The sequence below is a fragment of the Canis lupus genome, chromosome 12 (genome assembly GCF_003254725.2).
Source record: "Canis lupus dingo isolate Sandy chromosome 12, ASM325472v2, whole genome shotgun sequence".
NCBI classification, from domain to species: domain Eukaryota; kingdom Metazoa; phylum Chordata; class Mammalia; order Carnivora; family Canidae; genus Canis; species Canis lupus.
Window position 1 is genome coordinate 9,585,856 of NC_064254.1, and position 72,089 is coordinate 9,657,944.

Sequence of the window (72,089 nt, forward strand, 5' to 3'; positions counted from 1 at the left end):
TATTTCCCCACTTGGAGTTGGGGAAACTGAGGTTCAGAGAAGGTGTGACTTACCCAGGTCACATAGATAGCAAGCGACTTGGGTAGTCAGATCACAAAGCCCATGTTCATTCCACTATGACAAACTATTCCCAATGCTAAATGCAAAGCAGTGAGTAGCCAACCTGTAGAATCTGAGGCTGAAGAAACAGGAGAGTGAGAGCCTGCAGCTCTGGATCTGCCTCAAATGGGGGGAAGACAAAAGGGGAGCAAGTGGGATCCTGAGCCCTGGTCCCGCCCCTGCTCTGGCATGGACGCTGCAGCTTGTCGGGCTTTTTGGGTCCCTGCCCTCTTGGCTGGGAGATACTATCCTTCCTCTTCCAACAAACCTGAAGATGGAGGAGCATAGAGCAGCAGGGTCTCCTAGCTCCTTGCCGACAGGAGACCCCAAAAACACAGAGCCACGGTTTTCTTGGGTTTATTTGAATGTGTTTTAGGCAAATAGCTTCAGTAGAAACATTCATCTCTGACTGTAACTGAATAAAGTCCTGAGCTGTTCCCAGTGCCAGAGACAGAAATCACGTGTTAATAATTCATCGGAGGTGTGTGTGTGTATGTGTGTGTAAGGCTACCTGAGAACAAGTCTCATATTTCTCATTTATAGCTTCTGATACCATCTGACAGAAATCCGTTCTTAAGTGAAATATTGATAGGTTTACTCTGCAATCTTAAGCGTGCCTCCTAAATTGCTGTAATTAAGGCTAGCAAAGAGGGGTGACGGCAGAGAGGGGACACTAGAGATGCTGGGCCTGAGAACACACACACACACACACACACACACACACACACAGAATTGCCCAGAAGAGAGGGGATGGTTACATTCCCAGAAAGAGTTTTAAAAAGGCAGCTGATAGTGGCCAAATGGCCATCTCTGTGACCACATCTGCTTGTCACTTGTGTGGTTCAGCAAACCCAACACATGGAGGACAAGGAGATGGCCACCTCAGGAGGAGAGTTGCAGCCCCTCCTTCAGGAAGGACCCCCACCTGGGTCGCCTAGATGATCCCGGCTGCCCAGCAGATGGGGAGGTGGTGATGTGGGCAGGCCAGGAAGGACAAGAATTAGAAACACAGAATGACTGGAGTGAAAGTTTGTCTTGTCATCAGAATGGAGTTTATAGCTCCATGGATCAGATCAGAATGAGAAATAGGTCTGGGCAAGTGTGCAAGGATCACCAGGGCTGGGCTTTGCTGGCATGGGGCAGGGTAGGGGGGTGTCCAGACTGGTTTCTTACTTGTTTTCCTTCTATTGGTCATTCTCTTATTGTGTGCCCCCCTTCCCTTCCCCTTGCTTTCTTCCTCCTCCTCTTCCTCCTTCCTTCCCCACTTCCTTCTTCTCCTTGCTCTCATCCTCCTTCCTTCCTCCTTTCTGTCTGTCTCACAGGCAGTATCAGAAGTAATGGTAAACATTTATCAGAGAGACTTTAATTAAAATGTTAAACACTCAGCTGCAGCCCAGCTACTTCCCGACACTATGTGTCCTCCCTAGCACTTCATTATTTAAGGAAAAGAGTGGCCTTCCTTCCGTAAAGGAGAGATTAACATATTAATGGGAGGTAATTATGCTCTAGCCAGGCTCTGTGTAGTGGAGTCCCAGGTAGTAGCTTCAATGGGCCATCCCCCAGAGGGCTGGTTGTACACCTGCTCAGGTGTGCCTTTGCCCTCCAGACCCCTGAGTGGAAGCGGGAGGCCGAGTTCCCTTCTAGAGACTCTTTCTCTCAGTCTGAAAACACTCCATCCTGATGGGTAAATGCAAGAGTTAGAGGGAGGTGGGAGGGGAAGCAGCAAAGTGTGGCAATGAGGAAAAGTGGGGAGCAGTGGGCAGGGCCGGTGGCATGGGAATGGGGACACCGTAACTGTCAGTGAAAGATTTTCAGCCGCAGACACAAAAGGATATGACAGAAAGGAGGCTGTCACCTTTCAGATTAGGGGGTTGCAGTGGGGGGTGGGGGTAGGGTGGGAGGAGAAATAAGATCTGAAGTGGGGTGTTCTGGAGGGGCTGGAAGTCTTGCTCCTGTAGGTTTATTTATTCATTCATCCATTCATCAGTTGCTATTGTACATGAGCAACATGCCAGCCGCTGTATCACGCACTGCGCGCCAGAGCTGCAAATTCAATCCTTGGCCTCAAGGAACAGTCTGATACCTGGTCATTTGTCTGTCTCCCTGAGACAGAGACTCACGTTTTCAGCATTTCCAAGGTGCAAGGGTCATTAGAAGGAGGAAAGGCTGTGAGAGGCATAGAGGTGGGCAGGAAGAGAGGCCCCCTCCCTACCACACCCACCACTCACCCTAAGACAGACAAGAGCACAGATCCCAGCATGTGACACCTGGAGGCCTTCGGTGCCACTGGATTAGTCGAAATGTCTCCTTGTTTAGCTGAGGGACTGAGCCCAGAGGAGGTGTGATGCTACCCGAAAGCTACACAGCTAGTCTTAATGGAAGGGGTAGCAAAGCCAGGACAAACCCCACAGATACTTCTTAAGTGGTGACATCAGACAGGGGATATTGTCCACAAGAACGCACCTGTGTCAGACCAGGTTCCTGTGTTTGGCCAGCACCTGGCACGATGCTGGCCGTCTCACAAGTGCTTACTCAGAGTTACAGGCAAACAGAGAGCATCCCAGCCAGGCCACCTCCCCACCAGCCTGGCTACATGCCTGGAAGCCAGACCTAAGGCTAGAAACTGTGGCTCAGAAAGTTTTCAGGAAAATGTATGTACCTAGTTCTCCATCCTTGTCCTAACTAAGGAAATTGAGTCGTGTGTGTGTGTGTGTGTGTGTGTGTGTGTGTGTGTGTATAAAAGAAAGTAATCACATTTGGGGGGCTAAGAGGGGGACAGGCTAACTTTCCTAGTGGTGTTTGGAAGCATGGTGTGGGAGAAAAGAGTTCAACAGATCTGGACCCAAATCCCATCTCAAAAGCTTTGTTGCCATACAGTCCTCTCCAAGTTAGTAAAGTTTCTGGATTCTTGTTTGCATCATTTGTAAAACAGGCACAATAAAGCCTATCATCCCCAGAAGGTATAAGGATTAGCATATACGTAGAGCTGCTGGTATAGTGAGCCCCAGAAGGAGATGAATAATGATAGGACAAGAGCCAAGCATCTTCTGAACAGGCACCACTCAAACTCAGGAGTTCCTGAGAACAAGACACACAATCTTGGGATTTGTTTTTTTTTTTTTTTTAAGATTTTATTCATTCATTCATGAGAGACAGAGAGAGAGAGAGAGAGAGAAAGAGAAAGAAAGAGGCAGAGACATAGGCAGAGGGAGAAGCAGGCCCCATGCAGGGAGCCCGATGTGGGACTCGATCCCGGGTCTCCAGGTTCACGCCCTGGGCTAGAGGCGGCGCTAAACCGCTGCGCCACCGGGCTGCCCAATCTTGGTTTTTTGTTTTTGGTTTTTTGTTTTTTTTTTCAATCTTGGGGTTTTTAAAAAACATTCCACAGAAGATCTACTAAAATAAACACTCAATGCAGGTAATTGGGAATTAACTCACATTTCACACCATGAGGCATTATGGGCAAAAAAAGCAAAAGGAAGACTTGATGTCCTTCCTATTACCATACACAAGACTTAACTCAGTTACATCATGTCTGCACTCCAGCCTTCTCTATCTGGCAAGAACCGGGAAGCCAGCACAGGGTCTGTGAACCCCTGATGGATATGCTGTGTATCTGCTCATTTTTCAGACAAAAGATTTGTGGTTTTCCTCAGGACCCCTTCCCTCAGGAAATCCTCCAGTCTATGGGGGAGATTCATATGGTGCCCTCAATCTGAGGTGGAAACAGCTCTGTCCTCAGGGAGCTCACATCTGATGAAGGAGACACAGCTGTTGTTCCTAGGCATACCTCAGTCTGAGGGAAACAGAAAATATCAAAAACAATTTAAGAGCTCTCACACATGCCAAGCAATATTTTACCAGAAGATTCTGGGCAGGGTTATAGCCACGCCCCTTCACCCCTCCTCTGCAGCCCCTCCAAACCTTAAGGCTCAGGCTAGATTCAGGCAGCACGTGGTTACAGACCCTTCGCGAGCAATTAGTATTCTAAACAGGAAATTAATTTGTCCTACACATATGAGAACTTAGTAATTTGTTTCACTTTTATTTTATTGTCAGATAGGATTCATTTTCTACATGATTTTATGGTTGGATAGGATTCATTAGATATTTTCCCCCAACTACTTCTCTCTTAAAAAAAAAAAAAAAAAAAAAAGTCCCTCTCAATCTGCAGAGCCAGTGGTTGAGCTGGCCTTAGCTCTTTCTTCGATGACTCCTCGCAAGTACCCATTCCCACACCGTAGCCCCGGGTTCTGCTCCTCAGTCTCACTGTAATTTGCAACTCGGAAGAACCAAGTACTGAAATAGAGATAAATCTCCCTGGAAGCTCCTGCAATGGGACCTTTGATAATAGAGTGGTAGGGACAGTTCATGGCTCTGAGGCTCCTTCATGTTATTTACTGGCATTGCCATCCTCACTCTCTCAGAGTAACTACTCCAATTTATTTAACACCCACCCTGGTCTCTTCACTTTGTTACCTGCTTTTGCTTCCACCTCTGCCCCAACCCTCCTTATCCTGTGGCCACTGAGAACAAACCCCCCATGGGTGTCTGGACAGGCCCCTAAAAGCCAACTGTAGCCTATCGAATGAGACTGCTTCGGCCCTGACCACAGGCTCCCCTTTACCTTGTGTCCTGCTCACCAAATCTCATTCATACCCTCAGAGTTGGGTCCCTGCCTTTCTCCCCTTTTGTCATGTAAGCAGTCACTTGGGCTTTATCTCCCTCCTCAGACTGGGGCCTCCTGAGGGTAAGGCAATATCTCCCCCTTCAGACTGGGGCTCCCTAAAGGCAAGGCTGTGTCTTCTCCTCAGACCACGGCCCCTAAGAGTAGGGTGGTGACTGCCTTGCTGGGACTAGAGTGACCAGGGATTCCCTGTCGTGAGGCACCAGCAGGCTATCAATGCTAGAACTGACATAGATGCACGAGTTGATCTACTTTGGGCCACAGCTCACCTCACAGGGCCTTGGTGGAGAAACCAGTATTGCCTGAGGCAATGGCTAAGGGCTTCTTCCTCCAGAGATGACGGGCTTCTAAGTCTGGTTTTCCTGGGAAGCCTGGGTGGCTCAGTGGTTGAACGTCTACCTTCAGCTCAGGGCACAACTGTGGGGTCCTGGGATCAAATCCCGCATCGGGGTCCCCACAGGAAGCCTGCTTCTCCCTCTGCCTGTGTCTCTGCCTTTCTCTCTGTCTCTCATGAATAAAAACAAAACAAAACAAAAACAAAACAAAACAAGCCTGGTTTTCATCTTTTTATGTCTCTTTTGGGATACTTTTTCAACCAGGCCTGCAGTGGCACAGCCCTAAGCAAATTACTGTGCTGGGGAAACAACAGAGGTCATCACTGGTAGGTACAGACCAGGTGCCAGAAACTCAGCAGCTCCAGCCTCTGCCCGCCCATCCTCCCTCCACAGCAGGTCTCAGCGTCTTCTCTCTGGTCACTGTGAGGCTTACATGAGAGAAGGCGCCTTAACCAGCCCAGAGCCTGGCTCTCCACAGACCCCCCTGCAAGTGGCCTTCCTCCCTGCTTCTCTCACTCCTCTGATCTTATACTCCTCAGCAGACTTGCTGCCTCTGATGTCACCGTAATTTGCTGGTTACATAATGTGCGTCCTCACTGGGTGGCGAGTCTCATTCACTGGAGAGCTTCCAAATTAATAATCTATTATTTATGCCATCCACGGTGTCTCTTCACAGACGTCAATAAAAAGAAAAGCTATATGCAAAGGAAAAGAGAAGGAAGGGAGGGGATCCTTGGGAGCAAGCAGGGCCTGAGGACTGATGTCTTTGAAAGGCTCAGGGCAGGACAGAGAGCCTCAGTGGGGGCCGCTGACCTGACAGAGTCCTTCACGGTGTCTCCGAAGAGCTTATTTTCTGTTTCCTGAAGGGCCAAGGTCAACAGCAGAAGAAAGGACAGGGAAGAAGCAGCTCCCAGGCTTTGCCAGGCAGTCTCCAGCCCTCAAATGTAGACTCCCTCCTTAGACATTGAGGTGGGATAAAGGGGAAAAGATGGAGAGATTGGAGACACAGCCCTGCCCTCAGGGAGCCCCAGTGTGAGGGAGACACAGCCCCGTCCTCAGGGAGCCCCAGTGTGAGGGGAGACACAGCCCTGCCCTCAGGGAGCCCCAGTCTGGAGGATACATGACCTTGCCTTAGGGAGCTCAGTGAAAACATAAACACTTTGCCCTTAGGGAGCACCTGAGTAAAGAAATAAACAAACAAACAAACAAACAAACATGGATACTGCTCCCCCAGACTCTGAAAACATACATTTTCCTCTGGGCAACTGAGAGGAGCTATCTATTAATCTTAGACAGAAACTAGAAGACAAGGGTAAACAGGTGTTTACAAATATCTCGACAGTTCCTCATTAAGTTTGGAGGAAATCGTAAGGACTCATTTGTAAATTTTACACTTTCACACAGTGGACAATCTGCCATCGTTTTTGGCTGAACATGGCAGATAGAATATAGTTATTTAGCTCTGATCCCTCCCCAAAGTCTAAAATGTGTGTAAAGGAATAAACAAAATAGAGACAATTATTAGATCTAAGAAAATAAAAAATACTTTAATAAAGTATTAAACCTCACGCAGCTCTTTTCTAAACAGTATTTATACAATCATAAATGTTAATGTAAACATCCAATACTTATTTTTAACCAAAAATTGGGATAAAACCCATTGGGAGAACGGTTGGGAATGTGATTAAGCGGCCGGGGGTAGGGGGTTAAGAGGAAGAATAGCAGAATGCTAAATGCTCAGACTCCAGGGTAGAAAGTCAACAGCTAATGTCTCAGAGGGAAAAATCAAGGGAGAGCCAATAACAGGGAAATAAATACCAAAGGGAAGAGCTAAAGAGTTGAAAGATTGCCCCTGAGGAGAGGGATTCTGGATGGACAGATTGTACCTTGGCACTGTCCCTTCACATTATAAACCTATTTGACTTAAATATATAAAACTCTGATAAAAATAAAAATTAACATTTTTCTAATGATGGAGGATGCTGTCCAATCTTTGCTATCTAGAGGACAATAGGTGCCAGGTTGTTAATTCAATCAGTGGATACAATGTCAGAAGCACATCAGAGGCAGGGAAGCCTGGAGTTGGTGGCACAGGCCACGTCAGAAGTACCGAGCATCGTAACACCCATCCTGCCCAAGTGCACGTGGGGCAGGGACACAAGGCAGTGGCCAGAGAAGCCAGCTCTAGACTAAAAGTATCAGCAATAGATGTTCTCAAAGTGAACACTGGATCAAGTTTGAAGTTCTTGGGGCACCTGGTTGGCATAGTGGTTGAGCCTCTGCCTTTGGCTCAGGTCGTGATCCAGGGGTCCTGGAATCGAGTCCCACATCGGGATCCCTGCAGGGAGCCTGCTTCTCCCTCTGCTGGTGTCTCTGCCTCTCTCTGTCTCTCTCTGTGTGTCTCTCATGAATAAATAAAATCTTAAAAAAAAAGTTTGAATTTCTTTTATAGCCAAAAACACAGGGCAGGGAGAATAAAGTGCATTACTTAAGATTACATCATAATAAGAGGTGAAGATGGGCAGTATCCATGGTTCTCCACCCTAGTGGCACTTTGAGCCACCTGGACAGCTTTAAAAAATAACCCATGCTCAGACTCCACCCAGTTGAATTAGAATTTTTGTGGTGGTTTAAGGTATCCCCAGGTGATTCTGATGCCGTACACCAGGTCACCTCTGGTCCCCCTTAACTAATCGAACCCCATGTCCTGCGACTTAATATATACCTTTCTGTGGACACCTGGGAAGGCGAGGTCATCACAAGACCAAATACCACCAAAATTTCAGTGGCTCAAAATGACAATAGTTAATTTATCACTCATACAAAATCCACTGTGGATCCAGGCAACTCTCTGGGGCTGCTGTCCTCGCTACGATGGCTCAGTGCCCTTAGTTCTTCACTCTGGTAGCTTTTCCATCTCAGCACAGGCTCCTGTGGTTGCCATGGCAGGAGCAAAAAGCACGACAGACTTGCAGTACCTATTCCATGCTTGAGAGTATAAGTGACACACATCACTTCCATTTGCAACCCACTGGCCAAATTGAGTTGGATAACCTTTCACATAACAGCAAGTATCACAGTGGGGGTGAGATCCTCTCATGTGTCCTACAGAGAAGAAAACCTAATTTGGGTAAGTACTAGTAACATCTGCAACACATTTCATGGCACCCCGGTGGTGCTGACTGTCTCTTGCATGGCCGTCTCCTATCTCCTCTATCCTCCCCTCTCTTACCACTCTTTAAGGCCTGGCTGGACTCTCATCTCTTCCTCAAAGCTCTCTTTGGCCATTGCTTTCTACACACATCCCCTTGGTCTGGCCAACAATATAGTTCTTTTTATTTGTGGATGCATTTGGCACTTATAGTTTATGAGGCCTTTTCAGGGTCTTTACATTTCCCCTGTTGAGAATGATTTAATCTTCTGGACTTTGAGCAAAGTATCAGGAAGGATTGCTGTTCTGGTTAATAGAGAAAAGTTTATCAGAAAAAGAGGAAGGATGAGAGCCTGGGGAGTATGCCCCATGACTTCGGAGCCTTTGTGCATTGCAGGCAGGGGAGCCAGGGATACAAGTGAACCCTGGGACTTGGAAAGATTGTTTTCAAAATCCCTAATCCTGAGAATCTTAGTCTGAAAAGTGAACACCAGTCAAGAGTTGGGCATCTTGGCAGGAGTAGACTGACCTTAGAACCATTAATTATCTTAATGAGGGGAAAGAAGTATAGAAAAAAACACAGGCTGCATGAGAAGCCCACCAATGAACTCAAGCTTAAAATGACATGTACAAAAGACGGCAGGTGAAGGACATTGCCCACTCTAAGTTTCCACTGCACCCTGAGTAAATGGACTTCAATTTCTACACATTTTTACCACTTTCTGCTGACCTGGTTATTTATTAATTTGTTTTTTTGCTTGTTTTTAAAGATTTATTTATTTATTTGAGAGAGAGAGAGAGAGAGAGAGTATGGAGGGGAAGGGGCAGAGGGAGAGGAAGAGAGAGTCTTAAGCACCGCCCCGAGCACAGAGACCTATGCGGGACTCAATCTCATGACCCTGAGACCATGACTTGAACTGAAACCAAGAGTGGATGCCTAACCAACTGTGCCACCCAGGCACCCCTATTTACCCATTTATTTTTATTTAACAAACATAACACTCGTGGCAGGAACTATTACATGTGCTTTATCCTTTCTAGCTCATTTAATCTTATTTCAACCCCATGTGGGTTGTTGTTCTCCTTACCCCCTCAACAGATGAGAATACTAAAGTTAATTTGCTCAAGGTCATTACTAGTGCGAGGTAGAATCACTGGCTCCTTCAGGACACAGGAATATCTTTATATGCCCAACAACCAACAATAGCAAGCCCAGAGGAGGCATCTGAGTGCCTTCTGGTTGAATGAATGTCGTCTTGTTTCCCTCTGAAGCCAGACTGTCTGGGCTCACATCCCAGTTCCATCACTTACTAGCTGTGTGGCCCTGGACAAGTTAGTCACCTCTTTGCACCTCTGCTTTCTCATATGTAAGGTGGAGCTAATTAATAGGCCTCACAGGATGGTTGTGAGGATTAAGAAAATTGAAGAAATTAATGCATGGGAAGGGTAGCACAATACCTGACATGGAAGAAATCTCAGTTTAAATGTTGGATACTATTATTCCATGTGGTATATCTCAGATCATCAAACTCTAAGTTCCTGTAAATCCACATTAACCATTGCTTTTCATTCTTAACACTACTGAGAACATGGTAGGCATGTAATCCTAAATATTATGCTAGAATAGGGATTGTCGTTATCTATTACTGCAATTAAAAAAAAAACATAGACTATCCACATTTATTTCCCTACGGTTTGTGGATCAGGAGTCCAGGCATAGTTTAACCAGGTCTTCTGTTTCATAATCTCTTACTAATTTATAATCTTGATGTCAGTCAAGATGTGGCCTCATCTGAAGGCTCAACTGGGGAAGGACTTGCTTCCAAGTTCATTCTGTGGTTGTTGAACTGGGGGGGCCTCAGCTCCTGCTGGCCATTGGCAGGTGGTAGCCCTCTCCTTCTTTCTGTGTGAGCCTCCCCACCTTGCTTTATCAGAGCAAATTCATGAGAAGAAAAGCCTGGAAGAAAGAAAGAGAGGGTGAGAGCTAGTAAGATGGAAGTCATAGTCCTCTGTAACTTTACTACAGAAGTGACATTGGTCACTTTTGCCATATTCTATTGGTTAGAAGCAGTCACTAGGTCCAGCCCACACTGAAGGAGAGGGGATTACACAAAGGCATAATCAACAGGAGGCATGAATCGGGGGATCCATTCAGAAGCTGCCAACCCCAAGGCTCAAATGTATTTGTTGACTGAACTCAAGAGCCAGTTTTGCTTCAGACAAAAGTGGGCAAGGTAGAGTGGCTGATGTTTAGGATTCTGACTGGTTCTGCTTCCAGAGCAAGCCTCTTTAAATCCTCTTGGGCTTTGGTGTCCACTCCTATAAAATGAGCAGCATAGACTGGGAGATGCCTCAGGTGCCTTCCATCTAGCACTCTGGAGTTCTAGGTTCTTTGAATTTAGCAGATCTTGATTCAACCGAGCTAACAAAGTTAGATTTCTCTGCACTCTTGGAAAGCAGCCAAGTACATGATCATGTGAGTCCCTCCCAGGCTCCTGGACTGACCAGGTGATGATGGATCACTGCCTCCCTCCCACCAACCATGCTGCCTCATCCCACCAGCTTCAGCGGAAAGAAAGGAAGCAAGCAGGCAGGCAGAGTCCTCAGGACCCTGAGGAAAGGTCCCAGGCATTTCCACTTGCCTCCTCCACCTCCTTGCCCTGAATTGCTCTGGAGGCTAAATTGTAGACCAGCACAAGTGGCCAGGCCGTCCAGCATCAAACCCTTGGTGAGATGAAAGGCACTTCTGAGGTGCATAATTCAGAGCAGCAAGCTCTGCACAGAGTGTGTGATTAGAATAAATGTGTGTCCCTGAGGCTGAACAGGCTCTGCAGCATGGCGAGCTCCTGTGTGCCCCACTCAGAATCCTTCTTATCTCCTGTCCCATCATGCAGTTCCTTCCTCTGACAGCTCAGCAGCCCACCCAGCAGGTCCTCCCTTTCAAACAACACCCTCCCTCCCTATAGAGAAAGTGATGAGTATGGAGAGCCAGAGAGACACAGTGGGAGATTGGAAATTGTAGAACCTCAGTGTGAGTTCTGGTGGTATCCCTCACCTGTGGCAGTCCTGAGGGAGTCCTTTTCACCACCAAACCTTAGCTTTCTCATTCATTCCTTGAAAAGGTTGGGTTAAGTGACTTTCAAATTCTCTTCCAGCTCTGAAATGCCAGGATTCTTACATTTCCCTAAACTGAGCAGGGAAATTAGGGATCACTAGATGAGCTAGGATGTATTTGACAACAAGTAACAGGACTCCCAATAAAACGTGGCTTCTGCACATTTGTCCACTTAATCAGAAGTGGAGATATTGGAGGCATCAGGGTTGGGGCAGTGGTGCAACAATCTCACTTTTTCATTTCCTTTGCTGCCAGCCTTAGTGAGAGATAATCTCCCTTGAGGACCCAAGATGGCCACAGATCTCAGCATGTTTCCCAGGATGGGATCCAGCACAGGAGGGAGGCAGGATGGTGGCTCTCTTTGATGCTGCTGGCCTTACCTGGAAGGAAAACCTTCCCAATGACTCCTTCGGTCTTATTAAGGTGAAATTCTGTACCTCCAAAGATATGCTGAAGTACTCTGAACATGGCCTTATTTGGAAATAGGGTTACCCAGATATAATGAGTTAAGATAAGGTCATACTGAAATAGGGTGGCCTCTAATCTGTATGATGAGTGTCCTTATAAGAACAGAAGGAAGACAGTGTAGAGATGGCCATGTGAAGACAAGAAAACAAGAAGAGTTACAAGGCACAAGGACCTGTACAAAGCCCCATGATGGATTCTAGCTGGGGGCAGTGGCTATGGTCCCTACAGAGAGCTTCCTCCTAGAATCATGGGGTGTGGAGGTAGAGAACTTTGTAAAGGAGGCCCTCCAGCTCTTTCCCCTTCCCAGTGGGCTGAGCCCCTGGATGCTGCCCTACAGCCCAGCTTTGCCAGAGTGAGGTGGGGGCGGGGGAGGGCACACAGAGAGAGGAAGATGTGTAGCTTTGCTCCCAGATGTGTTTGCGTGGAAGGGTCATGCCTGGTGGCAGCTCAGCCTGGGAGGGGGGCAGAGTGTCAGGAGGGGGGAGGGCAGCATAGACACTGACCCAGGATGGCTGTGGTTGAGCTGCTGTGTTCCCTCCCTCCTTCCCAAGCCCACGCAGCACATTTCAATCAGCTCTGAGGATCTGTTCAGCAGTGAGAGAGCCAGGCTGCAGAGATGCAGAACATCCGGCCACGCCTTCCCCGGCCCCATACACTGATTGGAGATAAACACGAGGCCAATACACAGCAGCAGTCTCTTTCTCACAGTATGCAGTGGAAATCCTTTCTAGAGCCAGGCCCACGGCCAGGGGGCAAGAGGGTGAGCATTAAGAAATGTAGGGAAAGGCTCAGGGTCAGGAGTCTCGAGGTCAATTTGTTCATCCTTTTGCCTCCAAGAAGAATTTCAAAGATTCCCAACTGAGACAGGGGCTCTTCACTCCAGCCAGGTAATGAGACAGCCCAAAGAATAAAGTTCAGGCCACCACGTGTCTCAGGCAGAGGCCAGCATTAAACACAAGAGAAATCTGGACCCGTGCGGGGGAGGGCAGAAACCTCTCCCATGCCAGCCAGAAATCTAACTGGAATACTGGATCACCACGTGGAGTGCAAAGAAGGCTCGGGCATAGAGAGCTGTGAACAGTGGGGGTGGGGGAGGGGCTGAGTGAGGGGATTACTGTGAAGGCCACTGCTGCCAGGGATATGACAACAATGAATATCCACCATTTGTTGAGCACGTGCTAGTGCCAGGTGCAGCGCTAGACATTTTTATTCATTATGCATTTTGTCCTGAAAATAACCCTCTGAGGTAGCTACTATTGTCCTCATTTTACAGAAGAAGGAAACCAAGGCTCAGAGAGGTAAAGAGATTTGCTAGGGCCACACAGCTAGGTGTGAGTGGCCCAGCCAGACCAGACAACCAGATCTGCTGGCCTTCAAAATCCATCATCCTCGCAGGGCCAGAGCCATCGCCAGACAGCTGTACCCGGGCCAGGCATAGGCCACAGTGGCAGATGGCCTGCATGGGACTGGCTCTAAAGCTGGGGACACTGAATATAGGGATCCCAACGGCTCCAGTCCACCTACCTGGAGGCCTCATCATCTCACCTTATGCTTCTAAAGTCTTTCCTAGTTGCTAAAAGGGATGAGGGGTCTAGTTCCCCTCTAATCCTACAGTCTCATATAACCAAAGTGCTTGGCACAGTCCCCTAAGCATTTCCCTTCCATCCCCTGCACTGCTTTAGCTCAAACCTTTGCCTTCTCTCTCTTGGTCCAGCTGGGCAGCCCCCTGCCTCTGACCTACCTTCTACACAGCTGCCATCACAATCCTCAGGGCAACTCTGGTCATGTCACCTCTCTCAAAACAAACTCCTCCAGGACCACTCTTGCCTGTGGTATAAAGCCCAAATTCCTTAATGTGACATTCCAGCCTTTCCCAAGCTGTCCCTAACCTACCCTCCAGGAGCCTCCTTCTCTACATCCTCCACATTTCACGGAGCCTGGAAGTCTGGCCATTTTCCCAAGCTGCCTTGCATTTGCACATTTCTCCTGCTCCCTCTGCCTTTGCTACATCTCCCTTCCCTGGGCCTGATTTTTTCCCTTAGCAAAATGTCACTTTTCCTGCCCGACCAAAATGTCATATGCTCTATGAAGCTTTTCCCAGCAGTTTTTTCTCTATGCAAACTCCTCCCTGCAGACTCCTTCTGAGTTGTGATGAAGATGATGATAATCAAAGGAATGACAGGTCACACTAAGGAGGTCTTGCTCTGTACCAGGTACTACTCAAAGCTCTTTTTATGCAATAATTTGTTGAATCCTCACAACAACCCTAGGAGATGGGTGTGCTATTATCCTTATTTTGTAGATGGAAAATGAAGGCCCAGAGAAGTTAAACAACTTGTCCAAGGTCACACAGTATTAAGGGAAGAGGAGCCAGGATCCAATCACAGCTATATAGCTCCAGAGCCTATGCTCTTAAGCATTCCTTGGGGCCCCTCCACCAAGAACACCCCTGAAATGACTAGCTGAAGGTACCTCTACAGGAGCAGTGCTCAACCCTGATGGTCTGTGAGCTCCTTGAAGGCAGGGCCTGTCTTATGAGTCTGTATGTTATATGTCTAGCATTGTACTGGAGACAAGGAAAACAAGGCATTCACTGGCAAGAACAAATGAATGACATGCAGTGATAATTATTTAGAGTGCTATTCTATCTCAGTCACCACAGGAGAGAGGTAAAGCCCCCAAAATGATGACCCAGTTGTGAGATCGTCCACTTCTCCACCGTCTCCCAGGCAGGTGAGAAATAAAGCCAGGAAAATTCTTCTCTGTAAGGACCCTTAATAAGGCTCTGTTCACATGGTGGGGTGTGTGTGGGGACCCTTCACTGTCCCTTGGGCTAGGGCTCAGGGCAGGGGCCAGCCACACTTTTTTCTTTTTTCCCCAGATACCCAGGTCCTTGGTAATACTGCTTGGGGTCTACTCTTTGTGGGCTCACCAAGTTCCAGAGGCATATCTTTCTGCCTCTTCTCTGACCACATGGTCAGCTGTGGAGGGGAAAGCAGAGCTGAGACTTACAGAAGATATGGGGAGTAGGTAGTAGGTTCTATAAGTCTCTCAGATTCATCGTGTCCCACACTGAGCCCACCATCCACACCTTCCCACCTGATCTCCTACAGATCTTCTCCTGTCCTAGACCTACCAACCACCTAGTTATCCAGATAAGAAACCTCACCCCCCGACTAACACCTTCCTCCTCCTCATCCCCTGCTGGTCCCCATATCCTGTGATCCTATTTCCTAAATATCTCCAAACCTATCTTCCAGGACCCCAGCTCGGGGCATATCATGGCTGGTCTAAAATGGGAAAGCCTCTGGGTGGTCTTGTTGCCCTCATAGCACCCCCATGCTCCTTCCTTCTAATCCCTTCTCTGCTGCCTCAAAGCACCTCACCACTTAAGAATGAGATCATGCCCATCCCTGTTTAAAAACCCTTCATGGCTCCCCACTGCCCAAAGGATGACATTCAAGCCTGTAACCACCTTCTCCCCCTCTCTTCCCCTGCACATTGTGCTGCTACCACACCACAGGGGCTTTGCCATACAATCCTTCAGCCCAGAGCCCCACCCACCCCCAGTCTGCACCCTTCCCCCTCTCCATCTGTCTCAAGGCCCACCCTGTGGAAGACGGAGCTCAGCTACCAGCTCCTCCAGGAAGCCTTCCAAGGGCCGCTCCCTCACCACTTCCCCTCCCGTGAAATCTGGCCTCATGCCCAGTGAGCTCCCACATACCCCTTTTGTATAAATCTCTCATGGGACTCACCAAGTTTTACCGAAATCACCCCCTACCTTATGTTGCCCCATTGAGCTGTTTAAGGGCAGTATCCTTGTCTTATTAATGTTCTGTTTCCTATCCCTAGTTCAGTACCTGGGATGGAACCTAGGGGATATTCTGTGAACGTGCCCTGGTTTAAAGTGAAAATAGCTTTGAATCATCCACCTGTATGTATGCGAGTTCCTAAGCCTATGTCTCTGGGCTGCCATGAGAACAAAGGGAGAAAACACTGGTGAAGTTCTCAGTGTGTGCTCATGGCTGTTTGCTGATCTCATGATCACTATTACCATAATCCAGGTGGTGTACTTGAACAAGCGCCAGACTAGGCATTAGGAGACGTAGATTCTAGTCCCAGACCCAACATTAACGATGACGGTGACCTTGGGCAAGTCAATTATCCTTTCTGAATGAGTCCTTAAGAAACATTATTTTCCTTCCTTACTTCACTTCCATTATTGAATGATTCCCACTATTATCCCCACCTCTCCCTTTCTTCAGCACAGATAATTAAGAATTTACAGATAATTAGTAGCATACCTTGACCTCTGAACACTATATTTATGAATATCCCAAACACACAAGCAATCACTTTGAGACCCATCACAGGGAAGACCTCTTCCCTGCATCGCCACTCACTGAGCCCCCACCCCTGCCCCCTGCGTATCCCCAACACATTTTTACATCAAAAAGTAGGGGAAAAAAGGATAATCCTTTAAATGCCTTTAATATTATGGTATTTTTTATTTTCTCATTCCTTTGTGGACTGTTAAACTTCACTGTGAACAAGTAAGTACCAGACCAGACCAACATGCGGAGACTAAGCCCTGTGGTGCATCACTACAGAGCTGTTTCTAAGGGAAAGCACAAGCAGTCTCCCCGATTACCACATCCCCCTCGCCCACCCAGCCCCAGCCCCACCTGGTGGGAAGCTGCAACTTCCACCAGCAGAGAGGAGACAGTATCTTATCAGAAACAACATTTGCAGATCTGTACCCAAGCAACCTGCTCTTTCAGGGAATCACTACACTGTGCTAGATTATAAAGAAAATTGTTCCTATTACTCCAATGATACCATTACTCCCATCAGTTCTGAAGAAAGGAGAAGAGTCCCCACCCCCACCCCCACCACCCCTACCCACAGAAGCTACTTTGAGATCTGAAGCCATTTTCTTCCATGAAGGGGGGGGGGGGGGGGGCAAGGGAGCAGCAAGGAACTACATTACCCAGAATCCCTGCGGCGGAACCTGGGCCGGCCCCTGGCTTCCAAGCCAACTGGCAGTCTGAACTGATAAGCCAATCAGGGTATGAGACTGAGGCTGGTGTTCTCATCCGCTCCTCAGAGAAACTGAAGGTGATGGTCAAGAAGAGTAGATAACGTTGAGTTTTTCCAAGACTGTCTTTAGGAAAGAACACTGGAGCCAAAACACAGTCTGGTGGCAACAAGTTCCTTAAATCATAGCATGGTGGAGGAAGTACAGAGCCCAGATTGACAAGGCTGCCCCTTCCTCCCACCGCAGAGGGTACTATCTGTCCTTCTTCACATCTAAGGCTGGGAGAAAGAAGATCTCTGTGCTCTGAGAACTCTTGACCTGATAGGGGAGATGCAGCCTCTGTCCCTAGGGAACTCCCAGTCCGATGGAGGAGGCTGCCCCTGCTGCTAGGGAACTCCCACTCGTGAGGGAAACACAGCCTCTGCCTCTGCCGCCTGGAGGCTCCCAGTCTGATGGGTGAGACAGTGCTTGCAAGTGATGGGGGAACTCAAAGTTCAGCTCTGATCCCCGCCTCTGCCCCAGCTCTCAGCACTTCCTCCAAGGTGTCCTTCCGTAGCCAGCTGGAGCTGGCCATGCAGCTGTGATGGACACAGGTGGCTTGGCACTTGTCCTTGTCCTTGCTCCACTGAGCCTGAGGTTGGGCTGGCTCTGGAGATGAATGGAGGGCTCTCATGCCAGGGAGATGAGCTATGGGTAAGCAGACAGACCCAAATGTAGCAGAACTTTGCAGCCTGAGCAGGTCGCCCACCAGGGGCAAACGTCACCAGAATTCTCCTGGGCAGAAATTTTTATTCTTAACCCTCCTCATCCCCCAATACTGTTCTCTATTTCCTCTTCTCTTTCAAAAACTAGCCTCACTCTCCTCACTTAGGAAGCTGTCAGGATAGCTCTTTCATCTCTGCCTCTCATTATGCATGCAGCTGCATAGGGCTGCCACAGACACAGCCTGTCCCCATGAGACATCCCTTCCTCTCATGGGAACTTCTTGGTCCTCTTGGTCCTTTCAGAAGTCTCTGGACTCCCTCAGAGTAGGGCCTGAGTGTCCCCCTCTCAGACTGTCCCTCTCCCATCTAGCCAGGTGTTCTCCAATTCCAGGATTTCTATCCTCACCCCCCACAAGGGGGAGCTATAATCTCCAGGGGACTTGGAATAGAAACCCTAATATTTGAACCCTATGGTTGTCACTTGAAAGCTGTAACTTTTGCTAAGACACTTCACTTCTCTGAGCCTCAGTTTCCTGGAAAATGGGCAGAATAAGAATATTCCCCTAACTCAGATGGTGGTGGAATTGCTTGTAACACAGAGCCCGGCGTTAGCTACCATTATTGGTTAGTTGAGGATTCCGTGGGTGCAGCGAACATCCAGAAACCTCATTCCTAATGTATAAAAGCAGATAAAGGTAAAGCTAACCAGTTTACAGCCAGAATGGGGTTGCTGGAAGCCCCTCCTTCACAGCCTTCCCCACTTCCCTCCCCATTAAAGACCCCAGAGTCACGAATAAACTTGGTTACAGGTTAGAACATCCCCAAACAACATAGCCCAGCTCCAAAGCTCTGTTCAGCACCCATGATTTGCCAGCTTGGATCCAGGTAAGGTCTTCACCCACAAAATGGGATTTATAAAAACCTCCTTTAGAGATTGGCTGGGAAGATGTAAATAGCCTGCTGGAAAATGTGAGAAATTGTTAGTATGGGTTATGCTTCAATATTCCTCTCTCTCCAGGTTCTTGGTGATTTTTTTTTAGTTTTTCCTTTTTTAAATTTAACTTATTTTTTAAAAAGATTTTATTTACTCATTTGAGAGAGAGAGAGCATGAGCAGGTGGAGAGAGAAGCAGACTCTCCACCTGAGCAGGGAGCCTGATGTGGGACTTGATCCCAGGATTCCAGAATCATGGGCTGAGCTGAAGGCAGATGCTTAGCTACCACCCAGGTGCCCCTATTGTGGGTTTTTCCTTGCACTCTACATAGTAGGCTGAGTATGTTTTTAATATCTCCAAGGATGACCTGGAAAGAAGCTGCTGAGGAAAGATGGAAGACATTGTGGAGACACTCAGATTGAGTACAAAGGAGTGATCTTTCCCATTTCTTTTCCATCTAGGGAAAGGATTTTTCTTTGGGCAAGTATTGGACAGGATGGGGTTAAGATGGCAAGAATCTGAGAATACTCAGGTTGCTGAGAGCCAAGGCCACCTCTCACCCCACAGAGAGGAAGGGACAAAGAAAGAAGTCCTGTAGGCACTGAGGACTCCACATCTGTGAAGCCACTTCCATTCACTCCAGTTAACAACCAGGTAGGGGATCCCTGAAGATCCGGTGGCTCTTCCAGGCAGATCTTTATAAACAGCCTGTTTTTGACTCACTACATGTATCATTAGAAATGCATTCAGCTCCAATTAACAGGCAACCCAACCATACAGCTTAAATTAAAAGGAGGTTTTCTTCCTTAAATAGCCAGTAACCAGGGACAGGTGTTGCTGGTATTGATTTAGCTACTTGGTCTTACCATCAGAGACTCCTTTCACACTCCCGTTCCCAACAAGCTGGCTCTCATCCCCACGTTCAGTCTAATGGACACAAGATGGCTTCTGTGGCTCCAGGCATTACAATCCTATTCAAGAAAGGAGGGAAGGGAAGGGGCGGTGGAGGATGGAACCAACTGGTGTCAGGGAAAATGTTATAGGGACTTGACACATTCAGGAGGTTGGGTCCATCTACCCAGGAGAAGCAGGCAGCACTGTGTAAGTGTATCAGCCTTTTTTTTTTTTTCAAGATTTTTTATTTATTTATTAAATACACACACACAGAGAAAAACAGACAGAGGGAGAAGCAGGCTCCTGGCTCCATGCAGGGAGCCTGACGTGGGACTCCATCCCAGGTCTCCAGGATCATGCCCTGGGCTGAAGGCGGCGCTAAACAGCAGAGCCACCGGGGCTGCCCTGTATCAGCCTTTTAGGCCAGCAGCCTCACTCTTATTGCAGCTTGCTGCTCACCTAGCGCCAGTTTCCAAAGAGTCAGCTGTGCAGGTATGTGCTTCTCAAGTGTAGAATCATTTTCCCTCACCAGATGGAAGGGCTGGAGGGCAGCAGGAAGGACACTGTTGCTGAAGTGTCCTCTACCTCCTGGCGGCATTCAGGCTTCTCTCAAACACTGGACATGGGATCTCTGGGAACAGAACTGGGCCTGTAGGAAGTTGTCAGCTTTGTGACTGTGCTGATTACTTACCTCACCTTCCTCCCCCTGCTCCCTCCACAACAAACCGACTGGAGGTACACAGTGTGCTAAGCAAAGCAATTAACCTTATTAGAGATGCAAGAGCATAAAGACCCCCTCCCTGCCAGCTGTCTCCTCCACAAGGATCTAGTGCACAAGTTTAAAATGGCAGCGCTGGCTTCATTAATTAATGCTTCATATTGATTCACTGCCTTTTATCACAAGGACAGGAGGTGACTGGGTGCTGAAATGAGCACTGTGCTGGGAGTCCTGTCCTGGTCCTATCATTGAACTCACTGTGTGGACTTGGGCCCTAGTCAGTCCCCTCTTCTATGAAATGGAAATGATAATCATATGCATCATGAGAAGTATTAAACTATTTAAAACCCATGTCGAGAACTTACTTTAAAATTGTTTATACTAGAGGTCTTGGGTGGCTCAGTAGGTTAAGCATCCAACTATTAACTTCAGCTCAGGTCATGATCTCAGGGTTGTAAGATGGAGCCTCACATTGGGCTTTGTGCTCAATGGGGAATCTGCTTCTCCCTCTCCCACTGCCCCTCCCCCAGCTTGCACACACACACACTCTCTCTCTCTCTCAAATAAATAAAATTGTTTATCCAAGAAATTTCTGTAAAGATTGAAAGGGAAAATAGGGAAATGTAATGGGCTGAATTGTCATCCCCCCAAAAAAATCTTTTGTTGAAATCCTAACCCCCAGTGTTTGATACTGTTACTGTGTATTTGGAGACAGGATGTTATACAATGTCATGTAGTTAAAATGAGGTCATCCAGGTGGACCCTAATTCAGTCTGACTGGTGACCTTATGAGGAGAGGAGGTCAGGAACAGACACGCAGATAGAAGGCCAGGTGAAGACATAATGAGAAGACGACAGGCCAAGGAGAGAAGCCTCAAAGGAACCAACCCTGCTCACATCTTGATCTTAGACATCTAGCTTTCAGAATTGTGAGAAAATACATTTCTGTTGATTAAACCACTCAGTCTTTGCTACTTTACAAATGAATGCAGTGAATATTATCTGTTTTTAAAATCCTAAGGTACCTTCAGAAGGCCAAATGCCCCTTACTCACAAGCACGACACAGGGTATCTTAGCAGGGGATCTCATGGTGCCGTGCCCTGATCAGGGTCACGCTGGCTATGTGGTGGGAATCTACACTGAATGGGAATGGTGCCCCTTCAGGCACTCCCTGAAATCTGACTGAGAGCATTTGTGTGGCTCCGACTAGCCGTGCTGACACCACATGAGTGCTCAACAGCAACCAGCCCATCCTGATCACCGAGGCGGAGATGAGCTCATAACTCATCGATAATACATTGGAAATGACAAAGCTCGTGATTAATTTGCTTATTTAAAATATCAAACAAGCTGCTTCAGCCATAGGACTGAGGTACTATCCTTCTACTAATCCATTCATCCATTCACGTCACTCGTTCCGTGTATGACTTTGTGAGCTACAGTGTGCCGGGTACTATTTTAGACTTTGGGACCAAAGCAGAAGACGGTCAACTTCCCCAGCTTTATGGAACTTACATTCTCCTGCAGGGAAAGGCTTTGAGCAATAAACCCAGTACCCAATACACATACCTGAAAAACAAAACTGGATAAGGGAATAGCACATGTAGGGGATGTTATTTTACTCATCAGAGAAGAACAGAAGAACTCGCTGCTTGCCATTTGAGATAGACTTGAATGGAGCAAGGGAGAAAACCATGCAGATTTGTAGGGAAGAGATTTCCAAGCAGGGAGAACAGTGAGTGCAAAGGCCCTGTGGTGGGAATGGACTTGGGATGCTCAAGGAACAGTGAGGAGACCATGTGTCTGAAACAGAAGGAGGGGAGGGGGAGGGGAGACTGATAGGAGATGAGGTCAGGGAGGTAGTCAGGGAAAGCCAGCTAATGCAAACACGATAAAGACTCAGGATTTTATCTGGGGTGTAAAATGAAGCCCCTGGAAGACTTTGCACAGATGAATGACATGCTTTAAAATAATGTCTCTGGCTGCTGTGTGGACAATGGAAGCAGGAATGGAAGTAGGAGACCAGTTAGGAGGCTCTTACCCAAAAAAAGAGACAATGGTAGATCAAACAAGGATAGCGGTAGATAGTGGGATGGGGACACATTGAATCAGATTTTGGAAGTAGAGATGGCAAGATTCATTGATGGCGTGGATATGGGATGTGAGGAAGGGGAATTAAGATTATGCTAATGCTTTTGCCTGAGCCCTGGGTGAATGGAAGGGTGCCTGCCCACTCTGACATGCTTTCTGAGGGGCACTTTGTAGCTACTTAGTCTTCCAAGCACACATAACCCACAGTGCTTCCTATCTGGCCACAGTCTAGGAGTGGTGGTGCATAAGATGTTCTCCATCTCCAGTAACTAAACAAAACCCACTGCCTTCCATGTGGCCCCCAGAGAGATGGCCCTTATGCTCTGGTGAACTGAGGGCTGGAAGACTCTTGGATTGAGAGCTGAAGGGAACTTAGGCACAAATATAGACCACACAAACCAGAATCACCTGAGATGCCTGGTGCAGATGGAAGGCCCAAACTCATCCTATCCCTCCTGAATTAAAACATCTGACTGGGGTCCGGAAACTTCCCCACCACCAAGTTCTCTGAGTGAACCCCATCCTCTGCAAAGTCTGAACCACCACTTACCTTCTTCAGCCTGCAGGTGAGAAGATAGGTCCCACCCCCAGCTGCCACACCCAGGCCACATCTTTTCCATGCTGCCAAGCTACCAGCCACGTGGCCATAGTCCACAATGGTACAATTGACATCACTCCTCAGGGATTCTCCAGTGCTCTGTCATCCCTCAAAAATAGGCCTCACAAGGGGGCCTAGAGAGAACATGTGGAGTTCCATCCCCATTGCTAGGAGAAGAGTGTCCTACAGTGTCCTTCCCAGGTATAGAGAACAGGACAGCTGGACTGATGGGAGAAGCCATGGTGGAACTACTGTGAAAGTGTAGGTATTAAGCAAGACACAGAAGTGCACATGGAGGAGCACCTGAGTGGCTCAGTCAGTTAAGCATCTGACTCTTGGTTTCAGCTTAGTTCATGATCTTGGGGTCCTGGGATCAAGCCCTGCATCAGGCTCCCTGCTCAACAGGGAGTCTGCTTCTCCCTCTGCCTCTGCCCCTCCTCCTGCTCATGTGTGTCCACATTTTCTCTCTCAAATAAATAAATCTTTTTTAAAAAAAAAAGTGCATATGGAGATGGGGTCCCCACACTCCTGACACTGTCCTTGCATCTAGAAGGGACTAGAAGATAGTGTTGTCATCATTTCCTTCCATGAAGCCACTTGCAGCACACTCAGCATCAGCCCCAAGGAAAAAGGGCTGGGGCCAGGGCTCCAACTACACCATCTCATTGATCTAGGACTGTTTCCGGATCTACAAAATATATCCTGAATCCTTTCATGGGAATGGCTAGCCAAGTTGCTCACAAAGCCTTAAGTCAAACATGGCAGCCAGAGCAAGAGGCAGCACATGGCAGTCCCAGCAGCTTTACACTTGGCTGACTCCCTGTCCCTAAAGCCCTCAGCCTCCAAGGAGTAGGGATGCCCCCTGGGTGGGGGCCAGCGGTGCAATGAACTAGCCAACCCACCCAATGTGCTAATGTACAAGAATGGGAGTGAAATCAGCCAGTTATCCCTGGCTCTTTGGTTCTCCATAAAACCACGTAAGTTTAATTATATTAATAGATGAAACGTTGATTCTCTACTTCTGACCTTGGGATCACCAGTTGCCTGCCTGGGTTCTTCTCCCCAGCCCAGCAAAGGAGGTCTCTGCAGCCATGGAGCACGTTTGCAGCCTCGTTAGTGGATGTGGAGTGGACTCTCTAGCTGGAAAGCATGGGTGTCACATTCTGCCTGAGAAGGGGTGAGCCCCCCACTGGCCAGTCAGTTCCTTGTCTTTAATTTCGCTGAATATACACACATCCTTGCACAAAGATGCCCTCATATACACACTCACACACATGCCCATCCCAAACAGAAGTCCACAGAGATATACACCCAACACATGAATAAAAGTAGCTTTCATTGTGTTTATGCTATGTTGGACGATGTTCAAAGGGTCACTTCATTTAATCCTCATAAGAACCTTTTAAGATAGGTGACATTATTACTGTCATCTTGATTTTACAGATAAGAAAACCCATGGGTGGTTCCCAGCTGAAAGTGGTGGAGTCAATATTCTAGGATGTCTCTGGGGCCTATACCTTCAACCATGGCCCTTTACTGCCCACTATTAAACACATGACCCCAGGCACCCAGTGCCCCCCTCCCCACAGTGCCCCACACCTGCTTTAGGTAACTATGCGCATAGACTCACAGGTGACTGAATGCACCAGCTCTGGGTAACATGCAGTGCCAAGTCAGGGCATCGACTGTTTCTTCTAGTCCCTCCCTGGCAGGGGAATGAGAGTACCTCTGGATGCCGCTCAGGGCCATTGGTCCCCCTCCTGTCCTCAGACCCCGGAGCCCCAGCAATTGCTCATTTGCCTCATTCAAATGCAGACAAATTGCTGAGGTGGGTTAAGTCGTTGTTCAGGCTTTTCGGCGGTGATAGGCAGATCAGGAACAGAAGCATGAACTTTAAATCATTTAAGTCCATAACATTTAATAAATTTGTGGTCAAGAGATTCTTCTCTTGCTGGTGGCAGTTAAAGAAAAGGGCAGTTTCACAGCTAAACCCTAATACACCAGCTCAGAAAGAAATCACTCCTTGTTCAGACTAATCAAACTCCATTACCACTTCCTTAAGCAGGGACATGCTGTTTTGTTCGGGCACTAACACCATTAGTTCAATGTGCACTGGAAATATTAAAAGGATGAAGGGACTTCCCATGTCTAAGCAAGTTCCTGGGGTGTACATTCCTCCAGATGGAGTGGGAGCCATACAGAAAATAGTGGGCACTGTGGGGGACTGGCAGCTACAGGGGTCCTGGCCAATGCTGTTCTGTAGGGAGGATATTCGCTGCCCCCCTTCCAGGCTGCAGAGAGGACACCTGGACTCAAGGCTGGACAGGAGCAAGGGACAGGGCTATCCACTCCTCTGGAGCTGAAACATAGGCTCTGGCTTGAAATCTAACACAGCATATGCTGGGGCAAGCCATTCTTTCCAGGCCTCAGTGAGCCAATCTGTAGAATGGAGTTGATGAAAATAGTGTCTGTCACACTTGAAAGAATTAAATAGAAAATGAGCTTATTCTTAGGATTCTTTTCTAGAAAATATCTCATCTTGGAACAGGACCACTTTGTCTCTCTCTCTCTTTCTCATTCTCTCTCTCAAAAAGATCTGTAGATCTCTCAAAAAGAGAGATCCAAAGTCATTTTGTATGACTTCCAAAGCCAAGTGGTAAAGGCATGTAGCTTCCATCTTGGTGGCTGGGACTGGTTGTTCTGGGGGAAGCCAGCCATACATAATGTGGATGCTTAAGCAGGCCTGTGGAGATGCTCACAGGGAGAGGGACTGAGATATCCTACCAACAGCCAGCACCAACTTGCCAGCCATGTCAGTGAGCCACCATGGAAGTGGATCCTCAGCCCCAACCAAACCTTCAAGTGGCTGTAAATAAGAGACTTTGAGGCAAAACTACCTAGCCAAGCCACTCGTATGTTACTGACCCATGGGAAACATAAGAAATAATTTTAAAAATTATTGTTTTAGGTTTTTGGATGACCTGTTGCATAGCCATAGTGACTAGAACAGGGTCAAAATCCTTATTTTATAGATTAGGTATGTCCATGAAAAATGGCTTGCCTGAGGTTGATAGGAACACAGAGACTAGAACCCAGATTTCTGGGTCCTGAGCTAGCTTGTTCTGTGTGCTGCTTTGAATCTAGGGCCTGACCTGGCCTGGCTTCTGGAAGCTAGATTCAGTAGAGTCAGGGAAGTTTCACTCACCACCTCATCCTGCACCCAGCCTCCATTTAACACATTTCAGGCTCTCAGTCAGAGATAAGGTTATTTTAAAAGTTGTTATTAAATTGTGTCAGGGACAGTTAGTACTCACCAAACATCCATATGCTCTCCTGTATCTCCCAGCTTCCCTAGAAGTTAAGTTGGGATGTATGACTAGTTTTAGACACTGGACTATAAAGAGAAGTGATATCACTTCCAGGCTGAAATATTTAAGTGTTGGTGCCTAACTCTCAGCTCTCTCTTTTCTAGTTTCAGCAACCTGGAAATCACCTATTCTAGAGACTGTATCTATAAAATGCAGCCTGGATCCCTGAGTCACTGCTTGGAAGAGAACTTCTTTGGAGAGCCAATGGACCCAGAACAGACTTTTCAGGAACCAAAAATAAACCTTTGTGTATTAAACCACTGAAATCTCTGAGACAGTTTGTTACTGCAGCATAACCTCACTTAACCTGACTAATACACCATGTGCTCCAGACCTACTAGTTGGGATGGAGTTACTAACCCACATTGGACTATGATAGTGTGAGGAATAAACTGCCATTGGGTTAAGTCACTGAGACCTCAATGTTTTGTCTACTTTTGCATCAGAACCTCCTATCTCACTAATAAATCAATGATAAATATACCTTATAACAGAATAATGAAAGAGAAAAACAAACACAAATATTTCCAGTAAGTTTCGGTGTGAATGTAAATAAGAAAAAATCAAACAAATGGTACTTAAGACCATGAAGGCACTTATGTTAATTTGAAAGAAGTCAAAAGTAGATAGTTTGAATATAAGTTCAACAATTCAATGATGTCATCAAGGAGCCAGGTTCTTTCCCTTTCTATGCCTTCTCCGCTTATTGGTTTTCATTCTTATTGTCTTATGGTCAAAAGGTGACTGCCACAGCTCCAACCATCACATCTTCACCTAATCTTTTTTCTTTTTTTAAGTAGGTTCCATGCCTAACACAGAACCTGAACTCACAACCCTGAGATCAGTACCCAAGATCAAGAGTTGGACACTTTCTTTCCGAGAGTTGGACACTTTCAGTGAGGCATGTAGGTTAAGCAGTATCTATATCCGATTGTAATATAAACACAGGGCCTGGTCAGGATCCTAACCACTTTTTAATTGGGAAGGGAGGGAATGAAAAAAGAGAGCTTATCCTTGAGTGACTCTATATCATCAGAGAAGAAAGTCTTTCCCAGAAGCTCCCATAAAACTTCCTTTTGTATCTCATTGACCAGAACCCTCTCACTAGGCTCAATGTCACATGGGAAAATCAGATTTTTTTTAGTAATAAAGGAGGGTAACAGCTATTGGTTTAGGGATCAATAGCCTTTGCTCCGTGTATAAATAATGAAGTCACATTGCCTAACACCACAGCATTAAAATGAAAAAAAAAAATGAGGTTAAGACAATGGTTAGAACACAATTCCCCTCTCTGGCATATCCATATTGTTGCTTTTCCTCAAGTCCCTTTCTTCCAGGTAACTGAGGCTCAGAGAAAAGAAGGTCTTGTTCATAACCAGACTGGATCTGCAAGATAGGTTCCCTGACCCTTGGACCAAGATTGGGTCTATGCAGCATTTTTCATTGTGGGTTCCAGGAAATACTTTTCACAAGATGCTTGACAAATCAAAAAATGTCCAATTCCAATAATCAAATAAGTTAGAGAAATACTACCTATTTGACCCTATCTTAATTTGTTATACCCATTATCATATTAAAGTCTCTGAGAAGTCCTGCAGCAAAGAACACATCTTATAATATTTAACCTAGCAGTTGCCAAAATATATTTGAGCATGGAATTGTCACCTCATGGCACCGATTAATGTCTCACGGGACTAGCTTTCTGAAGAACAGCTTTTGGAAATGCTGCCTTAAACAGGACAGCTCCCAGTTATCTCACCCCATAATACAACCACTGTGCTGAACACATCCATCTGTGGAGACAGGGCTAATTAGTCCAGCATATGCTGCTCTGCCTCTGCTGCATTCTGGTGCACATTCCACTCAGGTGGTACATTTTTTTTTCCTTGGTTAATGAAGAGGTTTATTTTTGTGTGCTCATTTAGGAATTGTAATCACTTTCAAGAAAAAACGAGAGCGTGTCATTGGAAAGAATGAGCATGAAGCTGGGTGGTAATGGAGAAACCCACAGATGTATCTCTGACTTGGGGAACACTGGCAATAGCAGTCCACACAGCTCTACCATGCCACCAGGTATAGGGTACCTCTGGCGACATCATCCAATGGATTCTATAAGCAGATGGCCTCGGTTACCTCCTTGTATGTGTGGCTAAGGTAAGATCTTTGCCAGCCACTGCATATCCACCTTGGGTGATTCCCTTCTCCTCTTGGGTCTGGATTTCCTGTTGTCTACTAATAAGGACATTGAGATGTGGAAAGCTAAAGAAGCCTGAGCTCAGGATCCAGATCTGGGATTCTGGCCTCTTTTCCCTCCACAGGGCTGCTCCTTCAGGGCCAGTAAGAGACATGAACCACCTGATATTCCATGATCACCTACTTACCTTGTTTAACTTTCTGTTAAAATGATCATGCAGAAAAGTACATGCATCAGTAGTGTACATCTCAATTTTTGCAAACTGAACACGTCATTGTAACCATGATTCAGATCGACATACCCTACCAGCACCTCAGAAGCCCCCTTGTGCTGCCTTCTAGTTACTATGCTCCCAACGGGAACCACTACTCTTGTTTTGTCTGTTACTGAACTTTACAAAAATGGAATCCAACAGGATACACATATTCTCTCACGTCTGACTTCTTTCATTTTAGGGTATGTTCATCAGGTCCTGCCACATTGTTGAGTGTCATGGTAGGTCATTAATTCTCACTGCTGTGTAGTATTCTACTATATGAATATACCACACTTGATTTATCCATTCTACTCTTGATAGACATGTTTTGTTTGTGTAGTTTCCAGTTTGGGTCTATTAAAAAATAGTGCTTTAGAACAATCCAGAATATGTCTTTCAGAAGAGCGTATGGATGCATTTCTGTTGGATATTGTAATACCCAGGAGTGGAAATAGCTAATCATTTGGTATGCATTGGTAGATATTTCTAAATGGTTGTCCAAAGTGACTTTACCATTTTATTCTCACACTAGCCATCTTTGAGAGTTCAGTTGCTCCATATCTTCCTCAGCTGACCCAGGATTTTCCATCCCTTCACTTTGATTATTCTTGTAGGTATGTAGTGACACTACATTGTGGTTTTAATATGCGTTTCCCTACAGACCGATGAGTTTGAGCACCTTTTCTGGCTTCTTAGCCATTCAGCTATCCTTTTTTGAGAAGTGTTCAAGGCTTTTATCCATTTTTCTCCTGAAGTGTCCTTTTCTTATTGATAGATTGAGATATAAACACAGGGCCTGGCAGCATGGTCACCCCCCTGCCCTGGATTCACCATAGTCTAACTGGCTAACAAAAACAAGGTGGTGTGGAAACTAAGCCCAATGTAGGCAGAGAATGCTCCCTTTAGGCAAGGAGTTTCCAGTAGGGACTAAAGTCCACTCCTTAGCTCCCAGTATTCCCTCTTCTTCTCAAGGTCAGACTAAGAGATGTACCACATTCATCCAGGAAACAACTGCCAGGTCCATGCTATGTCTGGAGCACAGTGTTTGGGGCTGGAGATTCTGCAATGGACAAAACAAGATAGACCGACCACAGGGATCTGGGATGCTTAATTGAGCATGAGAAGGGTCCTCAGCCTTTCTCCTCCAGAGCTGGATTAATCTCCTCCACCCAAGATCCTAGGAGTAATGAATAACACTGCCGGCTAACAACAATGATAGTAATAAGCTGTTTCTGATTCAGGGGGTCTGGTCTGGGAGGGGCCTGAGAATTTTCATTTCTAGCAAACTCCCAGATGATGCTAATGCTGCAACCTCTTAAGCCATTACCTGGGAAGAAGGCAATGGGCTAAGTACTATTATTATCTCTGTTGCTCAGTGAGGACAGTGAGGCATGAGTAGGTTAAGCAGTATCTATGCCTATGGCCACACAGCTTATAAGTGGGTGGAACTGGTATTGGAACTGAAACCTTGTGACTCTGGAGTTTGCTCTCTTGACGATTAACTACACCTCACTATGCCCCAAGTAGCTTGCTTTTAAAGGCTCCATAAAAAGTCCGGTTTAACTGCCAAGATAAGAGCCAGGTGTAGCATGCAGCCTTGGATTCCCATTAAATAAATCTGTCCTTCCTGGCGGGTTCTTGGATGGGCTGCATATCTGCTCTCATCCTGCAGAAAGGTGCCAGTGACTGTGAGGGGCGGATAAGCATGGAGAATGGAGACACATATTTGGGATTTGCAGCTTAAAGATCTGTACTTGAATCCCAACCTTAGGCATAATGACCCTTGTAACCTTGGGTGGGTCCGTAAAGTATCTGAGCTTCAGTTTGTTCATTATTGTTAAAACATAAAGAGAAATATAAAATTATTTAAAACCTCTAATTGACTAGAGCTGCTTTGTTTTAGCAGCTGGGAGAGCATAATTCCCCTGCAGGCAAATGGCTCTTTGTTGAGGAGATTGTCCTGATTGGGACTGAAGGGAGAGGCCTACAAGCAGGGGCAGCACACACTCTCAAGTCCGAGATTCTTTGTGGAGTGGGGAGAGGCACAGCTGGGAACAGGAGACATGGGCGAGGGGCAGGGGCTCCAGGAGAGGCAAAGAAAAGCCATTCCAAAAACTGCTGGGAATTTGGGGCTTTCCATGGGGAGGGTGGACAGTAAGACCCAGCAGAGGGATGTTAAGAAAATGGATGTCTAAAATCTAATTGTAAGTAATTTGCTTTTCAGTGGCACAATGTCATCACCACCACTCTTCCTTCCAGTTCTCTCCAAATTCTACTACTTAGGTGGTTGTGTGTTTCTGGTATTTAGCAGAGTAGCAGAGGAATGGGATTAGGTGTAAAGACAATTTCCTCATCTCAGGAATTCAGACAGACCCCCATGTGGATGATCTGCCACTATGATGGGAAAGCACACTATTGCTTTTAAAACCTGTTTTTAAAATCACTGATGTCTCAGACTGCAGAACCCCTGAGAACAAGGTCCAAGCCTAAGAGCCCTCCTTGCTTAGGTCCAATCAGAGAGATTGTGCGGAGGAGGGTGGTGGACAGACTAGGTGACCTCCAGCCTTTTCCTGCCCTGGGTTCTTAACCCAGGACTTGGGCTGGAAAGCTGAGTGTGCTAAGGGGAGGACTGAGAATGGCAGCAGGGGGTGGGATGGGGGTGGGATATCCTACATAATTTGGTCTGCTGAGATCAGAAGGTAGATCAAGGAAAGTTTTTCTCCATAGCTGTAGTCCAGCTAAGAAATAAAGAACCCAGCTAATAAACGAAGAAAGATTAATTACATTAGGATTGCACCATTTTGCCATCCCTATGAACTAATGGACCCAGGCATTGCTCAGTAGGCCACTAATATCACAAAAACAGGGGCATGTGGGTGGCCCTGTTGGTTGAGCATCCGAGTCTTGATTTTGGCTCAGGTCATGATCTTAGAGTCATGGGATCCAGCCCAATATTGGGCTTGGCACTCAGTACAGAGTCTGCTTGAGATTTTCTTTCTGTCTCTCCCTCTGCCCTTCCCCCTGCTCCTGTGCTTTCTCTATCTCTCTAAGATAAATAAATAATATCTTTAGGGAAAAAAATCACTAAAGCAAAGACAGACTTTTGTGCCTCCTAATGGATTAATACACATTATATCACTCGTGAGGTAGATTTGAAAGAAAGGCAGGGAGGGAGAGAAGGAGGGAGAACTAGAGAGAGGGAGGAAAGAAAAAAGAAGAAAGAAAGAAAGAAAGAGAAAGAAAGAAAGAAGAAAGAAAGAAAGAAAGAAAGAAAGAAAGAAAGAAAGAAAGAAAGAAAGAAAGAAAGAAAAAGAGAGAAGGGAAGGAGGGAGGGAAGGAGGAAGAGAAAGAGAAACTTCAAGCCTGTAGAGCTAGATTTCAATTGGTAGGAATTACAGAGGACAAAGGAACATAGTAAAGGATACCATTGGGATGCAAGCAACAAAAGCTGGACAGTGGAAATCTCTATAAAACAGAAACTCAAGGGGTACCTGGTGGCTCAGTCAGTTAAGCATCAGACTCTTGGTCTCAATTCAAGTCTTGATCTCAGGGTCATGGGTTTAGGTCCTGTGTTGGACTCTGTGCTAAGTATAGAACCTACTTAAAAACAACAACAAGAAACAAACAAACAAACAAAACAAAAAACCCTCCAGAAACTCAAGTCATCAGTATGTTGGAAGAAAAATCAAAAAGGATGTGGAGAGGGATCCCTGGGTGGCTCAGCAGTTTAGTGCCTACCTTTGGCCCAGGGCGCGATCCTGGAGTCCCAGGATCGAGTCCCACGTCGGGCTTCCGGCATGGAGCCTGCTTCTCCTTCCTCCTGTGTCTCTGCCTCTCTCTCTCTCTCTGTGTGTCTATAATAAATAAATAAATAAATAAATAAATAAATAAATAAATAACCAAACCTTTAAAAAAAAAAAGGATGTGGAGACTTATAGATTATAGAAGACATACCACCTTCTCTCACTGCACTAGAGACTGTCTTCCATGCTCTGAACCTGCGTGGCCTGGTCAGGGGAGAGAAGGGTAGGGCTGAGCTAGCCTGACAGAGGGGGCTGGGGCTGGGGCTGGGGCTGGGGAGGCCTCTTCCTTCTGGGAGAGGGGAGATAGTTCTCTGGGAAGGAGTGGGGGAAATGGCCTCAGGCCTTGAAGGAGGAGGCACCTCAGGAGGAGGACAGGAGACTGAGAGAGGCATCACCATGTGGAGCCACCTTCTACTGAAGATGTAATTTACAAAAAGCTTTTGTCCTGTTGAGAGAAAGCACAGGCTACTATGTTTAAAAGAGGAACAATGTCTTTTCTTCCCACTCTCATAGCTCTGACCCTCTGGGGAAAGACTTGTATCAGTGGGAACACAGCCAGGTTCTGCCATTGGGTCCCATAGGCCCTGGGTCTGCCTAGGTCCCACTTGGGTACTCAAGAACATGGCTGGGCCCCTGCCAAGCCCTGCCTTCATGTCAATGGTGCTACAGAGTGCAGTGGTGAGGGACCTGGAGAGCAGAAGAGTGATCAGGACAGGGACATGGACTCCTCCCCGTGTGTTGCCCAGCAGAGTCAGGATCAAAGAGGCATGGAGGTCCCTATGACTGAACAAATGGAATCACCACTGGCTAATGGCAGCCACAGAAGGACCTATGAGGGAGAGAAAAGGAGCTAAAATACATGCTCAGACTTGAGACATAGGAAACTAGCTCATGATTCTCTCCCCAGAGGTTGTTAAGGAATACTTCTGAAACACAGACAATAAGAGACTTTTTCCTGACCTTGGTCAAGCTGGTAAAGTTCTCAAAGTCTCCCTAGCCCATTCACTTGGCTTTCATGTGATCAGAAAAGGGGGCCACCTCTTGGTTTGCCCATAGGCAGTCCCTTCCTCCAGCTGGACCAGTCCAGATCCAGGGAAGCCTCACTTGTATCCTCAGCTAGTGCCTTTGGGCCACCCCAAACCAAACAACCATATGTGGCCCTTTTACTGTCCTTGTAAAGATGCTTTGTATTTCCCATGGAGGGAAGGCAGGGTTGGAGAAAGGGCCCAGTCCCCCAGGGGGACAGGAAACAGGGCAGAGGGCAGAGGGCAGTCTGACCCCATGGGCTCTGGCAAATAGTCTTCCCCCGAGTCCTCTGCCTTCATGGGCTTCGTCATATCCCTGCATTGCTTTTTGAAGCCTAGTGATCTGGGATGTGTGGGTAGAGATCAAGATGGTGGAGCCAAGCAACAGATATAGATAGGTTTGTTTACCTGGGGGGTAAAGGGAAAAAACTGGTGGCTGGGATCCCACAGGAAACTAGCTCCTACTTAGAGCCACTTAACAGAACTCATCCCCGCCTCTCCTGCTGCACTGTCTTCCCCTCATTCCTTGGCATCTGGGCTGCACAAATAAACTGACCCTGCCTGGGCTGGAAGCAGGCAGGTGGCATGGAATCAAGGGGACAAGAAAAGCAGCCTGGTACCCTATTGGTGGAGAGATGGGGTGGGAGATTAGATGCCCTGCCCTGAGGGCTGCAGTGGGCCTCACAGTCCCTCCCTCAGCACCTGCCTCCTCCAATTGTGTGCCCGTCACCACCAATGGCTGACATTTATTGAGCACCTGCTATGTGTGTTCCGGGCACCTTGCCAAACACTTCACACACTATGAGGCTGGGCTCTGAGATACAAGCAATGGAAACCAACTCTGGTTGATTTAAACAGGAAAAGAATTTACTAAAAGCATCTTTGCTTACTCATAGACTCTCTACAGGGCCTAGAAACCAGGTTTGGGGCTACACACTCAAGAATAACACCCAAAGTGGGCTGCCTAAACTGATCCAAATTTGTACACCACTGTAGCTGGCTGGCCCCAGACTTGGAGCTTACACCACAGATGCCAACTGGCCACTGGCCACCAAAGTAGCAGCATGGTCTCCACCATCTCTTAAAGCCATTACAGCAGCCCGAGATAAAGCTCCAGTGTCCCCCGGTCTGGGCAGGTGCATCCAACTGGCAAAGCCAAGTCTTCTGCAGTGGAAGACAAGCTCTGCCACCTACTGAGACCCTAATACACACAGGGAGAGAGTAAGGCCCTCCAAAAGAGACAAATGTCCACTGCACAGGCATGACCTCATTTATCTCATTGAAATCTTGCAAGATCACCGTGAAGTAAGTGGGTATGTCTCATTTATCAGAAGGTATCCGAGGGTCGGAAATATTAGCCAAGGGTACAGAGCTGTTTGGCTGCAGGAGGCCCAGGAGCCTCTGCCTCCTAACCATATTGTCCCTAAGCCTCCTGTCAGTAGCACTACCAGACAGAAAGGAGCCTGTTTAAGATAGCCTTCTGCAGGAGAGAGAAAGAGGAAGAGTGAGAGCAAGAATGAGAGAGACTATGTGTGTGCGTCTCTGTGTGTATAAGTGTGAATGTGTGGGTATGTGTATGTCTCTATGTGTGAATGTGTGTGTGTGTATGTGTATCTCTGGGTCTGCGTGTGAATGTGTGTGTGAATGTGTATGTCTCTGTGGGTAAATGTGTGTATCCTCTGTGTGTGAATGTGCGTATGTCTGTGTGTGTAAATGTGTATGTGAATGTATCTGTCTATGTGTGTGAATATGTATGTCTCTGTGGGTGAATGAGTGTGTCCATGTGGGTAAATGTATGTGAATGTGTGTGAATGCGTGTGAATATGTGTATCTCTGTGGATGAATGTGTGTGTTTCTGAGTGTGAATATATATGTCTCTGTGTGTGAATGTGTGTGTCTGTGCAGGTGAATATGTGTGTGTGTGTGAACGTGTATGTCTCTAGAGGTGAATGTATGTCTCAGTGTGTGAATGTGTGTGTCTGTGGGTGCGGGTAGGTGGAGGATCTTTCTCTGACTTGGTCATTTTTTTAAAACCTTGGGAAAGGTTTATTTAGTTATTTATTTATTCATGAGAGACACTGAGAGAGAGAGAAGCAGAGACACAGGCAGAGGGAGAAGCAGGCTCCATGCAGGGAGCCTGATGTGGGATTTGATCCTGGGTCTCCAGGATCACGCCCTGGGCTGAAGGTGGCGCTAAACCGCTGAGCCACCCGGGCTGCCCAGGCTTGGTTATTTTGGATATCAGAGTCCTAGCCGTCATGCCCATCTGCTCACATCAGGTATATGTGTACAACAGGAGCTAAAGGCTCTAACTCAAGACAGCGAAGTTGACCAAGGGCTCTGTAGAGGGAATAGCAGTGCAGAGTGTGTAATTGGCACTGGCCACTTACACACTGCCCCATGCTGAACTAATGTTCATTCCCTAAACAGTGACCCTGACACTGTGGAGTTTCAAGTGGATATCTGCAAAGCATATAGATTTGGAAGGAAACACAGGGCCTTCTGAAATCAGTCCACTAAATTGTGAGCCTCGCATCTATCTTGCTCTCCCCACAAACCTAGCTGCCAGTTCTTAGCATACAGCAGGTGCTCAGTAGCTACTTGTTGAAGGAAAGAATGAATGAATGGGCGAGTGAGTGAATGAATGAATTGGCTTCTTCATGGATGGTGTCATAATGCCCTTCACCAGCATGATCAGAGACCAGGTGTGTTTCTTTCTGCGTTGCTCATCTGCTTAGCCCCTCACTCTTCTGACCCCCACATGGTCCAACTGAAGCTTTGATGTTCATCTCTTACTTCTTTTCACTTGTTCCCACATTTGGTCTTTGCTTATTCATTGCTTAAAATACCCTTTCAGAGTCTGAAATCTGTCCCCATTAGTTTCTGCAGAAAGGCTTTGATTCCTTCCAACAAGCTCCAGAAATTCTGAGCAGGTGGACGCAGCAACTCTCATGCCGAAGAGAGTGCCCAGGGTTTGTGAGCTGGGGAGTAGGGACCGCAGACAGGATGAAGCTGGAGCTGCAAATGGGATGGAGCAGCCCCCTACCAACCTGGACTCGAGGGACCTTGAAGGCCAAAGAATAACAGGGCTGGGTGGAACAGCACACCGTGATTTTCAAACAGCCATCAAGATGCCCTAATGGTTAACATGTTTGACATGCAGGTGACCCACTACAGATCCAGGATCTCAACTCCTGGCTTGAAGGAGAGCCTACTCCTTCAAAGACAGATATGCCCAAAGAAGCTTACCTGCTTACATCACCCAGGGGGTTGGCCGCATCCTAGCTCGCTGTTGTCCAGACACCTCCACCCGGGGGGCTTTGAGGCTGCATATCTGAAGACTGCATAAAGACACTGCGAGATGAGGAGAAGCTGGAGGGAGCTTGCCAGAGGGTAGCAGGCAGTTTCTAGCCTGAGAGCAGGGGCGCTGCACATGCATATCTACTTCCCCTCTGCCTGTCCTTTCCCTTGTTACTCTCCCTCATCTGGGGAAGCCAGAAAGCCCTCTCTGGCAGGAGCAGGGAGGACTGTGTCACAGGTGGACCGGTGAACTGAAAGGCGACAATCTGACCACACTCTATTGGTGCTCACAGTAAAGGGGCTGGGGCTTTCTCCTGGAAACTTTTGGTTTTGCATCTTTCAGCCCCTGTGCTGTTCACCTCCAGGGGTCAGGTTTTCCCAAGCACGGTCCTATTTAAATTTGCAACTCACCCTCTGAGCCCCACGCCCCCTGGCACTTCCATAACAGTGGGTATAAATGCCATTGCAGAATAAAGCCAATATGGGAAGATGGGAGTTAGGGAGGGTCTGATTTTAACTGTGGTGGCCAGGTAAAGCATGACATTTGAGCATAGACCTAAGGGGGTGAGCCAGGTGGACGTAGGAAAGCCCACTCCAAACAGGGTGGACAGTGTGGGTTTCAGGGCCCCAAAAGGAGGAGGCGCACTGTCACATTCGATCAAGAGCAACAACGTGGTGTGGCATTAAGTCAGGGGAATAAGGGGCGCCTGGGTGGCTAAACAGCTAAACGTCTGCCTTCGGCTCAGGTCATGATCAGGGGTCCTGGGATCGAGTTCTGCATCGGGATCCCCCCAGGGAGCCTGCTTCTCCCTCTGCCTCTCTCTGTCTCTCATGAATAAATGAATAAAATATATATATATTTTAAAGTCAGAGGACTAAGGGGAGATGGAGGAGACGAGAGCAGATCAGGGCTGAGGCGTTATGTGTTTCTGGAAAAGCTCTTCTAGACATGTTACACATACTAACTCACATCATTCACCCCCACCAAAGCACTGGGAGGTAAGGATGATCATGATCCTCATTTTCCAGATGAAGACACTGAGGAACAGAGATGTTAAATAGTTTCCCACAGGTCACAGAACCAGGATTCAAGCAGGTTTTGCCCGGAGTCTGCACACCTACCTGCTTTCCTATGTCATACATAATAGCGACTCACCACCTTTAGAGTCAACAGATGGGAATTCCAGTGTAGGACTATAGTGCTGGAGCTTTCACCCTGGTAAGTGTGGTGCCTCTGTGTGCTTCTGGGTCCTTATGTCCCACTCCTCACGGGGTTACAATGAAGCAGAGAATATGTGCGCGTGCTCATCATCTGCTTTCAAGCGATGGTGGCAGGTCCCACAAGCCAGGCATCGTGGCAAGGACAGTCTGAGGATCAGTGGGCAGCTCAGCTACAAAAACCCCGGGGAGGTGGGGAGAGCATCAGGGCCTGAGTGGAGGATGTGACTTTCTGCGAGGAGATCACCGCTGGGAGGACAGGTTCACGAGAGCACTGGGTCCAGTTCTTCATGGGAGAGGCTTAGCTCTGAAAGGAAGGAAACCCACCAGACTAGAAGTGAGAGCTGGCTCACGTGAAGGATTTTTAAACCAAAGGAGCCTTGAACCTGTGGAAACAGTGAGAGCAGATGGGGAATGTTGGAGAAGGTGATGAGGGATGGCTGCCCTCAGCACCTGTGTCTGAAATAACCAGCTGTGCCCCCCACTTTGTTGTCCACACCCTGACAACTGTGCTGCACTCCACTGGCTGTTTGCAGAGTTTGGCACCGTGTGTCATTATTTACAGAGCTTGGAGCTGTTTGCAAAGCTCATTGCTGACTGTACCACCATTTGGAGAGCGTGGCACTATTTGTCACTTGCGGAGTTGGGTTTTATTTGCAGGGCTCAGAGTTGTCAGGAGAGGCTAGCACTTCTTGTGTCGATGTCTGCAGGACTTGTCACTGTCTCTGTTGGTGGCATGATGGAGATAGAGCCCATTCCTCCTGGTTCCTGTTTGTTGAGCCCATCAGTGTTGATGCCAGAGTCTCTGTGGATGTCCAGAAGCTATCACTGTCACAGGCAGGTATTGGGTACAGTGCCCCTCACTGCCTGGGTCCGTGTTTGCAGAGTCTGCATGGGTATAGCTACACTGTTAGGTTCCCTTGTGTGCAGTGCCTCTCGCTGCCTAAGGCCATTTGTAGAGTTCACCACTGTAGAGTTCAGTTAGGATTATGGATTATGGTGTCTGTACCCTGGGTGCCATGAGTGCAGAGCCGGTCACTCTGTGCTACTCTTTGCTGAGTCTTATCACTGGTGTCACTGTCTGTGTCATAGTTTGCAGAACCTGTTACTGTCTGTGCCTCTGTTTGTAGACCCTCTTGTTGTCTGTAACACAATAGCAGAACCTGGGTACATTCTCCATAGGTCACAACTACACCAAAAGTGTATTTCTGATCTCTGGCAACCACCACTCCCCCAACCCAGACATGCACATCGCTTCATGTGCCTCCCTAGCCCCATGCCTCCCGACCAGTCTTGAATGTGGGCTTCTGGGGCTTCCTAACCAAAACACCCTGCCTCTGCTCCCTGACCTACCCAGTGGGCCCCACAGCCTGCTTCCTGGGGCTTGACTTCACTACAGAATCCAGGCCTCATGCTACGACTTTGGACTAGAAACACAAGCAGACCTGCAGAAGAGCCAGGGTTAGCAGAAAGCAGTGGCGGGCGGTGGGGGGGGGGGGGGGCGGAGGGAGGATGGTACAGAAAGAGAGGAGTCATCAGACAAGATTAAAGGGTTTTGCTTCTTCATCTGACAGGGCTTGAAGGCTGTCATTGGGAGGGAGATGGCTTTTTGTGGCACAGGGTGTAATTAATTAAGGGCGAGGGGAGGCTAGTGCAGGCAGCTGGTGTGAGTGATAAAGTGGCATTGCAAAGCAAGTCCCCAGTGGTGATAGTGATTAGGGGCACCCATCACATGCATGCAGTGGGCTTGCTGCGTTCAATGTTGGGAGGGGGTGGGGCTCTTTCGGATGGAAGGGCAGGAAGTGGGCAGAAAGCATTTGTGGGTGAAGCTCTGCCTCCTTTGGACCCCAGCACCATAAAGTTCAACCCCCTGGTGGGAGAGCTGAAAATACCCATTATGCTACTGCTCATTTCTTGTAGAAAGGAATAGGGAAAATGAGAGCATGTGTTAAAGGGGAAAAATCGAAAGGAATGGTTAAAAGAAAGTTAAAAAAAATTAAAGCATAAGAAAGCCATAGACTATTGAAAAAAGAGAGAGAAAGAAAATCCTCATTGAAAGCCAGAAAAAATGTGTGCTGAGGATCAAAAAGACTAGTTTCTGGAAAGGAATAAAAAAAAACGTTGGCATGGCCAACTGGTCGAGAAACAAAGAGACCAAGCAAAGGAGGAGACATGGGTTATGTGTCTATAATCTAGTCATATATTTACATTTTATTATTAATTATTTATCTCAGGGAAAGGTCAGAGGCAAACTTGAAGTCGAATATCCAAGAAAAGAATATGACAAGGCCCCTGGTAAGGAATCCCAAAGCCGCTTTAAATACTTCAAAGTCAGGAAAGCAGGTGAAGAGCATGTTGGATCACAGTATAGAAGGTACCCACGGCATGAAAGAGGGCCAGCCGACAGGCTCAGCAAACCCTGTGCCGGGGAAGACGACCCAGAGTCCTGCGCTCCTAAACAGACTTTTGATGCTGAGGTTGCACGGAAAGATAAAACACTAATGACGACGGGAACTCCTTATGGTGCTTTTTGGTTTACTTTTTTTCCTCCTCTTACGTCAACTCATTTTATCCTCACATCAGTCGCTAGGTGGGTAGGAAAGGAATTTTTAGTAGCCCCATTCCTTAGATGAGAAAATTAAGATCAAAATTGGTTGAGAGGCAAAATCCCTCAGCTAAGGGACATCAAATTGGAAAGAAGGCCCAGGACTCCTACACCTGAGACCCCCAAATCTTAGCATGGCACCCTCCATTTTGGTTTGGTTTCCTGTAGAAGCAAGGATGTGGCACATGTAGCTAACTGGGAGATGAAGGGACGGGGGACAGAGAAGGGACCTGAGAAGGCGAGGAACCCACATGGGGTGTGCCATCAAGCAGGTTAACACGGTGAAAGCTGGAGCTCAATCCTGTGGGGGACTCACGTAAAACACTGTGGCACCAAGCCTCAGAGCTCTCCTTCCCCAGGGTGAGGGAGCTGAGGTATGTAGCCACCAGCTTCGTGTGGCCCTGGGGGACTGCTTCCAGGGGCCCCAATTCCCAGCACCTCTGTCCTGCCCCAGCAGACTGCAGAGAGGCTCTCAGGCTGAGTCACAGGTGCTCCTGCCTGGCATTTGGGCCACCGCAGGGAGATGTTAAGGGCCAAAGGGATGCAGGTGAGCACAAGCAGCACCTGCTACGCACGCTGCCCCAAGTCTGCCTTTCATTCAGAAATGGATGGAAATAGGCCACCAGCACCTGCTGAAAGCCACTTGGACCTCCTAGGCGGACCCAGGTGTGGAACTGCAAAACTGTTGTCCAAGTTATGTTACTTGTTGCTCCAAATGGCCGCTGTGTTTGGGGCCTGGCAGATTTCCAACAGAACCTATTCCTAACAAGTGGACCTTTGAAATGGGCATTTCCTCTCGGATAGATACTGTTACTATTATAAGATGGATCCAATTAAGCCCGGACTTGACACCAGAAGAAACTGAGATTCTGAGATGACATAACTTGCCCAAGGTCACAAGACAGAGCTGGACCTCTCATTCTAGGAATCCATGCCACAGCTTCTCCTACACCTCACAGAGATGGTCCTCGTGAGCAAGGAAAGCTGAGGCTTTCCTTTTGGAAAATTCTTTCCCGCATCCCCTCCCCACAAGAGGAAAGAGCAGGAAGGAACAGAAATGAGTAAAATACAGTTTATGTTAGCTCCTGGGAGACAGATCCTCACTGAGATAAGAGGGGGATTTGGAGCCCATGGGGTGACCTCCCTGACAGCCATGCATGGCAGAGTGTGGCCTGGGGGGCTGGGGGGCTGCAGTGCCATGGGGAGTCTTATAGTCTATGTGTGTGTGCGGGTCTCCATGGGTTTGTGGGTGTCCTGATGGGTGAAGGGGGATCCTGAGAGGGTTGGAGGGGTCCCAATAGGCATGAGCACCAACATGCACCAGAGACCCAGATGGAGAGAAGTTCTGGGCTCTGGATCTGGAGTCAGGTGAGGAAAGAGGTGAAGAGCCCCCCCCCCCCCCCCCCCCCCCCGCCCTCCAGCGTCTGGGGGCTGAGCAAATGTTCAGGGATCTTTCACAATAACTTCTGCTTGCCTGACCTCCAGCCCCACAGCCTCACCAAAGCCTCCCTACCTCTCCTGCCCGGAATTCCTCTTATTTTAGAGCAGTCAACCCAGCACCGAGAGGCAGTAATTGGGAACCTTTTGTTCCACACAGTCTCTCCCGGGCTCCTAGGGTTGCAAAGTTACTTTCTACTGCCAGGCACATGGAGTTTGGCCTTTTTTCATGGATTTGAATGTTTACAGTCAGAAAGGGAGGGGTGGGGTGTGGGGAGAGATGGAGACAGGTTGACAGAGGGAGACCTGTAGGGAGAGAGGGAGAGGAATCGAGAGCAGGATCAGAACGCTTGGAGAGAAAGAGGCAGGCAGACACCAGGGCGAGAAACGGAAGCGGAAAAAAACGCTAACAATGAGAGCCTGAGAGGCAGCAGGAGTCCAGAAGAGCAGGCCCAGGGAGGAGGGGAGGTAACAGGGAGGAGAGCAGACAGATGCAGAAAGGGAGCGCACGTGTGGATGCACGCACACCGGGGTGGAAGGGGGAAGAGAGACAGAAGTGGAACGCTAGCAAGGTGATCCCCCCACCCTGGCTCCCAGAGTCCTGTGCTACCTGCACACGGACCAGCCCAGAATGTTAATTACACACCGTTCTTGAACAATCCTGAAAGCTTGCAGGTTCCCTGAGAGGGGGAGCTGGCAGGCAGGGAGGGAACCTCACGTGGCATGCAGTGCCTCCCTGCCCTCCCCAGGGAGAGGAGCAGGGGAACCTTTGGGTGCCATCACAGAGAGGGGCCAGGTACACAGCGGTCCCTCAGGAGCCGGGGAGAGGCTGGCCAGCTGGGCTTAGGAGAGTCTGGAGAGAGAAACCAGGGAGACAAAGGACCCTGGGAAGAGGAAGCTCAGGAGGGGAGGGAGGAGGGGGGCATCAGGAAGGGGAGACCCCCTCCCCCACTCCACCTTTTGCAGAAAATAATTCCCTTCTGTCCCTTCTGTGCTGAGATGGTGTGCCCCTCCCCAACTCCACCCAATGCCTCCTTTCAAATTCATGAAGCCTTTAATAGGCCCTGGCTTCTCAGCCAGCTCCAAGTAGGAAAACCTGCCTCTTCTTTTTAAGGGCCCTATAAAAATTGCGAATGCAACCCCTTCTGGGTGATGAGACAGTCCCTTTATGGCCAGTCCTACAGTCCATATCATCTCCATGTTTCACATCCCCAGTCCCTCTAGACAAGATCTGTCTTCAGATCGGGCCTCCCAGGAAGGTAGAGGATACCCAAATTTAGGGATGTAATCCAGGGGCTCCACCAGCTACTGACTGCTCCCCTCTTGGTAAAGGTAATGTACAGGCCCCCATTTTGCTCAGCCTCTCCTCTGACCAGCTGCCCAAGGGGCCCCCCACTATCCCCTTTACCTCCCTCCCCAGCCAGCTGCTGGCCTCTGTTCCAATGGAGAAAGAAGGCTGGAACGTGCCTACAGAGTTTATGATAAGGTATAAGGGGCTACAGTGGAAAATCTTTTGCCCAGATCTAGGGTAGAGAGAAATTCCTCAAGAGTGGTGAGGTTGGGTCTTAATAGACCTGGACCCTCCTCACCCTGGACCCTGCAGCCTTCAAGAGCTTTTCGGAGATCCTGGTGTGGCCTGGGCGCTTGGCATGGGCTTTCTGTCTACCCTGCTCCTGTATCCCATTGTCATTTTCACAGAGGCACCCCCCAGCCAGAATCACCCAGCCAGGCCCACACAAGATGTGTGAGCACAGATGCTGGAGGCCTTCGGCATGTAGACATATGCTACATACTCATGTATGCATTCCTGACCGCAGATTGAAATGCCCGCAAAGGGGACACTCAAGCACACAGACCCCCACATAGGCAGACAGCCCAGAGCTCCATAAATATAAATTAAATTAAATATGCACAAGCATACCCGTGGCAAGTCATCAGGCCCCTGCTCTGCCCAAGGCAAAGATGTTTGGGCTGAGCAGCCTCTGCACAGCTAAGGAGCCTTTGATTTGACAAATAAATTACATTTCTTTCATATTAAAGAAAAAGCTTTGAAGAAGATTCAAAGCCTCCGGCCAGGAAGCAGTGACCACCCTGGGGAACAGGGGCAGCGGTCAAGCTCTCCTGTCCCTGCTCCAGTCACTGCAGAAGTGTCCCCTTCCCTGAGGCGTTGAAGGGCATTAAAAGTCATGATTATGGGAGGCTGGGACAGGGTCAATGGGTTCCACAAGTCTTGCAGTCTGGCTGTGAGAGGGGCTGCCCAGAGGTCTCTTTGCAAGCTCTGAGCAGTCCTGCAGCCCCAGGGAAGGAGCAGCGAGAGGGGAGTGCTTACCCTGAGCAATAGCAAACCATCAGCCTGTCTTGGGGTCCTTCTCATCTCCCTCTGGGCACCTCCTTGATCTTTACAGTGGAAAGAGTCTATCAGGCTAACCCCCTCCTGTGTTAATGACATGCCCTTTCTCATCTTTCTGGGACATTCCTGGAGTCAAGAGAAAGAATGTGTTGCTGAGACAGGAAAGATGTGCAGGGAGCACCCTGTTCTGCTGAATGGAAGCTGGGCTATATGGGAGGGGCTGAGGACCCAGGAGCTTCAAGACAAGCCCTCCCTCCAGCCTGCTGAACACCTTCCTCTTCTGAATGTTAATAATGCTCCTTAGAGAAACAGAAGATTCTTACTCTCCCAGCTCAGAGGGTTCTCAGGCAGAGGTGGCCTCAGAACTACCTGTTGGTCTCCAGGACACTTCCATCCTTCCACTCCAGGACACCTACCAGCCCCTGCTGAAAAGCCTCTCATGTTATTTTTAAATGTAATTAAATCTCCCAGAATGGACAATTTTCTGCAAAGCTCACTGCAACTCTCAGAGTAGTTTGCACTGCCTGGTGACCCCAGGAAGGTACTGGAAGGGAAGGTCAAGACATGGGGAGGAAGGCCTTCTAGCTTGTAGATCCAGCTCTCCAGCCACTGCCCATACCCTGCCTGAGCCTCCTTCTTTCCCCTTCATCAGATGAACACTACATACACAGAATCATGGGTCATCAGAGTTGAGGAGAACCTCAGAAATCACCCAAGCCCCTTGTTTAATAGGTAAGAAAACTGAAGCCCAGAGAAGTGGCATAATTTGTCTAAGGATGCACATCCAGTCAGAATGGACTGGACCTCCTTATTCCCATCCCATGTCCTTTAAATGTTAACTCCCAAAATGGAGCAAGACTCTCCCCAGAATCCTGAAAGTTGATTATTTATAAGACTATTACCTCTGCTTGAGATACCCTCTCCCCCACACTCTCCCAAAAATTTCTCTCTGGCACACTTAAATTCATATGTCAAAGCCCAGCTGAAAGGTCATTTGCTTCTTGGTTCCTCTCTCTACTCCACCCAACCTCTATAGATTGAATCACTTCTTTCTTGGGTCTCATTAGCCCTTTATGTGACTCCACTAGGCAAATAACAACTGGATTTGATTACTGACACGTCTGTTACTTTTCCTGGGCCACTTCTGGGGGTGAGGAAAATCACAGCAGAGTCTAACACAGTGTCTGCTCTCATAAAAGAGCAACATTACTAATTGAATATCAGTTGTCTGTATCAGTGGATGTATGGAGGAGGGATGGTTTGAGAATGATCCTCAGGATTCAAGGTCAAATTTCTAGAAATGGGGCTCAGGCTGAGGATGGCCACCCTGTATATTGGACTTTCTCTCCAGATATATTTGTATCTGTGAGGATCTCGGCTTCACCCACTACCTCCAGGGCAGGATGGATCCAAGGAAGGGGCATGTCCCAGTGGAGGGAGTACTGGGTGACTTAAGAGGGCCCCCTTTATCCTTCTCTGTTGGGATCGGGTTGAGGCAGAAGCAGCCTCTGACCTGAGCCCCCAGACACTGGTCTTGCTTTGCTGGCTCTGGGAGATAAGCAAGGTTGTTCTGCTCCCTCTCCTCTACCCATGTGGGTCACCGATGACTTACACACCCCGAGTGAGTGTTGAGATGGCCCCTTCCCTTTGACAACAGGTGCAACCCACAGTCTCGAAGCAAGAAATGTGGGCCCCAAGTCCGGTTTGAGGGTGAGGTCCAGGGTAGAGTTTGAGTATGGTTTGAGAGAACAGGTTAGGGGTAGATTTGAGAGACTGGCTACCATCACTCAAAGAGAGCTCCCAGCCTCGGGAAGGAGAAATGGTTCTGGTCCTGACCAGGTGACAGAAGGAACATACACAAACACAGACATCAGGGCCCACTGAATAAATAATGCTGAGACATAACTGGAGAGAATGGGCAAGGGCAGGAAGCATATGGAGAAGCAGAGAGAGGTAGAGACAGCAGGTGGCTGGGGACTCTCTGACCTGCCTGCTCAAGCTGGTGGTGAGCCCAGCAATGTCAATTCTGTCTCTAGAAGTTCCAAGTAGCACTCACATATATTTCTATGCGTGTGTGCATGTATGTCTGTATGTCCGTGTGTGCATGTGTGTGCTTCTATTTGGCAAATCCATGTGTGTGCTTCTATTTGGCAAATCGGGGGGAAAAGTGGAATGGAAATGGGACAGGACATTTGGAGATGAGCGACTAATTTCCTGTTAATGGCTGGTTGCTTGGCAACCCAGCTTCTTTCTGCCTATTGCCCTCAAAACTAGACTGTGGAATTTTTAGTGTTAAAGCGCCTCCCGTGGAAACTCAATTCTGTGAGAGGCCAGCCGGTCACTATCCGGCCTACTCTGCTCTACCCCACTGAGTGACAGAGCAGAGCACAGTGCACAAGGAATCAAAGCCACAAATACACACAGCCTGCCAGAGTCTCTCCTTCCATCTTTCCTGCCACCTCCTCCACAGGCAGTCATGTGCATGTGCATATGCACACATATGTGTTTGTATAGCACGTGTGCATATGCACAAAAATGTACTTGTATACATACATCATCATCATAACAAGCCATCACCATATTTAGGTATCTACCTTGAGCCAAGTATTTTGCTAGGAATTTTATATTAATTTCTTCTGTTATTCTTCTATATGACCTTATGAGTCATAGTATCACCCACATTTGATAAAAAAAGAAAAGTGGAAAACTTGTTCCGGGACCAGAGTACTCACATGAAGATGTTACAGAAGTCCAAGAGTGAAGAGGGCCACCCTAAAATGACACCAAGGTGACCTCCATCTGCATCCTTCATTCCTACCCCCCTACAAGGCCTCTGAGGATAACTCCATTTGGAAAGTAATGGAAGCTAAACACAAGGGTCCCCTTCTTCTACCCAAACAGCAAGGACCTCGAGGGATGTCCTGTCATCTGCCATCCTCCACCCAAGTCAGTAGACCTGGGACAGGTGACTGAGTTGTTCTGTGCTTTTGCTTAAGTGACAGAGATTTAATGCCAAATATCCAGGGTCCCCTCTATCAGAATCACAATTTATTTAGAGCAAAAGTATGTCATTTAAACAAACAAGCAAATAAACTGACATTTCTCAGCTTTCCTTGTGGACAGGGATGACCAATGAACTATAAGGGAAGGTCATTGGATGGGGCTTTTGGGAAAGCTTTTTAAAGGGGGATTCCCCCTCCATGTGGAGAAAAGGAATTCCTTATTTATTCTTGGTGGGAATGTAAACTGGTGCAGTCATTATGGAAAATGAAGTTTCCTCAAAAAATTAACAAACATATGATCCAGCAATCTCACTTCTGGGTATTTATCCAAAGGAAATAAAATCACTATCTCTAACAGATGTCTGTACTCTCATGCTCACTGCAGACACCTAAGTGTCTCTCAATGGTTGGATCAATAAAGAATATATATTCAATATATTGCGTGTGTGTGTGTATGGGTGTGTGTATCCCATTGTAGATATACAATATTCCATTGTAGGTATATATAGACACATAGAAAAGAATGAACTCATGACATTTGCAACATGGATAAAACTGGAGGGCATCATGCCAGGTGAAATAAACCAGAAAGAGAAAGACAAATACTATATACTATCACTTATACATAGAATCTGAAAGAGGAAAATCAAACTCAGAGAAACAGAGTAGAATAGCGGTTGCCAGGGGCTAGGAGGGTAGGGAATTAGGGAGAGGCTGGGAAAAGGGTATATATAAACTCTCAGTTATAAGATGAACTGTATTATAGGGATGCCTGGGTGGCTCAGTGCATTAAGCATCTGCCTTTGGCTCAGGTCATGATCCCAGGGTCCTGGGATTGAGCCCCACATTGGGCTCCCTCCTCAGCGGGGCATCTGCATCTCTCTCTGCCTCTGACCCTACCCCTGCTCGTACTCTTTTGCTCATTCTCTCTCTCAAATAAATGAATAAGGCCTTAAAAAAATAATAATGGGGGTGCCTGAGCGGCTCAGTAGTTGGGCATCTGCCTTTGGCTCAGGTCATTAACCCTGGTGTCTTGGGACTGGGTCTTGCATGGGGCTCTTGTGGGGAGCCTGCCTCTCCCTCTGCCTATATCTCTGCCTCTCTGTGTCACTCATGAATAAATAAATAAAATCTTTAAAAAAATACTGTATTGTGTACTTGAATTTTGATGAGAGATCTTAAGCATTCTCACCAAAAAAAAAAAACACCCCCAAAAAAACAAAAACAAAAACAAAACAAGAACAAAAAACAAATAACTATGTAAAGTGTTAATTAACTCAATTGTGGGAATCATTTTACGATGTATATGTATATAAAATCATCATATTGTACACTTGAAATATTGTCAATTACACCTCAATAAAGCCAAAAAATTAAATTAAAAATAATTTTTAAAAGGGGTGTAGGTACTCCTTTGCCCTCTCGAATTCCTCCTGCTTCCTGACTTGAACTTCTACAATGATGGCTGGAATTCTAGTGGCCTTCTTAGGCCATCAGATGACGTGAGGAACAAAAGGACCCATGGATGCTACGACAGTAACGGCATGAAGGAGCCTTATTGACAGGCATGGCTTGCTGATCCCTGCATTTCTTCCTCATGAGAGAAAAAAATCAGAATTTATTTAGGCCCACAGCACACGTCATACACAAACACGATGTGGACACACACATACAGGCATAACGCATTTTATTGCACTTCACAGTGTTGTGTTCTTTACAAACTGAAGATAAGTGCAACCCCATGTCGAGCAAGCCTGTCAGTGCCATTTTTCCAAACAGCAGTTTTGCTCGCTTCATGTCTCAGCGGACATTTTGGTAATTTTCACCATATTTCCAATGTTTTCTTTATTGTTATATTTGGTACGGTCATGTCTGCCCGGTGATCTTCGGTGTTACGACTATAATTGTTTTGGGAGTGACACAAGCTGCATACAGAGGAGATGGGGAATAACTGTGCGTGTTCTGACTTCTCTGCCAGCCAGTGTTCTCCTGTCTCTCTCCCTCTCCTCAGGTCTCCCTATTCCTCAAGACACAACAATACTGAAATTAGGCCAACTAATTACCCTACAGTGGCCTCTAAGTGTTCAAGTGAAAGGAAGAGTCTCAGGTCTCTCACTTTAAATCAAAAGCCATAATCATTAAGCTTAGTGAGGAAGACATGTTGAAAGTCGAGAGGCCAAAACCTAACCGCCTGCACCAGTTTACCAAGTTGTGAATGCAAAGGAAAAGTTCTTTTTTTTTTAAAAAAAAGATTTTATTTATTTATTCATGATAGTCACAGAGAGAGAGAGAGAGAGGCAGAGACATAGGCAGAGGGAGAAGCAGGCTCCATGCACCAGGAGCCCAACGTGGGATTCGATCCTGGGTCTCCAGGATTGCGCCCTGGGCCAAAGGCAGGCGCCAAACCGCTGCACCACCCAGGGATCCCCCAAAGGAAAAGTTCTTAACAGAAATTAAGTGCTACTCCAGTGAATACGCGCACACACACACACCTTATTGCTGATATGGAGAAGATTTTAGTGGTCTCGGTAGAAGACCAAACCAGTCACAACATTCCCTTAGGCCAAAGCCTGATCCAGAGCACGGCTCTAACTCTCTTCAATTCTGTGAAGGCTGAGAAAGGTGGGGAAGCTGTAAAAGAAAAGTCTGAAGCTAGCAGAGGTTGGTTCATGAGGTTTAAGAAGCCAGCTCCAGAACATAAAAGAGCAACGTGAAACAGCAGATGCTGGTGTGGAAGCTGCAGCGAGTTATCCAGAAGATCTAGCTCAGATAATCTATGATGGTGGCTGCACTAAACAACAGATTTTCAGTGTAGACAACACAGCCTTCTATTGGAAGAAGATGCCATCTAGGACTTTGTTGGGTAGAAAGGAGAAATCAGTGTCTAGCTACAAAGCTTCCAAGGGCAGCCTGACTCTCTTGTTAGGGGCTAATACAGCTGATGATTTTAAGTTGAAGCCAATGCTCACTAACCATTCTGAAAACTCTAGGACCCTTAAGAATTATGCTAAATCTACTCTGCCTATGCTCTATAAAGAGGACAATAAAGGCTAACTGACAGCGTATCTATTTACAACATTGTTTACTGAATATTTTAAGCCCACTGTTGAAACTCAGAAAAAAAGATTCAAATATTGTTCATTGACAGCATTCCTGGTGAACCAAGAGCTATGAGGAGATGGACAATGATGTTAATGTTGTTTCCATGTCTATTCAAACAACATCCATTCTGCATCCATTTCATGGATCAAGGAGTCATTTCAACTTTCAAAATGTATTTAAGAAATGCACTTCATAAGGCTATAGCTGTCATTGATAGTAGTTCCTCTGATGGATCTGAATAAAGTACATTGAAAACCTTCTGAAAAGGATTCACCATTCTAGATGCCATTAAAAACATTTTTGATGAATAGCAAGAGGTCAGAATATCAACAATATTGACAGGAATTTGGAATAAGTTGATTCCAACCCTCATGGAGGATTTTGAGGGGTTCAAGATTTGAATGGAGAAAGTACCAGCAGATGTGGTAGAAATAGCAAGAGAACTAGGATTAGAAGTGGAGCTTGAAGATTGGACTGCACTGTTGCAATCTCATGATCAAACTTGAACTGATGAGGAGCTGCTTCTTCTGGAGGAGCAAAGACCATGGTTTCTTGAGATGGAATCTACTTCTGGTGAAGTTGGTATGCAGATTGTTGAAATGACAACAAAGGATTTAGAATATATCTTAACGGAGTTATAGGAAGCAGTGGGGTTTGAGACGATTGACTCCAATTTTGAAAGAAGTTCTACTGTGGGTAGAATGCCATCAAACAGCATCATATGCTGCAGAGAAATTGTTCATGAAGGGAAGAGCTCATTGATGTGGCAAATTTCACTGTTGTCTTATTTTAAAAACTGCCACAGCCACTCCAATGCTCAGCTACCACCACCCTGATCAGTCAGCAGCCATCAACATGGAGTCAGGACCCTCCCCCAGCAAAAAGATTATGACTTATCTTCAGATTATCATCTGAACTGAGAGCTCAGATGATAGCACTTTTAAGGAACAGAATATTTTTTTAAAGAAGGCATGTACATTTTTTAAGACATAATGCTATTGCACAGTTAAGAGACTATAGTATAGTATAAACATAACTTTTATATACAGTGTGCAACCAAAAATTCATTTGGCTCAATTTATTGTATTTGCTTTAATTGCAGTGGTCTGGAACTGAACCCACAATATCACCAAGGTATGCCTTTATAGGTTTTTGTGTGAGGGGAAGCTCCAAAACACTGTTCCAGAATCCCTCAGAATCACACACACTGAAAAGGCAATTCCAGAACCTCATTCTTAGGAGACGTCAGTCTGCATAACAAAGTACACGGGGTATGGCAATCAAATTTAATGATCAAAATGCAGAGTAAAATATTTTTATTTACATGCCTTTTATACTCCCTATGCAATAAAAGTAACAGTACTGTCCCGAACACTTTTCGAATTCAGTGTGTAGCTGACCCCCCAATGGCCTTGCATTTTTCCTGGTTATATGTGAGGGTCCACTAGCAACATTTGGGGGGTTGGGGAGGAAGACTTGGAGAAAGAAGAATGAATGATTAACTTTCAGTGTATGGAGCCATGTAGCCACGTAGGCAGTGGCAACCCTCCTGGACTATTCCATGTCTCCCCCTAGTTGTGGGGAACAGGAGGGAGCCTCTTCTTCAACAGGAGGAGACACAAAATGTGCTCACAGCACATAAGCAAGCTCCATCCCCCCGCTCTTTCTTATTTATATGACATAATAATTATTTGCTTCATATTTGCTAACAGGAAAGAGAACCAGGTCAAAAGAGTAGAGTTTTTTATACAGACAACTCTTCCGTTTCATGGGCAAATATTGGTATTGTGTTACAGAATGAAATAATTTATCTATTTTGAATGCTCATTAACAGCTGTTAAACTTTATCATTTATTAATAGACTAATAATTCATTCAATTAAAAAGTTAAATATAGAACCACTAATGGACTCAATTTAAATAATTAAGTCTAATATAAGTGGAGAGGGACTGCTGTAGAGACCTGTGTTCTGCAAAGTGTTTTGTGTGTGAAAAAGAAGACTGTGTACATACTCCCAGTTCACACATGACACACGCATATGTACTCATGCACAAGAATTAGGGCAGCACCAGACACAGAAAGCAGGGGTAAGATCCAGCTCACCCCCCAAAAGTGACTTCAGACACTGTTGGATTCCCCCTTATAAAGCATACCTGGCTACTCCCAACTGGGGAAGGCCCAGGGCACAGGTAAGAGGGAAAGAAGGATGCAGGCAACTTTGTCATGGGGTCACCTGTGATACTGCTTGTGGCTCCAAATTTCCCACCACTGGACACTAACCTTGGGGTTTAACACACAAACTTCTCAGAGATGACCTTCCTAAACTTGACCCTTGTGTGCTAGGTCTGTGGAGTCAGCCAACTCCATGAAGAATTTCACAGCAGACTCAACCTCTCTGTTTGCAGTTCCTGGTGCCTTCCCATGTTTTCATGCACACACCAAAAATTACTTGGGGATGTTGTTAAAATGCAGATTAGGATGAGCAAGGTTGGGTGGGCCTGGGAGTCTGATCTTCTTTTCTTTTCTTTTCTTTTCTTTTCTTTTCTTTTCTTTTCTTTTCTTTTCTTTTCTTTTCTTTTCTTTTTTTTTCTTTTCTTTTCTTTTTCTTTTCTTTTCTTTTCTTTTCTTTCTTTCTTTCTTTTCTTTTCTTTTCCTTTTCTTTTCTTTTCTTTCTTTTCTTTCTTTTCTTTTCTTTTCTTTCTTTTCTTTTTTTTTCTTTCCTTTCCTTTCCTTTCCTTTCCTTTTCTTTTTTTTCTTTTCTTTTTAAGATTTTATTTATTTGAGAGAGAGAACAGGAGAAGATGGGAGGGAGAGGGAGAGGCAGAGAATCTCAGGCAGTCTCCATGCTGAGCACAAAGCTTGACAGGCGGCTCTATCTTAAGGCCCTGAAATCAGAACCTGAGCTGAAACCAAGAGTCAGATGCCTAACTGACTGAACCACCTAGGTGCCCCTAGGAGTCTGTATTTCTAAAAGACAGTGCTGTTAGGAATGATCCAGGGCATCATTTTGAGCACAGAGGTCCTTTCTTTTCCCTGGAAGCTCCACTTCCCCCTGACACATCATCCAACCAACCCTGGGATCTCTTACAGCTCCAGCCTTTGGGTTTAGAGCTCATCTGGCTGGTTGAGGGCACAGTAGGTTGGAAGATTGCAATTTCTCAGTTGGTGCTGAGTGTTCAACCCTCTTCTGAGACTCAGGATGGAGCAGGACAAGCCAGGTGTCCTCCTACCCCAGGGAGTGCACAGACCCTCAGGTAAGAAGCCATGGGTAATCCTCAGTGATGTCAAGTATAGAAGATGTGTGGGGCCTGGGAGCTTATAGGAGTAGTTATCCCGACCCAGGGGTTCAATTGAGGCCTCCCCAAGGAAGAAACACTTCAGTGGAGACTGCAGGAGATGAGTTGGTGTCAGCCAGGAGAAATGGAGTGGGGAGGGAAGAGGATGTTAACAGTGAGGACATGTGCAAAGGCCCAGAGCAGAGAGATGACCATTTTCTCTCTGGCAACAACTGCTCCTAAAGCTGTTTCTGAGAAATACCCCTTCCTTCCTCCAATGGGATGAAGGGTCACTCCTTCCTTTGAACCCCTAGTTTTTTGCTTTTTCCATTCTTATGACATTCACCTTCTTTCCCTCTAATGTAGTACCAAGTATGAACTTCTTGAATTATCACCAGGAGCTGCCATTGTGGTCCTAAAGGCAGGAGCGAGCTGATTCGTGGCAGGATCTTTAGCAAATCCAGACAAGCCCCGCATCATAGGGCCATCAACATACATCAGTGGAGTTCCTGTTTCTGAGACACCCAGCATCGTGCAGCTCCCATCAGGGTTCAGTCACTAGTGACAGAATAAAGAATGGGATTAAAATGCATATTCTGGAGACAGACTGCCTGGGTTCCAAGGTTCCAACCCTCTAGTTCCCAGCTGTGTGACCTTGGGCCACTTAACGTCTCTGGGCAGCCATGTGCCTGTCTATTGAACAGGGGAAATTCCTAACTCCTAGGCTCACAGGCTTTGAATGAAATACTGTGTTATTTGTTTGCATGTGTGTATCTAAGAACTGCTTAGCACAGAAGCTCAGTGGTAGCTATTACTACACAGTATTATCTGGTTGTCTGGTGACTGGCATCAAATAGTCCTCAGGTCCAAAACATCCTCTGTGAGCTTCAGCTGTCTTTGACTCTGAAATCCCATCACCATTTTCTTAGGAAGATAAGCTGGGACCATGCAGGAAAGCTTCCATTATGCGCTTCTCCTTCCCAAAGCCACGGCTGAGCAATAGCTTGCCCACCTTCTGTGCAATCAGCACAGCAGTGATGGTCTTAAATTGCCAAATGCACCCAGTATATTTCTTGAATCTCTAAGACATACTAAATTGCATCCAGAAGAAGAGTTTTTGATGTTCTCTGGATTTTGCAGCATCTTATTTATTTGGAAACTCAGTTGTGTGAGGCTTACAGGGAGTCTATCCCAAGAGGGAGCAGTGGTGATGAGGTCCAGGGCCAAATCCTGGTCTCATCACCCTCACAGGGTCATACTCACAGCAGAGGATGGCATCCTGCTCTCAAATGTCAGCTTGGGGTCAATTCTTTATGTTTTCTGAGCTCCATCCTCCTCATTTGGGAAGCTAGACTGCTAGTGGCAATGCCTTCGGGGGATCTTGAGAATAGAAGGAGATGATAAAGGTGATGTGGTTAGTCAAAGGGTTGACATCCAACGTGTGGTACTCACTTACCCTGGCCTCCTCTTCCATGGCTCCCTCCAGCTCCAGACAAGTGGGAGGAAGAGAAGGGCAGTGCTCCAGGCTTCTTTTCCCCAGGCTGGCCTTCAGCCTGTCCTTGCTGTTTGGAAGCATTTGCTGCAGGTGTAAAAGAGCTTAGAGAGGTAGAAAGTGTTGACTGAAGATGGCAAGGGCCCTGTTAAATTAGTCCCTGGAGAACAGTATTGGGGATACCCTTTTTGTTTGTTTTTGTTTTGTTTTGTTTTTAAGATTTTATTTATTTATTCATGAGAGACACAGAGAGAGAGAGAGAGAGAGGCAGAGACACAGGCAGAGGGAGAAGCAGGCTCCATGCAGGAAGCCTGACGCGGGATTCGACCCTGGAACTCCAGGATCATGCCCTGGGCTGAAGGCAGGCGCCAAACGCTGAGCCACCCAGGGATCCCCAAGGGATACTCTTTGGAATAGGAAATCACCATCCCTTGGCCTAGTACCTGCTAATGGTGGGGGAGGGGGTTTGTCAGGAGCAAGATTTACTCTGGGTAAAAAATTGCATCTCTCTCCTTGGTGGTATTTCTTCACCTCCCTTGAAGTGTAAAAAGCTAGATTCAACAAACTCTGTATCCTCCTGAACTAAGACATCCAATTTACATATAAATGGAGACCAGGAGGTTCAGAAGGAAAATGATGTTGGGGAAATTGTCTCTTGAGGATAAAGCTTCAGGGAAGAATCCAGAGAAGCATCCCAAGGAAGAAGGCCTGAGAGAAAGATCCTGAGGTTGACTCTTATATATGTCTCCCTGCTCAAAAGGACCCTTGCTTCCAAGTGGTAAGAAGCTAGGGGGCCTCCCTGTGTCTGTGGTTTCCAAAAGAGTTCCCAAGTGCTGAGGTGTAAATGGTAATCCTAACAGTTAATGTGGATGCAGAGCCTACGACATGCAGGGCACAATTCTGAGAGCTTTCCACTCACCACCACGTTTCATTCTCAAACAGTCTCCTGGGTTGGCATCATCACCAGCACCACTTTACAGGTGAGAAAACTGAGGTCCAGAGAAGCTAAGCAATGTGCCCAAGATCTCCGGGCTAGGAGGTGAGAAAGGCAGCTCTGATGCAGTAATGCAATGCTGCCTCCTGGGACCAAAGCCCCTCCCAGCACTGCCAGCCTGGCTCCTCTTGCCCCCATGTGTCTGCTGCCTGTTCAACCACAAACCCCTCCCATGAAACTTTGGATTTACCGAATTAATAAATTAGAGAAGAGATATAGCTTTCATCTCACCAATATAGAAGCTCAAAAAAAAAAAAACAAAACAAAACAAAAAAAAAAACAAAACCAAAAAACAAAAAACAAAAAACCTTGCAAAACCCTTACAGGGAAGAGGTGTCAATCAACAGAGATATGTTTTCTAATTAGGCAGAAATAAAAGGGGAGGTGAGACTGTCCCAATTTTAGCAGTTGGGTGAATCAAGCAAATCATCAATTCTTAATGGTTAAGAAGTTGGTATGAAGGAAGCTGAGAGCAGAGGGAGCTGGATAATTAGGCATGTGGTTGTTTTGCTTTTATTTATTTAATTTTTTCTTCTTTTTTTTTTTAAGGACATTAATGGCTTTCTCGTCCTCGTCCTCGTCCTCGTCCTCGTCCTCGTCCTCGTCCTCCTCATCCTGCTGCTGCTGTTGCTTCTTCTTCTTCTTCTTCTTCTTCTTCTTCTTCTTCTTCTTCTTCTTCTTCTTCTAAATCTTAGTCTCACTGGGACTCTGCGTTGTGATGCAGCATCTAATAGTTCCCTGTGCTTTCTCCCCCTCCGTCCCTACAGCAATCCTCATAACATTAGATTATACAAAAATCCTTAACACCCAATGCTTGCTGACCGAACGGATGATTCTGCTTGAAATTGTGTCTCCAGCTCTGGTCCACTACCCATCAAAGACATGAGAAACTCACAGGCTCAGAATATTTGGGCTGGAGGAGACTAGACCCTGGAGCCCTCTATGTCCCAATTCATAGCAGAGGAGGGACAGAAGAGGGGAGGAGCAAAGTATACAGCAGGTTAGAGATGGGGCCACATGGGAGTGGGGTCTTCTCACTCCCAGGCCAGTAACTCCTTAGCCCTTGGGTGATGGTGAGAAATCAGGAAGCCTATTAAAAAAACACTCCATTACCAAACCCAGGAGACCTCATCAGTGCTGAAAAGCAGGGGCCGTTGAGCACAGCCCTGGAGAGACTAAGGACTCCCTACTCAGTACCATCATGACATCTCATTTTTAAATTAAATAATCTTTCCCCATTAGAGCCCTGAAAGGATAGAACAAGCCTTGCTGAAGTCACCTTAGGGTTAGGACAGACTCTTGTCCCCAAGAAAGGGAAAGAAGGAAACAGTCATTGGCTGAGGACTTATTGTATGTCTGGTGCTTTGGCCCCCTTTGCTCTTCATAGGAAATGTAGGAGGTAGAGGGTTTTTTGTTATGTTTTAATAGAGGAGTAAACTGAGACTCTGAGAGGTTAGGTGACTTGCCCCCTATCACATAGCAAATAGGTAGTTGAGCTGGGTTTCAAAAACAGGTCATTGGATGCCCAATTTGAGGACCTTCATGCTGGCTCAAGGATCCCAGGGACAGATAGAATCCAGAGCCGTCTATCTGAAGGAAAAGGTGAATGTATTAAGAAGAGCGCTGGACTTGGTAGTCAGAAGACCCCTTGTAGCTTTCCACAAGGCAGACCTCACACTGTATGGTGTTAAGCACACTTCCTGGCACTTAGTAGTTGCTCAATAAACACCTGTTGAATAAATAATTACTGGTGTATCTCACAAAGAACTTAGATCCAGGATACATATAAAGAACTCCTAAAAGTCAATAATTAAAAGATAAGCAATCCACTTTTAAAAAACATAGGCAAAGATTCTAACAGACAATTCACCAGAAGGCAATGCAAATGGCCCATAAGCACATGAAAAAAGTGAACAGCATCAAAGAAATATGAAGTAAAGCCATAATGAACTATTACTACACACCTACCAATTAAAATATTAAAAAATATTAAAAAAGCTAACACAAAAAATGCTGATGAGGATGTGGAGCGAATGGGATATGCACACATTGTTGGTGGGAATGCTCAGTGATACAGCCACTTTGGGAAAAAGTCTGCAAGTTTCTTACAAAATGTAACATACATCAGCTCTCTGGCCCAACAATTCTGCTCCCACATCTTTACCCAAGACAAGTGAAAACACATATTCTCAAAAAGACATACAAAAATGCTCATATAACTCACAATCACTCAAAACTGAAAATGACCCAAATGCTTATTAATAACAGAATGAACCAGCATGTGATATAGATTTCCTGTGGATCTTATTCAACAATAAAAAGAACTGAACTCTTGATATATGGAACAACATGGATGAATTGCAAAAACAGGCAGAGTGAAAAGAGAATTGCTCAAAAAGGGATATGTACTGAATGGTTCCATTTATATGTTGTTCTAGAGCAAGCAAAACATTTTTAAAGATTTTATTTATTTATTCACGAGAGATACAGAGAGAGAGAGAGAGAGAGAGAGGCAGAGATACAGGCAAAGGGAGAAGCAGGTTCCCTGTGGGAAGCCCAATGTGGGACTCAATCCCAGGACTCTAGGATCACGACCTGAGCCAAAGGCAGATGCTCAACCATTGAGCCACCCATGTCCCTAGAGCAAGCAAAATTAATGTATGATGCAAAATATTGAGTGGTGGCTGCCTGGGAGTTTGAGTAGGGATTAACTGAGAAGAGGAACAAAGGAACTTTCTGGCATGATGGCATGTTCTGTGTCTCAATAAGGATTTGGGCCACACGTGTATCAGTGATACGATGTGCGTGTTGAAGTGTTTAGGGCCAAAGTGCACAGATGTCTGCAGCTTCCTTTGAGAATTAGATGGATTAAAAGATGGATAAGGGGGATCCCTGGGTGGCGCAGCGGTTTAGCGCCTGCCTTTGTCCTAGGGCACGATCCTGGAGACCCGGGATCGAGTCCCACGTCGGGCTCCCGGTGCATGGAGCCTGCTTCTCCCTCTGCCTGTGTCTCTGCCTCTCTCTCTCTCTGTGTGACTATCATAAATAATAAATAAATAAATAAATAAATAAATAAAAGATGGATAAGGGATGGATAGATGGGAAGATATGTGAACAAACAGAGCGAGATGCTAGTTGCAGAATCTGGGTGTCCATTATGCAAGTTGTCTGTATCTTTAAAAATTTCCATAATATAATTATTGGATATTATGAAAAAAATAGTAAGACCTAATTAGACACCATTCTTGGACTGAATGTACATGGTCTCCAAGGACATTTGAGGTCTCCCCCTGCCCACTTTGCAACCTCATTTCTCTCTTCCTCATACTTCACTGTCCACGTTGTGGTCACAAGGATCCTCTTACACCTCCTCAAACCCACCAGGTACCACCTTGGGCCACAGGACCTTTACATACTCTGCCTCCTCTAAAAGGTTCTCCTTCCTTTTTATCCCCCAGATAATATCACAGACTTGAGCTCAAGCAGCCTTCCCCTGGGCACCTTCCCTCTCCATCATGCACCTTCCCTCTCCATCATGCACCTTCACTAGCTCCACTGCCTTAGTTCTGGGAAAAAGACTTATTTTCTGTGAAACCACTTATGGTTCAGCTTGTAGTGCAGCTATTCTGTTCATTCCCCACCCCATGAGACTGACAGCTCTGTGATAGCAGGTGTCTATTTGGGCTCACCAAGGCACAGCCACACCTGGCACGGGCCTGGCCAGACCCCATCTACAGAATGAATGAATTTTTCCAAGAAGCCCTGTGGTCCTAGGAAAGGTCTAGCTGCCCCTGGTCCATCTCTTGACCATCAAATGAGAAGATTAGTGAGGAGCAGCCTTCCTGTTTGCATAGTACCCTTTCAGAATAAATATTCTGAATTGCGTACTTTTAATTCAAAATGAAAACAGCTTTAATGAATCCTATATAAAATATAATGCATATACCTTCCACTAAGATTATTTACTTTGCTGAATAAAAGAATTTCAATGGGAAAATTGATGCTGTTTTTCAGCCACTAAAATGTTCCTACTTGGGCATTTTGAAAAGCAGCCACGAGGATAAGAGGCAGCTTTCCAATCTTTCACCTCTTACAATTCAGAGGGCATTAGAATCACAAAGCTCATTCACAGCTGTTATCTCATTTCTTCTTCTAAGCAGGTAATGTTATTATCTCCTCTTTGTAGATGGTGAAAGTGCGGCTCAGAGAGGTGAAGTGACTTGCCCAAGGTCATGCAGCAAGTTGAGGACAGAGTGCACTTGGGTTCATTCATACAGTGGACAGAATACTTTGTGAGCACCCACCCGCATCCTGTGTGTGGTACTACACCAGGTGCTGGGAATGCACTGACAATTAGATGTAACTTCCTGTCTTTTGTGGTTTGCACCCCACCCCTCTCTTGGTTGTAGGGTCTTTTCTCTACTTGGACAGAGCAGGGAAAGCCCATCACCTTGGGTACCTGGATTGAGCTCCCCAGAAGCATATTCTGAGACAATGATGTCAGGACAAGTGGTTCAGTTGGGAGGTGATAACAGGAAATACCCATAGAGAAGAGAGGAAATAAGAAAGGAGAGGAAGCCAACACAGGGAGCATATTACTGCAGTAGGCAACTGGGGGTTGGTTCCCCTGAGGAGTTCTGGGATACTGTGTAGGACATGTCTCAGACTTGGGTATATATGCACAAACTGCTACTCATGATCAGTTGGGAGCTATTCCCCAGGATAACTCCTTGTCACCTCTTCCCCATGGGAGGGTCCAAGAGCACTCTGGCAGAGTAAGCCCTCAGGCAGCATCCACACATGCTTGCAGAAAGGTGCATACCAAGAGGTGGGGCACCTATGACGCCAGGACAGAGTCAATCGGCCAGAATCCTGGAAGGACTGGCTGGGGGCACTTTGGGTGCTCTGAGCAATACTGCGGCATGGTGTTCATCTCCTGCCACTGTGGTCCAGGCTGCAGGCACCAGCCCTTGCAGGGTGAAGACTTCAGCCCTGCCTGCTGAAGGGACCCACCCCATTCCTAGGCAGCATGAAAGCAATTCAAAATCTCTCTTCCTCTGAACTGTTAGCTCTGGGGGCTTTTCCCACTAATCCTGCCATTCAGGGAAAACAAAAACGCAGCTGAAACGTTTGGAGAGAATAAAACTCCCTGTCATATTCCCTTTACCTGTGACAGGAACTTTGAATTATGTCCCAGTGTTCATTTCCCTCTTCTTGGTTTGGTATCACCCAAGTTTTAGAGGAGTCGATAGCTGCCCAGCTATAGACTACATTTCCTAGACTCCCTTGCAGCTAGCAGTGGTCAGGTGACTAAGTTTAGGTCTTGGGATAGGAGTGGAAGTGTGCACCTAAGCAGTGTCCAGGGCATATCCTTTAAAAAAGAACAGACCTGCCTTCCACTTCTTCCTAATCTTATCTGCAGGCTGGAGGCTGGCCCCCACTGGAGCAGCCCTCTTGGATTCAGCAATGGAGGGCCCATGTTGCGGGAGTGCAGAGCAGCACCCACAGCCTGGGACTCTGGGTAGTCAGACTGTCCACCAGTCTTTGGCCTAACTCATGCACTCCCCTCAGCCAGTCTGTCTTCAGGATCCATTCTAGCAGCTCAGCCTATAGCTAACTCAGCTATGCCTAAGGTCCGTACCAGCTCTACAGAGGCTATCTCAAGAGCAATATTCTCACATTCCAGGTCTCAGGAAAGTGACCATTTCACCCTGACTCCCTTAGGGCAGGCCTGTCAGACCCTAAAGCCATGGCTCCATTCCCCAAAGTGGGCTTCTGGTTCACCATATGCCTGCACTCCCATCTCCCCAGTGCCCAGTGTATGACACGGCTCTGACCAGTGAAATGAGTATCTCACGGCTCTTGATTCTGGATGCCTGGGATTTTAGCATGCAGAAGCCAAAGGGATGCCTGGCCTGTGTGCAACACAGCCAAAGCCAAAAAGGCAGAGTAAGTAGGTTGGGGAGATAGCTCGTCCACAGCACCCCTAAATGAGAAGAGGATACTTTTGCAGGAGGAAGGTGTAGGAAAGCTGGTCAGATATAAGCAGAGATCTCTTAAGAGCAGGGGTCAGGTAAATGCAGTGAGTTTCAGATGGTTCTTCCCAGAAGAACCGGTCAGGGTCTCACCCCAGGCATCCAAACCAGGAGGTGGGGACAGGGCCAGGTGACCTGCAGGAGAGTTTTGCTTTAAAGCTCTGAAACACATCAAATGAGAATTGCTAAGAAGTCTAGCCCATGAGCTGCTTGAGAGCAGGAATTATGCCTAGACCCCTCTCGAGCCCCCAAATTTTATATTATACTGCAATCTAGATGGTCTCCAGCAAGATTTATTAAGCACAGGCATAAATGAGTGAAAAACATCAATACAGAGTTTCAGATATTCAATATTTGACACTGTTTTCTACCCATTTCTATAATTTCTCAGGACTCCACCACAAAATGGAGGCATAGGGAACGTGAGTATAAAGGAAAGGCATGCCAGCTCCTCCAAGGAACGGTTAGGCCATCTCCTTCCCCAGAACTGAGGACTCACCTTGCTCTCAGCACTTATCATAGCTGATTGTAAAAACATTTATGTATCTGCCTCCTAAATAAGATGGTGTTTTTGAGGGACTGAGTCTTTTAGGTGAATTCCCCAGTGCTTATCAGTGCTTGGTATAGAAGTGCAACATGTGTTTGATAAATATTGTTAAACACACGGATGAATGAGTACAGTTCCCGACTGGAAATGGAATCCTCAAGCACATTCCCCTACTAGAAAGTCACTGTATGTGAGAGAACTGTCTCCCAGGTCAGGATGGAATCTGATCAGATAGGGCGTGCTCTAAGAGTAGGGCTGTCTCCTCCCTCAGACTGGGGCACTGTGAGGGTAAGAACAGTCTCTCTTCCTTCAGATTAAGGATTCTCTGAGTACAAGGCTGTCTCTGCTCAGACTAGTGCTCCCTGAGGGCAGGGATATACTTTTCCCCTCAGATTAGGCTTTCTGAGGCAAGACTAGGCCTCTCCTTTAGACTGGGGCTCCCTGAGGCAGGGCTGTGTCTCCCTCACACTGGGGCTCCCTGAGGGCAGGGCTGTGTCTCCCCTCAGACTGGGGCTCCCTGGGGGCAGGGCTGTGCCTCTCCCACAACAGACTGGACACCCACATTCAGGCCTGGCCACACTCTGCTCGGCAGCCCATCTGAAGGGTCCTTCTTCCCTGTCAGTATGCTCTTTCTGTTGATGAATTCTGAATGGCCCTGTCCATGTCCTCTTGATAAGCATTTTTAATGTTTCAATCTGAATGTGTTGAGGAATCATAAATGCAGGGAGAAAAAAAAAAAAGAAAGGAAAAGGAAAATGGGAAGAAAGGCCAAGTTGTGGCTAAGTTCATTGCAGCAGGCGGCCCTCAGCCTGGAGGGAAAAGTCTAATGCATGCACAAAAACCTCATGAATAATTATTTCTGAGTGGCTCAATATTTTAAATGCTGGATTTTTTTTTCTTCTCCTCAGAAGCCTACCACAATTATTTATTGCAATGCAGAAGCTGAATGGAAGGCGATTAAGTTTGATTTCTTGGTTGGGGGAATGCGCGGAGGCAGAGGGGCTAGAGGCAGAGAGTAGGGATGCATGATGTAGCAGGGGTGAGCAGATGGGACCCCCTATGCCAGTATCTCGTGGGGGCAGAGAAGAAAGGTCACCACTCAACAAATAGGCCTGGGGTAGATTACAAAATCTTTTTCCCTGAAGGAGCTTCCAGCTTGGGGCCTCTGTGCTTACCTACTGGGACATCCAGGGTCAGGTAGCCCCAGTGCTGGGAAAATACAAATGTCAGCTATTTGCCCCATGGTTAATGTCAAGGCTTTGGGGAAATTAATACTGAAGATTAAAGGAAGTCTCCAAGCCCGGGTGGTTATATGACTATCTCTTCCCCAGAGCAGGAATAAAAGTTCCCCAACTCCTCCATTAGAGGGTCACAGCTTTGAGTTCTTCCCCAGTGGCTGCAAGGCCTGGTGGCTCATAGGAAGATCATAGCAACCTGCCTGGCCCTTCCTGCCTAGTCTATTTGACTCTGGCTATTGTCTTGTGGGGCTGGAAGGAGAGATACTATTATTATTTCCATCTTATGTTTAAAGGAACCAGAGCTCAAAGAGACCAGTGCTTTCCAGAAGATGAGGTCCAGAGAAAGACCCCCAGGCATCTGGACCTCTAGGCAGCTATTGTCCTTTATGCCATCCCTGGCTTGAGTATTATGTGTCCCCAGGGTGACACATGGTGACAAGACAATGGGTGTGTGAAAAGTGAAGAGAACACCCAGCCCATTCAGGCACCTGTAGGCACCATGTTTCCTCCTTCTGCTACTCCTCCCCTCCCTGTGGCCTCTGCTGTCTGTACTTGCCCTGGATCCTTGATTACGTTAGTGCCACTCTTGCCCATAAAACAGGCCTGAGCATGGGTGCTTGGAGGATGTGGCCTCTTCAACGAGCTCCTGGAGGCTGGATGTTATGTCTTATGTTGCTCATATATCCCATCCAGGACCTAGAGCAGCACCTGGCATGGGGATGGGATGGAATGGCATCTATTGGTACGTCATCATAAAAATAATGGCTGGCATTTCTGGAATACTCACTTTGTGTCAGGTACCCTGCAAGAAGTTTAAAGACATTATCTCATTCAATCCTCACAGCAACCCCATTCCATGGGTGTCATTATCCTCCTCCTCAGGTGCACATAGGGGAGCTGAGATCTAGAGAGGTTCCATAACTTTTCCACAGATAGATAACCTGTAAGCGACCAAGCCAGGATTTAAACCTGGGCCATTTGGCTTTATAGCTCTCACTCTTAAATGCCACATTATATTGCCTTTCAGCATAGGATGCATGGGTGTGTGCTAATCTCTGAAAATGGCCCATTCATTCATTCATTCATTCAGAAACATGCTACCTTTAATTGAGGAGCTACTACACCCAGGCATGGTGGTGTGCTCTACACATACCTCTAACTCTCACTTTCAACCACAAAGTTGATGGGTTCCTTCCCAGGGTCACATGGCTGGTAAGTGGCAGGGCTGGGATCTCAGCCCAGATCTGGTCTGGATGATTCCAGAGCCTGAGCTGTGTCCCCCTGAGTTACGCTGCATTGACTTTCAATTACTCATTTACCAAACTCAGCCCAGCTAAGATAAGAACACGGCACAGAGGGAAATGCCAGCAGGAGGAGCCAGAGGCCACTGGTGATAATAAAGATGACTTTGGACATATCACCATGGCCTCTGTCATCCCAGACTATATGGCCACTCCAAGCTGCCCCCCAGTGATAGCCATTTTCCAGCACATATGGGAATCAGACGAGATAATATATGTGTGGCAAGGTCACAGACACACTCATAGCTCATTCAGATGTGCGAGAAGCCCCTTTTCTTGATTTTTCATTAGCTGATTGGAACTGTCTTCTGCTTTCCTATTCTGTGGGTAATGGGGGACGAGGGCAAGTAAGTGTTAGCTCAATACGAGATCTCAGGCTGATTCAATGATTTAAACAGTCTTTAAAGGAACTCTTCAGCAACTTGTGCACAGAGTGAGGATTTCTCCATTTTCTGCCTCTTTTTTCCCTCCTGCTCTCCAGGCAGGCACCTACATGGATGGGCAGCGGCTTGTACAGTGCTGGAAGGGAAGAGTGCATTTGGCCTCAAGCCAGTCCTTGGGCGTATGTGGGTTGGTATCCATTGAGATGGGGTGGTGTGGTCTATCCTAAGTATTCAGCAGGACTTCCACTGCTGAGGAGCGAGGCTGATAACCTTCTGGTATGTTCTTTCTCCACTCCACCAAGATGAGGCTATCCTAGCACTCTATGTAGAGCTGGTCCCAGTTTGCCTCTCAGTGATGGTGGAGACCCTCTGAGGTCCTGCCCCACAGCCTTCTCTGAATCCTCTGAAAAACTCCCCAACCACAGTCACGTAACTTCAGGTGCCTGGAGACCCAACTTCATGTCCTCCCTCCTTGCTCCATACCACAGCCCCTGGTTGACTTCAGGACAGCCACCCCACTTGAGGCAGGAACAGCCTGAGAGGTGAGGACCTTCTCAAGTCCTAAATGAGAAGGAATCAGAATCTCCTCTGTTCTTGGTGTCTCCTCCATGAATCCAACATGCCTTTCTCCTTGTGGGTACAGCCTAGAGAACGATCGGGTGTGGATCTTACCGCCTCCCCACCCATCTTCAGCTCTCTCCTTCCCCTACAGCCCTCAGGATAGGAATCAATGGACTCCCCACTCTGTCTGATGGACATCCCTTATGTGAAGCCCACTGAGCAAGTCTTCCAGGCCTGCTACCATGCACGAGGCCCTTACCTTGCAGCAGTGTCTACCTCTTTCACACCTACTCTACCAAGGAGATACTTATATACGCCCTGGGTGCAGATGAAGGGCTACATGGCAGAGAGAAGATATCTGCCCAGGGTCACAGTTAGAGGCACAGTGCAAGCTCCACTCCACCCAAGGGAGCACTCTAGGCCGTAGAGTCTCTTTTGGAAGCCGGCCCACCCTCTCTTTTGAGGGGAGGACAAATTCAAGCCTCAGCCTCGGAGGAGGAAGGTCTCACAAAACACAGTTTAGTGGGGGAAGTTACAACACATTGATCTCATATTTGTAAAAAGAGTACCCCTCTCACAAATTAAGTAGGAGTTGTAAACTGTAAAGGCCTAAACCAAAGTGAGGGATGATTGTCATCTGAGATGACGTACTCCCTCCCCAACCCTGGAGGAAGTCATGAGTGCTTTCCTCCACCTGCCATCCAGCTCTGCTCCGCAACTCCCCACTTCCCGGGGCTGCAGGTGCTGAGTACAGTATGTGGACTGCACACCTGCACGTGCCCTCTCCCAGGGATGGTCTGAATTTAAGTCTGGTGATTGAAGAAAGACTCTGGGGTAAAGACCAGAATCAGTTCCTGTCTCCTTTCCATTCCAGACAAGCAAGGGTTTCATCATGGCCCGGGACCAGGTCCCTTACCTTCTCCTTTTTTTCCTCTCCCCACCCCCAATTTGTTGTTTCAGAGACCTAGACGTGCTGACTTTTATCTCTACCTTGAGTATTCTGAGTTCTAATTAAGTTCATTTCAGCCCTCTGATTTGAGAAGCCTTATCAGGAATACTTAACCTGTGCAAATAATATGTGGAGCCAGCCAGCACTGGTCCGGCATGCTAATTGAACTTCACACGGGAACTCAGACAGAGCCGAGCAGCCAGGTCACCTCGGAACTCCTGGGAGGAGAGGAAGGCACCTGTCTAGGGACAGGAGAGGAACTGGTCTGGGCCCTTGGGGACCCAAAACCTTGGGTCACCTGGCAACTGGATTGCTCAGTAATTGGGGTTTATTAGGTTGGGGTAAGTCAGGAGATGCTCCTGGGGCTTGTTTAGACCCTAGATGTCCTGCTCTGCCCACAGGCTGGGCCTGGTTTCACGGACTGCACTCTGGCTTTTTGGGGCATGTCTGGTGGGCAGTGGAGATAGCCGGCCAAGAATGACCAATGGACACCAGCCTGCCCCTGGGGATGTGGCTCATGAGGACTTGCATAGGGAACGGGCACCAGCTGGGGAATGCCAGCCCCTCCTCTGCCACTTAATGGCTTAAACAAGTGGCCCCCTCTGCAGCCTCAGCATTCACACTGGGATTGGAGGAGCTCAGGGCTTTGGCCTTGTGCTACAGGGAGCCTTTGGTTCTAAGGCCTCAGGACCATCAGTGGCTGAGTTAGTGGAGCTCCAATCCCTTCCCGCTTCAACCAAAGCATCTGCTGCTTATGTTATCTGTGGGAATCCATGAAAGATTACATTTGTGGGAAACAAAAGAATCTGTAGCCAAAACTTAGTGCAAGCCATGACGCCGGGTGATTTCTTTGCTTCTTTCCAAATCTAACAATTTTAGCTTCCAAAATCTGAACAACAGGCCCCCAGTTCAGTGGTATTTCTGTTCCCAGAGCCGTGGAATCCTGAATATATTATGTTTTACCTCTCAGCAATGTTTCTCTGGGGTTGGGCAGATGCTTCTACAAAGCATGCTGCCTTCCCCTAATCACATGTTTCCCAAAGACATGGACCGAGTTGGTGCAGATGGTGGAGGGAGAACTAGGGGGCCATTCCAAAGAGACTCTCCTTGGGGGTGATCACAGTCCAGGAGACCAGAACCCACCCTGCCAGAGCCACATCCAGAACAACTCGAACCTGTGAATGGGAGGGGCTGTGGCACTAAGGCAAATTACTCGGGAGGGGTAATCCAGGAAGGCTTTCTGGAAGAAAGGGGCAAGGAAGGAGGGGCAGCTGGGTGGCTCAGTGGTTGAGTGTCTGCCTTTGGCTCAAGCTTCAGCTCCTTGTGGACAGAGTGAGGATTTCTCCATTTTCTGCCTCTCATTCCCTCCTGCTCTCCAGGCAGGCACCTACATGGATGGGCAGCGGCTTGTACAGTGCTGGGAGGTAAGGGTGCATTTGGCCTCAAGCCAGTCCTTGGGCGTATGTGGGTTGGTATCCATTGAGATGGGGTGGTGTGGTCTATCCTAAGTATTCAGCTGGACTTCCACTGCTGAGGGGCGAGGCTGATAACCTTCTGGTAAAGTCTTTCTCCACTCCACCAAGATTGAGGCTGTCCTAGCACTCTGTGTAGAGCTGGTCTGTTTGCCTCTCAGTGATGGTGGAGACCCTCTGAGGTCCTGCCCCACAGCCTTCTCTGAATCCTCTGAAAAACTCCCCAACCACAGTCACATAACTTCAGGTACCTGGAGACCCAACTTCATGCCCTTCCTCCTTGCTTTGCCTTTGGGTCTCCATGACTGTGACCTCCCACTGGCTCTTAAAAACCACGAGGGGGAATAGTGCTGCTGTCACTGCTCCTGGACACTGCACCATCCCCACTGGTTTGTCTACATGCCATCCTCACCATTAATGGACACAGTTTGAATGTGCCTGCACCCTGGCTGTGATGTGAGCAATCCCTGCTTCAGCCTGGGGCTCCCAGGCCTCGGGGCACTGTACTAGCCCCACTCTCCTCCTGGCTCCCTTCCCAAGCCCAAGCCCTGCTCTACCCCTTCTCCACATTATTTCCAAGATTCAGACTCTGCTCCTTGGGTTCTGAACTTGGCAGATCACTTCTTTATGAGCCTGTCCCTCTCATTACAGATGCTGGCACAATTTGATCACATTAAAGAATAAACACAATGCTGGTGCTAAACTCCTGAAAACATAGCTTTTTTTCCTCAATTGCCTAGGTGCAGACTGCGTGGAGCTGAACTGGCTTGATCAAGGAATTAAATAAGGATTAAGAAGTTGGAAGGTGCCTGTTAATCCAGCAATCAGACAAACCTCTGCAAAATCATCTTGCTTCCTTTCCTAAAATATGAGTTAAGAAAAATACAATTGGATCTTTTGTTCATTAGAAGATCAGTAAAAAGTGAACCAGTCAGGCAGCCGCATCTGGGGGAGGGGAAGAGAATGGAGGTAAACAGCCCACAGAGATCCATGTTAGTGAGGAGTCTCCGAGTCTCCCAGGATGACCTCCAAATCTATCCTGGACCCCCTCGTCCTCTCTGGCAGCCTGGATTTCAAGCTGTCACCAAAAGAGTTCTCTTTGATTGGCTTCCCCATGATTAGAAAGTCAGGGTCAAAGGCCAATACTATTTTCTCTACTCAAACTCACTTCCCAGGAGGACAACACATGGAATACAAGAAAGTATGGGATTTGGGGTCAACTCCAAACTCCCAGGATTGACTCGCAGCTCTACTGTGGGATGCTTGTATGATCTCAGGCAAGCAGTCCTAGCTCTCTTGAACCTCAGTGTTCTCTTCTGTGAAATGGGTCTTATATCATGGGGCTATAGTGAAGATAAGGAAAGTGACCCAGTGAACTACCTGGCACATCATAACTTCCTAAATGCTAGTAACTTTGCTTCCCCATCCTCCTTCAAAGATAAAACCATCCCTGGGGCTAGTTTTTTCCCCATCTAGATTATTGCAGTAGTTTCTACATTCAACACTTATCTTCCCTTTGATCTAAGCCACATCCTTTCTGGCATTTTCTGGCGGCAGGATTTCCCAGTCTTTCACTGCTTCCTTTAGGGAGAAGCTCTTCTCAGACTCTGCTTCCTTGTGGAGTTGTTAGTCCCAAGACTCCTGCACCAGTGCATCTCCAAGTTACAAGGTATGTCACCCAGAGACTCCCTCCACCCAATTTTCCCTTTTCTCTGGGTAGAATGTGAAGATGTGACCCCAGAGCAGCTGTCAGCCATATCCCTAGCCTGAGGTTTAAACCCAAAGCAGTCACTAAGGACCCCAGAGCTTTCTCTTTCTGTGACTCCCCTGGCTAGCTCCAGTCAATCCTTTGGGCCTGAGATAATTAGAGCTGGTTTCCAATGCTTCCTCCTCACCGGCTTCCTAGAATTCTCTTTTGATCCACCCGCATCCGTTCTCCATATTCCATACAGAATGAACTTCTAAAAGCACAAATCAAATCATGCTCCTCCCTGTTTAAAATGCCCCCATAGCCTCATACTGCTTTCAGGATCAAGACCCACGGAGGGGGGCACTTGACGGGATGAGCACTGGGTGTTACGCTATATGTTGGCAAATCGAACTCCAAAAATAAATAAATAAATAAATAAATAAATAAATAAATAAATAAATAAATAAATAAATAATAACCCACAACTTTACCAGGGCTTGCAAGGCCTCACCTGTGTCCCTACCCCTGCCCTCCCCAAGATGCCCCCTGGCCCTGGGCTCTCTCTGCTTTCCAACTGTTTCCTGCCTTTGTACTCATAACTGGGAATGTCTTCTCACTTGCTCCTCACCTAGAAAACTTCTACTCACTCAGACTACATCACAGGAAGAGCCTTACTTCCTCAGGGAAGGCTTCCCTAAGGCACTTCCACCTTCTTTCCAATTTGGTCAAGCTCCTGTAGCAGATCCTTCTCACCATTTGTAATCTTGGATCGATTTGTACTACTGTTATATAAATGCCTGCCCATCTCCCCTGCCAGACTGCAAGCTTTAAGAGGGCAGAGACCACACCCAGTTCATTGGTTTCTCATCAGCTCTGCTTGGAACAGCACCAGGTGCAGCAGATGCTCATAAACATTTATTGAATGAATGAATGGAGTGACCCATTGGGTGATTACAACCTATGACCTAGTCCTGGTCCCTCTTCAATCAGGAAATCTCTCTGGAAGCTTTTCCAGACACCCTGGAACTACACTGGCTACTTAATTAGTCTCTGCTTTCTCCCCTTTGACTAATCCATTAAATGGCTTTTGTTTTTCTAAACACACCTACCAGATAAACTCCAATGACTCCCCAGTGGCCAGTGCATAAAAAAAAAAAAAAAAAGTCCACTTGCTGGAGTTCCCCAGATCGATTCCTGCTAGTCTTCAGCCAAGGTAACGCCCCCGCTTTCTCCTCTGCCTGGAAGGTCCTCCTTCTCTCCATGTCCATATACCACACCTGCAAATCTCTGCACAACCACTGCCTCCATGGAGCTCCCTTAATTAAACTGCCCCTGCAGTAAGTCCTGTCTCATTCTTGCAGCAATTCATTGATTATATATAAGCTTAGAACTGCTTCCCAGATATTTCATAATTGGTGTAGTTTCATCCAGGTCACTAGCCCTTTCACATCCATTATGTGATTTGATCCCAAAAACTTTGCAGGGAAGCTGGGGCAAGCATTTTAAGGAATATTTTAGAAGCATCAGAAATCCACTGAGTTAGCTTAAGTGGAGGAGATTTATTATAAAGACACTAATGAAGAGCAATGGATCCTCATTTCGGATATAGTAGACTGGCCTCAAGGGGCCTAGGAGGGCATCCAGAGACTTCTCTTTCTC

The 72,089-nt window shown here is 47.1% G+C and overlaps 1 long non-coding RNA gene across 3 annotated transcripts; it reads left to right on the forward strand.

Annotated features, from left to right (window-relative positions):
* Positions 1-16,872: 16,872 nt before the first annotated feature.
* On the forward strand, positions 16,873-26,552 carry LOC112641551 (uncharacterized). Of its 3 annotated transcripts, XR_003124699.3 has the most exons (5): positions 16,873-17,586; positions 18,407-18,482; positions 18,993-19,185; positions 23,900-24,010; positions 26,306-26,552. It is a non-coding gene; the product is annotated as an uncharacterized LOC112641551 (long non-coding RNA). The 3 variants fall into 3 exon arrangements; XR_007401130.1 differs by lacking the exon at positions 18,993-19,185 and having other exon boundaries at positions 16,874-17,586; positions 23,874-24,010; positions 26,306-26,551; XR_003124697.3 differs by lacking the exon at positions 18,993-19,185 and having other exon boundaries at positions 16,876-17,586; positions 26,306-26,546.
* Positions 26,553-72,089: the final 45,537 nt, after the last annotated feature.